This window comes from Cajanus cajan, chromosome 6 (genome assembly GCF_000230855.2).
Source record: "Cajanus cajan strain Asha chromosome 6, NIPB_CcT2T_4, whole genome shotgun sequence".
Lineage (NCBI taxonomy): Eukaryota > Viridiplantae > Streptophyta > Magnoliopsida > Fabales > Fabaceae > Cajanus > Cajanus cajan.
The window spans coordinates 40,734,052-40,806,140 of record NC_138522.1 but is presented as its reverse complement, the minus strand read 5'-3'; the positions used below and the strand labels follow the sequence as shown (position 1 = coordinate 40,806,140).

General features: G+C 36.5%; 2 protein-coding genes across 2 annotated transcripts; one reads left to right on the top strand and one right to left on the bottom strand.

The window, feature by feature from the left end:
- The first annotated feature begins 33,327 nt into the window (after positions 1–33,327).
- Positions 33,328–36,716, top strand: LOC145958695 (glucan endo-1,3-beta-glucosidase-like). Its single transcript, XM_083076203.1, has 2 exons — positions 33,328–34,486; positions 35,767–36,716. Exons 1-2 carry the CDS (start codon positions 34,414–34,416, stop codon positions 36,714–36,716), a joined length of 1,023 nt encoding a protein of 340 aa, XP_082932329.1. The 5' UTR covers positions 33,328–34,413.
- A 14,083-nt stretch (positions 36,717–50,799) lies between these two features.
- Positions 50,800–56,543, bottom strand: LOC109787970 (C-jun-amino-terminal kinase-interacting protein). The gene is made up of 5 exons (XM_020346585.3): positions 55,170–56,543; positions 54,184–54,935; positions 54,001–54,090; positions 51,676–52,425; positions 50,800–51,357 (listed from the first exon to the last, which is right to left on the bottom strand). Exons 1-5 carry the CDS (start codon positions 55,276–55,278, stop codon positions 51,217–51,219), a joined length of 1,842 nt encoding a protein of 613 aa, XP_020202174.1. The 5' UTR covers positions 55,279–56,543; the 3' UTR covers positions 50,800–51,216.
- Positions 56,544–72,089: the final 15,546 nt, after the last annotated feature.

Genomic DNA, 72,089 nt, shown 5'->3' with positions numbered 1-72,089 from the left:
GATCTAAGTATAAACGATGCAATCCTTGCACAGAAAAAGTTGTTGTCTCAACAGATTGAAGCATTGACTAAGCAGATGGCCAAGATTCCACAACAGCTTCATGCTATTGCTTCTTCTTCGAATCAATCAAATTCTTCTCTAAAATGTGACTTTTGTGGGGGAGATCATCCCAATGGCCACTTTTCTGAGAACTCAAATGAAGAAGAGGTCAACTACGTGGGTAACCAACCGAAAGGAGGTAATTTTAATTCCCGTAATTATAATACTTGTTGAGCTAAGGGGAGCCTGAACTTGAAGAGATCAAGATCATCTCTGAAGCTTAAAAGAGTTTTGATGATCACAAATGTGTGTCAAGGACAACAACAACTTAGAAGGCAAAAACAAAGTCAAAGAAAAGTGCTATGTAATAGGAATTAATGTATAAATTGTTTTGAATGATTTTATTTGTTATGTGTGTTGTGTGCATAAGCTAAATCTATATCTAAACTAATTAGAGAGTGTATGATGATGAGTTAAAGGGAGTACAAAGTTATTTTGAGACTTAAAACGAAGTTTTGAAAACTAACTCAAAATAATCGATTATCATTAAATATAATCAATTATTCCAGTAACAGGCAAAATGGGATGCCTTGCTGCAATAATCGATTATTTGTGAAATAATTGATTATCCCAGAAATGACTCTCTGGATTAATCGATTATCCAACAAAATAATCGATTATATTGTTCTTGATTGGTTTCCAGAAAACCTGAAGAACAAAATAATCGATTATTCTTTAAAATAATCGATTATCTGGTTCTGAAACTGTTATAAATAGTTTGAACATTTTGAAACTTCAGAACAGAGTTAGAACTGAGAATCAAATTTGAAAAAGCGTTTTTGTGAAGTCTTTGTGACAATCTTGGAGAGTTTTCTTTGTAAATCCAAGAAGAAAAACGTTTGTGAAAAACTTTAGATCATCATCATCATCACATTCTTGAAAGGGGAAGATTAAGATTTTCTTCTGAATTCCAGGTGAATTCATTCCTTAATTATTTGTGAATAATTCTAAAATCTTGAGAAGGTTTCTCAAGTGGTAAGGATTCTTGTAGTGGGTTTCTACAAGGGGTGCTTTCTTGGGGTCAAGAAAGTGGTTATCTTGAATGTAAGAGTATATGCATGTGTGGTGTGCTTGTAAACCTTCTTCATTAAGATAGTGGAACAAATCTTGATCAGGTTCTGATTGAGGACTGGATGTAGGTCACATGTGGAGTGACTGAACCAGGATAAAAGACTTGTGCAATCTTCTTCTACCCTTATCTTTTACTTTGAGTAATATCTTGATTGTTCATTAAAGAAGATGATTCTTGATTAGTATGTGTGCATGAATGATGTTGGTTTAAACTGAATAAAAGCATTACATATTGGTGTTAACTTTGAATCTCATTATTTTGTAATGAAGAAAGCATATAGAATTCATTCTTCTATAACAAGTCTATAAAGAAGCTTCATTGAAAATTCAGTCTTAGAAAAGTTTAAGTGAAATAAAGATCCTAAATACTCTGAAATTTTTAAAGTGTCATAGAATCCAATTCACCCCCCTCTTGGATTGTGCCATTCTTTTCTAACAATACTAACAATTACATGCAGGGGAATCAAGGTTGGAGAAACAACAACAACCAAGGATATGGATGGAGGAATGAAGCTGGACCATCCAATAGGCCACCACAACAACAACAGCAACATCAACCTGCTTATCCTTCTATGCATGAAAGAACCATTAAATTGGAGGAGACTCTGAACCAGTTCATGCAGGTGCCTATGAACAACTAGAAAAACACTGAAGCTTCCATCAAGAATTTAGAAGTACAGGTGGGTCAGCTAGCTAAGCAATTAGCTGACATGTCTAAAGGCCCATTTTTAGCCAACACCAAGACCAACCCCAAGGAGTATTGCCAAGCCATAACAACAAGAAGTGGGAAGATGGTAGGCAGTGATGTTGGGGTAAGTGAGAAAAATGAAAAGAAAGAAAATGTTGAATTGAGGGAGGTTGAGGAAGAGCGTGAGAAGAATGAGGAAGAAAATGATAAAAATGAGAGTGTAAATAGTGAGAAAATAAAAGAGAAGAGTGGAGTTAAGAAGGAGAAAAAGAAAAAGAAGGGCAAGGAAGTCAGTTCCACTATTCCTGTAAAAAACTTACCTTACCCTCATGCTCCTTCCAAGAAAGAAAAAGAAAGGCAATTCTTGAGATTTCTGGATATCATAAAGAAACTCCAGATTAATATTCCTTTCACTGAAGCCATGGAGCAAATGCCCACTTATGCTCGGTTCATGAAGGAATTGTTAACTAAGAAGAGAAGAATTCTTGAAGAAGAGACTGTGGAGCTTGAAGCAGGATGCAGTGCTATTATACAAAAGTCTCTACCTCAGAAGTCCAGAGATCCAGGCAGTTTCACTCTCCTTATATCCATTGGTAATCTATCAGTGGGTAAGGCACTTTTAGACCTTGGAGCCAGTATTAATTTGATGCCTTTATCTATGTTGAAGAAGATAGGAGAAATGGAAGTGAGACCTACAAGAATGACCTTGCAGTTGGCAGACAGATCCATCAAGCTTCCACATGGTATAGTGGAAGATATGATAGTGAAGGTTGATAAGTTCATGTTTCCGGTTGATTTCATAGTCATGGATATGAAAGAGGATGTAGAAGTTCCTTTGATATTGGGCATATCTTTATGAAGACAGCTCGAGTTATCATTGACATGGATGAAGGAAAGCTAAAGGTGAGGGTCCAAGATGAGGAAGTGAGTTTCAATGTATTTGAAACAACGAAGTTTCCAAAAGGCAACAAATATTGCTTTAGAATTGATGTATTAGATGATGTGTACTTGGAAGCTCAAAATGATTTCAAGAGCTCATCGCCACTGGAGGAGGCTTTGCTTATTTCTAATGAAGAATTGGATAAGGTCATAGATGAAGAGGTTCAAGATGTTATTGATGCACTAAATAAAAGAGAAAACTCTTCTACCAATGTTCAGTCAAAAGAAGAATTGAAGAAGGAGGAAAAAGAGCAAGTAGTGAAGCTGGAATTGGATGCTAACGTAGCTGGAAAACACACAAAGTTACAGCTTCTTGAACTTGAAGAAATGAGGTTTAATGCTTATGAGTCTTCTAAGCACTGCAAGCAGAGAATCAAAGCATATCATGATAACAAGATTTTAAAAAGGAGCTTCAAACCCGACCAATCAGTTTTACTGTTCAACTCTAGATTGAAGTTATTTCCGGGCAAACTCAAAACTAAGTGGTCAGGCCCATTTGGAACTAAATCTGTTAAATCACATGGAGATATTGAGCTGAAAGATCTTGCCTCTGGAAGGACGTGGTTAGTTAATGGTCAGAGGCTCAAGCATTATTTGGGTGGTGAAGTTGAGAGATTCACTGCCAGCACACATTTGAAGGAGCCATGAGCAATCAGGATTGTCAAGCTAAAGACACTAAATTAGCATGTTCTTGTTTTAATTTCTGTTTTAGATTCTAAGTTTTAGTTTGAATAGTGAGTAGTTAAGAGTTTTTGTGCATAGAGTTGTTTGATTTCAGAATGAATGTGCTTGATGATTGGCATGTTTTGGAATGTGTTAACATTGCTGATCTTGTTGAGGTTCTGTTTGTGTTTCGTGTGTGAAGATTTGGGGGATGTTATTTTGTTGCTTTTTAGTGGTGCTGAAATGTTTTGGGTGTTGGGTCTGTGATGATTTTGATCATTTCAGAGTGTGGAGTGAAATACCTTTATTCATAGGGAGGTTTGGTTCCATGTGTTTATGGTGCTATAATGGGTTTCGGTTGAGTTATACTATTGTTGCTAATGTGGAATAGTAGTGATGTTTTGGAATCTTATGAACAAATCAGCTTTACAATGCGAGATGATGGTTTAGTTGAAAAGCTCAAGTGAAAGCTAAGAATGAATTTGATAGAGGTACTAATGTGCACCATTGCTTGGTTTCCATGTTTAAAGATCCAGGTCATATTTTGCTATGCTTTGAATGGTTTGCTCATGTACTTTAAGAAATTTTGCTATTCCCTCAATTCATGAAAAATCATTGGCCATTTGAGTAGCAGTGATTTTCAGTTTAGAGACAAAATTCCAAGTCTTGGCGCTGCAGCGCCAATTCCACAGCTAAGGCGCCAAGTCTCTGTCTAGCTATTTTTATGTGTGAATATTTCCACAGCTGCAGCGCTAGCTTCCACAACTAAGGCGCCAAGTCTCTGCCAAGTTCTTTATGTGTTAAAACTCCAAAGCTTAAGCGCCAGGCCCACGGCCATAGCGCCAACTCTCTGCTATATTTTGTGATTTGTTCAAATTCCCAGCGCTGGAGCGCTAGTCTTCACGACCATAGCGCCAACTTGCTGCCAAGGTCTCTCTTGAGTTCAAAAATTACACAGCTCCAGCGCCAGTCTTCATGGCCTTAGCGCCAAGTCTCTGTTTGCATGTTGAATCCCCAGCGCTCAAGCGCCACATCCACAGCCATAGTGCCAATTTTCTGGTGCCAATTCTAATACAGTGGGACTTAAAACAGGTGAAATAAATGAAGAGTTGAGGCATTTTGGATCAGTTTTAAAAATGAAACCCTTTTCTCCACCTCTTCATTTCTCTTCTTCTCCCACTCACGAAACTCATTAATCTCCCCACGTTTCATCTTCCCCTCACATTTTCTCTACAAAGCTTCTACTTTTAGGCATCAAGTTCCCTTTTTTCTTTAATCCTTCCATACTTCAACACCAAAAGCTTTCACCTTTTGCTAGGCTTATAAGGTAAAGTCTTCATCTTTTCCCTCTTTCTCTTCGTTGCATGGAAAAAAGGTTGTAAGTTCTTCATCTCTTTGAACTTTTCTCATAATCTTGCATCATTTCTACACTTTTTGGTTGAATTGGAAGTACACAAATGTGAAAAGCATGATTTTGGGTGTTTAAGTTTTCAACGTGAACATGCATAAGCATTCACATTTTCTTCCTGTTTTGTGTTCGAAGAAATGCCTGAATGAGAAAGGTTTTTGATTTTTGTACACAATGAAAGTTTTGAAAAAGGTGGTCAATAAAATGTTCCATTTTGTGAAGAATTTTGAGCCTTGCATGACAAGAATTCACATTCACGTTATTTCTCCTTATCATGTGATAGCAAACTTAGGAGAAGTGATGGATGATCTTCTCCACGGATTTGCTTAGGCCGGATCTTCTTCAATGGAGGCTTGATTCTTCAACTTAAGAACACTTAGAAGCTTAAGAACTCACGGATGCACTCAACCTAGAACTAGGAGGGAAGCATCCAAGCTCAAGCATCAATGGAGAGCACACTTCAAAGAGGAGGATTCTAAGGTGAAATCCTAAGGTTTTGAAGATGAACTCTAAGGGACTTTTGAGAGAGGAAACTCGGCCAATGGCTCACAAATTTCAATTATGATCAAAAGTGAATACAAAAGGTGAAAGAATGGCTTAAGTATGCACGGAATTATGACCCATAGGTGCCTAAACTAAAGCCTCACAAAATGGCGCCTAAAGTTTGAATTCAAATTTGAATTTTGAATTCAAACTTTGGTGCACATGTGTAAGTCAGAAAATTTAGGTGCCAAGGTGCATTTAGGTGTGATTTGAGAGTCATTTAGGGTTAATTTGAGTGGCACATGTTCAGCCACCCATGGTGCTAAACATGTGACTCAAATGTAACTTAAATGACTTCCAAATTAAACCTAATTTAACCTAATTAGCATACTTTAGTATTCCTTGTATTTTCCTATTCTAATGACCTAATTACATTGGTCAAACAATTACAATGGAAAGGAAAAATTACAAGAATGAAAATGAGCCCAATATTGGGTACCAAAAGCCCAAAGGCCCATGAAGCCCAAAACTAGGCCCAACTAGCCTAAAACCTAAAATGCTACTCTATGTGGTCCAAAATACAAGACCAAACTATATGATACCTATACTAACATGATGTATACAAAACATATGAAAATAGCTATAACAAAATATGGCCCATGAAAAGTTCAACTTGGGCCTTCCCAGGCCCATCAGGCCCATTGGGCCCTGACTGGCCCAAACCTTCATGTCTAGCCAACTCCTCTTGGTTCTTTGAGTATGTCACCTCTTGCACTCCAAAGCATGATTCCATCATCCCCTCCCTCTTGAAAAGGATTTGTCCTCAAATCTCGAGGATGAATGGAAGAAGAAAAATTAACACCTACATATAAAACATGCAAGGAATAAGAAGTAACATGATAAGATAAAAGATCATGGATCCTAAGAGGAGTCCTAGTATCTAACCTAACAAAGAAAGATAAAATATTAGACTCTCTAGAAATAGGCTCCTCTTCTAAGCATAACCTAGAAGTAAAACCTAAAAATGTAAGAACACTATGACTAAGACAATGAAAAGACTGATTTTTAAACACTACAATATCTTGCCTAAAGTACCCTAAATGGTATCCTAGGCTTTTCCTAAAATATAAAGAAAATACTACTAAAAAACGTCCTAAAAAATTTTGGATTTGATTGTTTATTAGATACTCATAGTCATATAATCTATTTTTGTCTTGTAGGGAAGGAAACATATTAAGTTCAAAAAAATAAGAACTTCCCATAAGATCAAACATAGAATATAGATTATTACAAGTTATATCTACTAAACAATGTAAACCGAAAATTGGGTGCTTTATGAAATCTAAAGAAATACTTCCTTCCTTGTGCACCTTCAAGGAAGTAGTATAAGGAGTAACACTAGGTATAGTCCACTCGTTCTTCACTATATCTCGAAGTTGAGAAGAATTCTTTACTTGAAATTCATTTTGTTCCTCATTCTCAACTTTAAGATAAGTGGCAGCATTAGGATAAGAGTCAAGACTTTTGTGAATAAAGAGAGTTCTTTTTAAGTCTTGTTTGGTCATAAAATAACTCTCTTTTGTCATAAAGGTCTTAGTGGAGTCCCATTTATCCACACTCTTTCCTTCTTTCTTTTCTTTGTTTCTTTTCTTTTTCATTTGCTTTTGATCCTCAAACACTTGGGATGGTGTTAAAGGATTAAAAACAATTTCCTTATTTTTATGAGTGAAGGATATTTTGTTAGTGAGGCCATCATGTATAGTTTGTTTATCAAATTGCCATGGCCTACCAAGCAAAATATGACAAGCTTCCATAGGGATCACATCACATAAAACTTTGTCTTTATAATCCCCTATAGAAAACTTGACCTTCACTTGTTGATTCACCTCCAATTCCTCACCTTCATTGAGCCAATGAAGTTTATAAGGGTGAGGGTGAGGAATGGTGGTAAGGGCTAACTTGTTAACCATCCTTGTACTACAACAATTAGAACATGATCCACTATCAACAATGAGAGAACAAGTTCTTTTAGAAACCAAACATTTTGTATGAAAGATGTTCTCTCTTTGAGATAGTGAAGTGGGACAAGGTTGGCTTCCAAGAAGCCTTTTGATCATAAGAAGATCACCATCCACAGGATATAACTTTTCAATTTTAGGATCTTCCTCACTAGTCTCACTACCACTTGAAGTGGTAGAACTAGATTCATCAAGACTATTATAAATGTCTTGTCCTCTCAAAATCATGACCTTTTTAGTTGGACATTGAGAAGCTATATGGCCTCTCCCAAGACATTTAAAGCATTTGATGTCACTAGTTTTACTACTAGAAGTGACAACATTTTTATCATTTTCTTTTTCTTTTTCTTGACTTTTACTAGAGCTTTTAGAAGAGTCATATTGACCCTCCCTCTTGTAGTCATTCTTGATATAAGAGTTAGCTTGAGTTTTTCCTTTTAAAGAATTTTTCCTTAAATTTTGTTGTTCCACCCTTATACAAAGTTGGACCAAATCATCAAGGTCCCTATAAGGGAGTAACTCAACTCTATCTCTTATGTCAAAATTTAGACCACTCAAAAACCTAGCAATGGTCAATCTTTCCTCTTCCCTTATGCCAGCCCTCATGAGATACAACTCCATCTTTTGTCTATACTCCTCAACACTCATATTCTTTTGTTGGAGTCTTTGGAGCTTATCCATAAGCTCCCTACTATAATAAGAAGGTATGTGCCTTCTTCTCATAGCACTCCTCAACTCATTCCAATAAGTGATTGGAGGGTCATTGTGAAGTCTTCTCTCTCTCTCTAAGGATGTCCACCAATACATAGCTTGTCCTTGGAAAGCTAAGGTGGCCAAGGGAACTTTTCTTTCTTCACCTACTTGGTGACAAGTGAAGATTTGCTCCACTTTCATTTCCCAATCCAAGTAGGCATCCACATCTTCTTTTCCATGAAAGTAAGGGAGATCAACCCTTGATTCCCTCACTTTGTGTTCTTTAATGACTCTCCTAGGATGAGGTTGATAGTATGCATCCATGTTCAAACTACCATCATATTCTTGGCTTTGAGAATCATTGGAGCTCTTGGTTGAGCTCCTAGAAGAACCTTTTGGACTTTTATTTTTATTCAATCTTTTCAAAAGTTTTTCTTCTCGTTGCTTAATCTTTTGAATCTCTTGTTCTAAAGCCATGATTTGTACTTCCTTTTCAAGTTTTTCTTTTTGTTTTTGAAGTATTTCATCATGCTTCCAAAGTTTTAGTGCCTCAACCTCCTTGACAATTCTTTTAAAACTTTTAGGAGATTCAAAGTCACTACTACTTTGAGAATGTTGACTCATGATTAAGCAATAAGATTTTATATGCTATGCAAAAAGTTATAAAATGTTTTTGGTATTTTCTAGGAATGAAAATAGCACTTGGAAGTCTAAGTGTACAAGTTGCACTATCAAGGGAGGTGAGCTACAAAGAGCCACTTAATAACCAAGCCTTTTCAAGTGGAAATCACTAAACTCCTTTGTGGTACTTCCAATTCCCCAAAACTTTTCACAAAAATTTTGAATGCTTTTTCACAATTTGTTTGTTTTTGAGACTAAACTAAACGTGAGCAAGTAAATCTACACAAGTCTAGACGTTTCAAGGCAGCAAAATAAAGCAATTAAAAGACAAAGAACTTAAAGGAATCAAGATAAGTAACTAGTCGGGTTCCCTAAGTGGAAGCTTGAAACATATGAAATTTCCAAGCCACTTCCACTAGCACTACACGTGAGGATGCTAACAAGGATTTAGATATACCTGACCAGCTTCTTAATACTCCCTCCAAGCTTTACAAATTGATTTTAAAATACAAGAGAGATTGCAAAATTTAAACTAGCCTAGAAAGCAATAAATGGCAGTTTTGGTGACCAATTTAGTGATGGATTGTTGTGCAAATTTTCCAACACTTAATCAAGTGTTTAATCCCCCACTAATCCTTCAGTATGATGCAACTGGACCTGCAAAAGAAACACAACAAAGAGGTTAATGGTGGCTGCCTCACAAGGTGAAAGGAATGGTCACTCAAGTGAAGGAAGTTTAGGAGAAGTTTTGGTTACTAAATTAGGTCAAATTTTTAGGTCTTAGTGTCCAAACTTTTCCTACTATTTGTTGAGCAATGCTTGATCCTTGAGCAAGGATTTGAGGCCACTTCCAGCACAGGGAAATTATTGAAAGAAAACTAGACAAGCAATAAAGCACAATTTGGAAAGCTTATACCAAAAGTTAAGAGTAATATGTATATATGACAAGACTCAAAGAGGTTCAACAAGTAAAACTGGAAAATAAGACTCCAAATAAAGCTAGCACTCAGTTAGGAATGTTCCTAGATAGGTACTAGAGTAGATGAACAAAACAAAAAAATTTTGAAAGCAATTGGATAAGTATAGCACAAGTAGTAGTCAAAACAATAACAAGGAATCAAGTGATTTTTCACCAATGTACACCTCTCGGATTTTTCACTTTAAAATGCTTTCTCTAATTTTTTTTTTTAATTCTTTCTTTTTCTATATTCAAGTTAAGAGTCCAGAGAGTATATTTTCCTTTTATTTCAAATTTTTCTAAGATTCCAAGCTATAGAAACCGTGACTACAAGTTAGACAAAAATTCAAATGAAAACAAGGAAACTAGTGCACTAGTTTTTAGGTTTTGTCTTGGATTCTTTTGTACACTTTTCTTCTTTGAATCTTTGTACTTTTCTTTTGATTTAGGCTCTGTTTTTGTCTCTGTTTTCAGCCTATTTACTTTTTAAAATTTGAATCCAAAAAATAGTGCATTAGAAGCAAGATTAAGCACTTGAAATTTTGAGTCACAAAAATTTTTATAAGATTTTTCAATGGAAATGTGATTTGAAAACTTAAGACACAATGGAAACCTAACTCTAAAGAAACTTACTAGAACTAATAGCAAGTTATGAACACAATAAGGTAAAAGAAAAAGCACATATAGGAGGCAAGAACAATAAGCAAACCGAGAGCAACAAATTGATGAACAAGACACAAAGAAATTTAGGTCAACATGCTATTCAAGGAATTTTAAGACATATAAAGACTACACAAACATACTAAGACAAAACATGGATTAAAAACCAAAATCTAAATGCAATGTATGCAGTCCAATCACGGACACATATTAGGAATGGAGAGACTCAAAATTAAAATCAAAAACAAGCACAAGCTAATAGGTCCTAAACAAGTTGATTGAGGAAGAAATTCAAGAACAATCAACCAATGGATCTATGGAACAAAATATGATAAAAAGCATGTAGATCCGAAAAGAAACTCAAACAAGACACTTAGAACACAAAGAACACAAAAACAATCGGACCAAAACAAGATGAAGAACTTATCTCCTTGAAGACCTTGCTCTTGATACCAAAAATGATAGCAAACTTAGGAGAAGTGATGGATGATCTTCTCCACGGATTTGCTTAGGCCGGATCTTCTTCAATGGAGGCTTGATTCTTCAACTTAAGAACACTTAGAAGCTTAAGAACTCACGGATGCACTCAACCTAGAACTAGGAGGGAAGCATCCAAGCTCAAGCATCAATGGAGAGCACACTTCAAAGAGGAGGATTCTAAGGTGAAATCCTAAGGTTTTGAAGATGAACTCTAAGGGACTTTTGAGAGAGGAAACTCGGCCAATGGCTCACAAATTTCAATTATGATCAAAAGTGAATACAAAAGGTGAAAGAATGGCTTAAGTATGCACGGAATTATGACCCATAGGTGCCTAAACTAAAGCCTCACAAAATGGCGCCTAAAGTTTGAATTCAAATTTGAATTTTGAATTCAAACTTTGGTGCACATGTGTAAGTCAGAAAATTTAGGTGCCAAGGTGCATTTAGGTGTGATTTGAGAGTCATTTAGGGTTAATTTGAGTGGCACATGTTCAGCCACCCATGGTGCTAAACATGTGACTCAAATGTAACTTAAATGACTTCCAAATTAAACCTAATTTAACCTAATTAGCATACTTTAGTATTCCTTGTATTTTCCTATTCTAATGACCTAATTACATTGGTCAAACAATTACAATGGAAAGGAAAAATTACAAGAATGAAAATGAGCCCAATATTGGGTACCAAAAGCCCAAAGGCCCATGAAGCCCAAAACTAGGCCCAACTAGCCTAAAACCTAAAATGCTACTCTATGTGGTCCAAAATACAAGACCAAACTATATGATACCTATACTAACATGATGTATACAAAACATATGAAAATAGCTATAACAAAATATGGCCCATGAAAAGTTCAACTTGGGCCTTCCCAGGCCCATCAGGCCCATTGGGCCCTGACTGGCCCAAACCTTCATGTCTAGCCAACTCCTCTTGGTTCTTTGAGTATGTCACCTCTTGCACTCCAAAGCATGATTCCATCAATTGCTTGATCAAATGCCTAAGTGAATGTGTTCTTTATCCAAAGTGTGAAATCATTGATCATTGGAGCTAGTAGGAAATATTTGCTTGTTCATTGGTGGCTTTGAAATAACTTTAGTGCTTCACATGTTAGAATGTTTATCGATCATTCCTTATGCCCCATGAAGAATTTCGTTTTGTTTGTATGATCAACTTGTGGATTAACTTGGTTGCAAGAATTGGTTGTCAAATTTTCAGATAGTTCGTTCAAGAGGTGGCAGTTCAGGCGGAAGCTCTAAAGCCACTCATAAAATCCCAGCTGCACCAACCCCACCACCACCATCTAAAGTGGCCTGGGGACAGTCCTATATTTTTTTGGAGGGGTTGGAGATCAAGGCGAACAACTTCATGGTGGGGTGTAGGAGCATGAGCAGGCAATGATGAAAAGGAAAGGATGGAGGGTTGCTGTCACCCTTGTTCTGAGGAAGAGGAGTTCAATTTTAATTTCATGCCAGTTTAAATTCAAGTCATTTTAATTTCAGTTATTTAGTTTCCGTTTCGTTCGGACTATTTGGTGGTTTACTTGTTTTGGTGTTCTTGTTTGAACTTTTGGTGTTCATGGTGAAATTTTTTGTGTTCATGGCTGAACTTTTGATGTTCTTGGTTGAACTCAACTCATACTTTGTGGTATAATCTTATAATGTTTGGGATATACATATATACCTTTTGAAAAAAAAAATGTATATATATTTAAATATTTTTTGGGAAAAATTGAAAATCATTCTTGAAAGGTAGGAAATGAGATGGCTTTTAGATCAACAAAAAGCGAAAACACAACTTTTGATTCACCTTAAAATGGTTTGTTTTGAAACTTGCTTTGCGGTTGTACTCATCCAATTTGCTTGATCATGAAGTTGTGAGATATCTGATTAGCATGGCATGAAATAGTAATTGAACATTTAGCCAAGCTGGTGAGTGAGAGAGACTAAACAGTGCATCTATCATAAACACTTATACTTTGAGAGCCATCATCATAGCATATGTGTTTGCATTGGTTGAGTCTTGAATGATTGCTCTTGTGAGAAAGTTTTGGACAGGATCAAGGCATCCCATTGTGAATAACTGAAATCTTCTTAAGCCTAGAGACAAACAGCTAGCCATAATTGAATCCATCCTTTAAAACCTGTTTGAGCCTTAACCTTCAAATAACCTTAGACCTCTACCAAATACCAACTCTTCACCCTACCAAATTCTTGAGAGTAAATGAAAATAAATTGGGGATTAAGTTGGGGTAGTTGGTAAAAATTGCCAAGTTGAAAGAAAGTGGAGAAGTTAAGCTAATGCAAAGTTGAAGGGAAGAGTCACCCCTCCATCATTTTCACTGTTCAAATTCAAGTGTTCTTGTTAGTTTCATTTTATCATTATCATATACTAAAAAAAAATCAAAAAAAAAATCAAAATAATCAAAAAAAAGAAAAAAAAATCAAATCAAAAGAAAAATAAGCAAGCACCTGTATAAATAGTCTTAAAGAGAGAGGGGCCTCTTGAAATCTAGGCAAAGAATCTTAAGGAAAGAGGGTGTGTAATTAGAGGAAGAATTTGGGCTGAGAGATCTGGTTGGAGTTGAATATTTAGAGTAAGCAAGATGGAGTGTTTGGTTCATTTTCATTTTACTCTCTTGAGTTTAAACCCTGTTAATCTGAAAAACCACATTCCTTTGTTAACCAAGCCTCAGTCAACCCTCAACCTTCAAAAAGTCCTTGTGATCCCTAATTTTCTCTCAAAGAGTAGTACTGAAGAAATGATATCAATGCTTATGTTCATAGAAATGATGAATGGAATTAAGAGAAACACTCACCCTGAAGAGCCATTGTTGAGAGAGTATGTTCAGATATTGGTTTGTAATGTTCATGCTATGATTTGCCTTGCAATTTTTGTGGTTGGGCATGATTGTTGTTGTGGGCACCTCAGTGAATAGAAATTGGTTTGTGATGGTGAATTGATTGAGTGTTTACCTATTGTTGATACAGAAGAAATTTCATGGTAGGAAGTGATCTTTTTGGTTTTTGATTAGTATCTTGTTGGGGACCAACAAGAGATTAAGTTGGGGTAGTTGTTGAGTGTCTTTTATGCATGATTTGCACTCAACTTTTGGTACTCTTTTTGGTAATTGTAGATATTATATATGTTATTTTACCCCCTTAATTTAAAGAATCAAGTTATACTATAAGAGTAGAGGAGTAGTAGCAAAATTTTAAGAAAATTCCTCATTTTTTGCAGTTTTTTTGGGAAGGCAGAGATCCACAGCCATAGTCGTGGATCTGGAGCTCAAGCTGTGGAAGTCTGGGAAGGAATTAGAAATCCAAAAAGTTGGAGCTATAGCTGTGGATCTGCAACTATAGTTGTGGAAATCTGAAATGTAATTTGAAGCTCTAGAGGGTTGAAGCTAAAGTTGTGGACTCACAGCTAAAGCCATGGAAGCACCTAGGACCCAGCAAAAACTTCAGAGATCCACAGCCATAGTTGTGGCTTCACAGCTGCAGCGCTGGAGGTTCCTTAAGCTTGAAGGAATTGCCATAGCTATAGCTGTGAAACCACAGCTGCAGCGTTGGAGGTTTCTTCACTCTGAAGGACTCTCCACATCCATAGCTGTGGATCTACAGCTGCAGCCATGGGAGGAAAAACCACTTTTTGCCCATTTTTTAAAGCTCATATAAAAGGGGAAAAGGAGAGAAAAATAGGGCATCACGAAATTAAGGAGAAAAACGAGATTGAGACTTCAGAGAAGAGAGAAACAGAGGAAGAACGAAGACTTGGGCAACTAGGTCATTTGGGAACGAAGCCCAACCCCTTGTTCTCATCTCCCACTTTGTAATCTCTTCTTTTACTTCGTATATCTTGTAATGACCATGTGTGGCTAAACTCATTAGGATTGGTTGAATGTAACTACTAACTATTCTTCTTCTTAAATATATGCATTTTGATCTCATTATTTGTGCTTGATTCTTCTCTTAATGCTTATATCGGCTTGATCACCCGTTGTATGAATATTTGGTTTTTGAATCCAGTTGGAAAACGTTTTTGAAAACCCGAACTGAATCTTGCACCTAATCATTTCTCGTTCTAGGAATAGACTTGATTTGGTTAGTCACATTGTTCAAGACATTGTTCCTAATGCGAAGTGTTAAACTCAAAACATAGAGGAATCATGTTTTGAGATTAATGACTTTAGGATTCAACCTTGAGGAATCTTGTTGGATTACTAAATGAACGTGGAAATAATGAAATTAGAATCGCACTTATTTTAAGAGGATCTACGAGTTAGCAAGTACTTCTGAACCAATCCTTGTTTCTTAACCATAGTTTTTACTATTTTCATTTTATTGTGTTGTTCTACTCTGTCTTTACTCATTTGCAATTATAGCAACATTCTCATTTAAATCATTAGAGCAAGAATTACTAAACACTCAAATCCCTGAGGACGATATTTGAATACTACTTCGAAACCTGGTCCGCTTACCAAGTGGAGAGATTGCGAAAAATCCTCATCAAGAGGTCACACTGATTTCTTGTCTTTGATACAAATCCCCTTGTGATCCTAAATAATATATGTATGCATGTTCCTTTTTTTTTGCCTACTCTTTATCATGTTTCTATTATCTAAAGGAAATGATGCATGGTAAAGATGAGATTTCTTTTATTGATTTTTTTTTCAAAAGGAAACTACCTATATGATGTTAATGGAATGCTGACCTAAGAATGTGCAAGGGGGTATAAAATTTTTATTGTTATTATTTTTTTATTATTATTATTATGTATTTGCTTATTTTAAAATTCCAATCCACTCTTAGTAGAAGAAATAATACAAACAAATGCACACACACATGCTCAGTCAACATACACCCACGAATGATTGTATTCAAATCCTTGGTCTGTGGTCCCTGTTAAGAAAAGTGCGTTGTATAGGATAGTTCTAATCTCACCGGTCTTAAGGCCCCCGAGGTGCCCCCATTATAGGGACCCAGTATCTCTATCGCCGTCACCTGGAAAACTCTAAGGTTTGTCGCAGTATTTCGGGCTAGAGTAACCGGTTATCACCTTGAGTGTGATTTCCGACAAGGCTCGCAGGCTCCAAGGCCAAACTTGGGCCGGTCGTACGTCAACCACTCCCTATGTTTAATACCCTCATGCCCCCGGGTGTAGGGGGAACTGTTGTGTGCAAAGGTTTGTGTACAATTTTTTATTCCAAACAAGTGCTGAATTTAAACAGGCAAACAGATATGAAAGCCAAACAAATAAAACAAACAAAGTAAAGGGGAAAAATATATAAATTATTATTTTTTATGTTATTAACTTCATCATTTATATGGGCCTCACCCTCTTAAAATGTCCCCAGCGGAGTCTCCATCTGTCGCAACCCGAGTTTTCCGATCTTGCGATGTATGGTTTAGACATCTTTTTAAAAATTCCATCAATTAAGGAATGCCCGGATACCAGACTAATCCTTAATTAATGGTTTTGAAAATAGGTTCATGGAGTCGTCACCAATATTTTACTCAAAATATTGGAAAAAGAAAAGGTTTTTAAAAAATCCAATAATGGCCTTGATAACCAAAATTGGGTTCGGGAGTCGATTACGTGTAGAGAAGGTGTTAATCACCCCTACAGCGCCCTCAATCGGTACGCTATGATGAAGTTAATGTAATAAAAAATAAAAAATTAAATATTAGATCCCCTTTATAAATTATTATTTACATGCTTGAAATTTAAATTAAACAATTGACTCTGAAATATCTACATGATTGCGTTTATTATAACAATATTTATCAAAAATAAGAAACAAAAGAGAGAGAAGAAGATTTTATTGAAATACCTCATATCAAGCTTTGTTAAATCTTTCGATATGGAGATTCTAGGTGCTTTGTGGCAACCTTTCACACTACAATGCCTCACAAAATCTCAAGAAATACGAGAGAAAAAGAGAGAAATTTCGAGCTCTAAGGAGTCTAGAAGAAATTTTGCATCCTGAGAAATGAGCCCAAGCAGTCTATTTATAGACTTCAGAAAGGGTCCAGAACGGCCCGTTCCAAAATCGGAACGGCCCGTTCTAGATATGGCCGTTACGTGTAAATTTTGTAACTAGAACGGCCCGTTTTGAAACTGGAACGGCCCGTTCTGGAGATAAAATTAACACATCCTTTGGTAGACTGGAACGGGCGTTCCAAATAAGTATCTTTAGGCTCTTTTTATAACTTGGAACGTCCCGTTCCAGTTTGGGAACGACCCGTTCCAGTTAATGTTTTAGCCCTCTTTTGAAGAGTTTGGAACGGGCCCTTTTAGGAACTTGGAACGGCCCGTTCCGGTTTTGGGAACAACCCGTTCCAGTCTTCTAAAATTAGCTTATTTGGGCTTTTAGGCCTTCTAAAGTCTTGTCTTGTTGTTTGCATGCTTCGGGAGCTCCTTCCCTTCAAAACAGAGGTCCATTTCCTTGTTTGTATGCCCCCGGACGAAATTGGGTGTCTACAATACTCAACAATAATTTTGTGAGATAAAACATTATATTTAATATAATCAATCATAATATTATGTTTAATTATTTATGTGATAAAATTAATAATTAATATTTTATCATATAACCTTGTGATAAAATTATCAAATTATGCTCATTTACTTCATCCTTATGAGTAAATTAAGAAATATAACCTAATATTTTATCCCAATTGATTATACACTTGTTTGGGGTGGAATTCGTTTGAGTCCTTTTTATTCGAACTAGCACAGCATTGTTTCAAGTTAGGTATTTTATAGTGTTGGTGTAATTAAGAATGGAAGGAAACGAGACAAAACTGATTAATAAAAGTTGGTTTCCACATCTTCGTGAATAATGATTAGACAATAATTGGCATAGATATAAATACTTAAGCGAACAGAATGAATAATACATACATTGGCAACACAAATCATCGTTCAATTTGCATAATGATCAAATTACAATGTTACAATTAACAACTTACCACTACGGAATTAAAAGAAGATACTACACTAATTAAAAGAAACACCAGTAGTCCTAGAAAAAGAAAGAAAGTGTGGCCAAGAAATGGTCATACCCAGCAGTTCCATGCACGAAAGCCATATGCGCAGGCGGTGAGTGCTTGAGAGAGTTCAAGTATGATTTTTCCGACCCCTTTTGAGAGGTATGATTCCCATATTTATAGATTTTACTTGACAGCGGTTAATTTTGTATCGATCCGTCGTGGGTGTGTAACCGCTGACCATTATGCTGATTTCGTGGAATCCATGTAACCTCTCATAACTGTCTCTCCCACGTTTTTTTTTCTTCGACCGAGTCTTGGTAACTACCTTAGTGTAACTGCTTAACTGCTCAGAGAACCTTCCACCTCTTACGTTTTTTGACAAATCCTCGAGTTTGCATATTTAGGGCTTCTAATACTTTCTTGATAGGTACTATTTATTTATGTTTGATTTCGAGTAGCTTCAAAAGTGTATAGCTCTCAAGTAGCCCCAACAAATGGCCCCCTAGGAATTAAGTTTCGATGAACATACTGGGTGAAAGAGAACTGACTTCCTACCAAAAAATTTGTTTCGATTCTTTGTCGACACATTTTTTTTTTCATTTGAGGAAAATTGGTGACTTGCGTTTCTTCGATGAAAACCTACTTCTGATCCCCCATTTAATGTGATGACCGTTTAATGTGACATTGATTACTCTGATGGCGCGTGCTTACGTTTCTCCACAAGATTGTCTGTGTAAAAACGTTTTGGCGGCTGTTTTTAACATTTGAATTAAAATTTAAATTAACTTATGGGCCCGTTCAATTCAGGCCCATTTACTCGTTAAAAGCTCTTTTTACCCTAAGGTGAAAATCACTTTCACCATTCTCTTCCTTCGTGCCCAAGTCTTCTTGCTTACTCTTTCTTTGTTTGTTGGTTTTCTTCTCTGGCGACCTTGCACTCTTCTTTTCTGTTCTTTCATTCACGTGTTCTTGCCTTTAATCATCATGGCTTCCTCTGCTGCATCAACCTCTGCAACCGCCTCTGCTCTCTCTCCCACCAAAGCTTCTGCATCATCCACCCAGACTGCTCCTATTTGTTGATGGCCAATGCCACAGTTTGCACTGTGAAGGATGGAGATGAGACCTTTGTCCCTATTCCAGGCATGGAAGAGGCAAGTCTCAAAATTTTTCAATCTCAGGTACTTCTCCCCTTCTCTCTTGAGGATGGTAGTATTCATGCTTTTTTAGGTCCGTTTGTTGGTCAAAATAAGAAAAAGTTTGGTAATACTTTGTTGAGGATTCTTCCAGCCTTCCTTTCATTCACTCTACTGAAATAGACTTAGCCCTTTTTAGAGATACGACTAAGATTTTTAGGGCATTTCCCCCTACCAAGGATAGACATTTACCGTGGTTAACATGTGTAGAAAGTTCAATGCATTCCATGTGGGTCGAAACTGGTATTTCCGAATTTATTCAACTTGCCAAGTTTGATTTGCATTTTTTCGATCCCCAAATGCTTCTTTCTGCCATATTTTTCTGGAATAGAGAAACTCGAGCCTTCGAGTTTCCTTCTAATTTCGTGTGTCCTACCCTGCTCGATATTGCTGCTATCATTGGCTTAGCATCTATTGGGGATAGGTTCTATCCCGATGTTTTCGAGGAGGAGATTTCGATTAAGGAGACCTCTATATCTTGGGATAAGAAGACTTACTTGGCCTTTATTAATGCTCACATGGGAAAACCAGATACTCCTGTTTCAACCTCAGAGCATATTGCTTTCTTGATGTATTGGCTATCCGCTTGTGTTTTCTGCACCCCCTCTCTCCAGGTTCCTAAATATTATTACGTATTGGCTCAAGCTCTACATCTGAAAAAGAAAATCTGTTTAAGTAAACTTCTGTTGGCCTCCCTATATACTTGTCTCGATGAAGCCTCGGAGAGCCTTTTTCATGAATCTGGTCCTCGTAATCTCTTCGGACCACTGTGGTTACTTCAATTGTGGCTCAACACGATTTTCGAGAAGAAGCTTTCACTGACTTCATCTTTTACTCCAGTATGTGAACTCGAAGGAGCCCGTTTGACCACTCTCACCCCTTGAAAGCGTTTGATCAACAACTTTGAGAAGTATATTGATGACATTCTTAGTTTTACCGAATTCAGTGAAGACTTGGCTCCTTTTATACGTACTACTTTGTTGGGCCCTCCTTGGCTTCGACAGAATAATCATGTTGGGCAAATATCTCCGGATTCTCTCGAAATGTGGTTTGGTTTCCTTTCTTGGGATGTAATAATATCTGGAATGCGACAAAAAGATGTTAGGATCTACCCTTACCAACCTCAGATTTTTGCTCGACAGTTTGGTCTTTGCCAAATGAAACCTCTTCCCCTTCGACATAAAGAAAGAATTGATGCTGACATTTGTGTCGAGAAAGGGGGTTATCAGGAAGTTTTGGACTTCATTTTACGTCCTAAAAAGGAACTTAAGCTCACACCATACACTTTTTCTCCCTCCTTCTTAGTTTCGAAGTGTTATCTTTGATGGTGGTGTGAATATTATGTAGATAAACTTCTCAACTTTGATGATTTTTTGAAGAAGCTGATTAATTCTCCTCTTTCTTCGCAGGGCCCGAAACAATCAGGTACTTACAAGAACCAAACTATTATTTATCAATTCGAGCAATTTTTTAAAGTTTGTTATCGACCTGACAATATTGGTCGAACCATTTTTGATGCGTTTGTCTCTTTATTGAAAATGGTAAAAGGAAAATCCGCTCAAAAAAAGTGATTAATCCTCAAGTAAAAACTGATTTTGAAATTTTTTTTCCTAAAAGTATTCATTCTCTTCCAAATGCTCGTTTTGGTTTAGTTAAACATTTATCTCTCCCTCCTTGGGTGAAAACACTTGACCCGTTTTACCTTGAGCGCAAAGAGATTCCTGTAAAGGATCGAGTTACCTATGCGAGATGTTCCGTGTACGATTTTCCTCGAAGGAGATGGTGGCCATTGTGTTGGGTCGATAATACCAATCCTCCCCCTTGTAAATGTCTTTAACTAAGAATAAAATTGTCAAATTCCATTGTTTACTTATCTCATCTTTTCCTTGTGTTATGTAGCTGCTATCCCTCAACGTGTTCCTCAGCATGTTGAAGAGACTCCCAACTAGGAAAGTGACGAAGATGATGACAAGGGGTCTTCATTGAAGACTCGAAAATGAAAGACTGCTTATGCAAAGTTTCCTTACGTTCTAAGGTACCTTTTCAAGTTAATCTTTTCATTCGATAACAATAATATTACCCTTTCTAAGTCTTTTTCTATTTATCAGAGTCTCGAGACTTCGAAGAAGCAAAAAGCAGACTCGACAAGCACCAAGACTGTGAGTGATTTATACTTGTCTTTTTATATTTTCTCGTTTCTCACTTTTCTTGCTTCTTCAGATTTCGACCACAAAGAAGCCGGACAAAGGGAAGGGGAAGTTATTGATTCCTCTTCCCAAAAAGACTCAAAAGCCTCCTGTCGAGAAACTCCTGAAGGATGCTATGAATGCTGTTCCCAAGGTATTTAGTTTCTAGCTTGACTTCCCGCTTACATATTTCTTCGGTGTTTCTAAAATTTTTATTTGATTGCAGGATGTCGAGATAATCCAACTCGATTCTTCTCAGGAAATGTCTTAGGATATCCCTCCTCTTACTGGAGAATCTCAACAGGTTTGACTTTCCCCGATATTCACTTTTCTATACTTCTTCCTTGTCTTTACCTTCATTCTTTTTTGCAGTTGATTACTCCTCAATCAAACATTTTCGAGATGGCCTTGACAGACATTCCTCCCCAAGGAAATGATGACAAGGTTCCCCTATCAGAGCCTTTGGTGAACACGGAAACCCTTCACCAATCCTCACAAGATGAAGCTCCTTCTTTCGAGCTTAAGCCTCCCCTTAGCCCAAATCGGGGTATATTTCTTCTTTTCATTTCTATCAATTGTTATAAAGAATTATGTCTTTCTTTCTTACTATTTTTCTTTATACATATTCAACTGATTCTCCTAAGCCTTTTACTCCTTCTCCTTCGACCCAAGGCGGTGTCGAATCTTCAATGCCACCACTTTCTTCGATCCCCTCTACGAATTTGGACTTAATAAGTTTTTTCAATGAAGATGATGAAGAAGTCAACAATATTTTTGACGTTCTTGAAAATTGGACAAGTGGTCCTTTTGTCTACTACTACCTTCCAACCTCTACTCGAATCATTCTGGTCGAAGGCATATGTGGATGACCTCGATCAAGCTTTCCTTATTCCAGAATTCAAAACCGAAGTTGAGCAGATGGTGGATGATTTGCTGGCTTACTTAGACCTTCCTCCTGAGATTCACCTCGAACTCCAAGAATTTATCAAGCCATTCACCCTTGCTCGGGATCTTCGATCTAAATGGTCTAACTCATTTCAGGAGGTGGCCCAAATCGAAGTCGAGAGTGAGGGTGATCGTGCCAAACTCGAGGGTCTTCGACAGGAAGTACTCTCTATAAGGAAATCTACTGAAGAGATGATTCCTGCTCTAAAGAAATTGCAACAGGAGGAAGGGGATGTTGAGAAATCGATCGAGGCTTTACAACATGAGCTGAATAACCTCCGCTCGAAATAAGTTGCTCTAAAAGCTCAAAGTCAAGAGGTAATTCAGCATCAGAAGAGTCTCAAGGATGAAGGCAAGGTGATATCTTCAAGACTCGCGAAGACCCTGGACGAAGCTTATCAGGCTTATAGAAGTTTTAAATTCATGTTTTGTAATATTAATTAAATTTAGGAACCTATCAATTTCTTGTTGTTTTCTATATTTGTTTCAAAACTCTGGTCTTTTATGGAAGCACTTTAAATATTTACCATTAATTACTTTGCTTACTGTATTCGAATTTATCTCTTTAATCACGTATGCATTTTTCGAATACACTTGATCAATTATAAAGGGTCGCTCCCAATTATAAGACCATTTGCCTAAGTGTCGAGATTTTTGATCCATAGGAAGGATTACTTTTAATACTAAGTCTCCAACTCAAAAATTGCGTACTTTGACTCTCTTGTTGTACGTTCTCTAAACTTTTTCCTTTTTGTACTAGTAAGACCATTCGGCCACCATGTGACCGACACCCGATCGGCACCTAGATGGCCGAACCAGGTAGCCGACAGCTGATCGGCCATCGAATGCTCCATAAACACGGATCACCCCTGATCAAGGATTAAGGATTAACTTTAATCAAGGGTTAAGAGTTAATCACACTAATAAGCCGATTAGAGGCGTATTACCTAATATGGTAATCCTGTCACAGGGCCTAAGGAAGTCAGGGCCCATAAAGGTCTGTATAAATAGCTCATGTCACGAGGTAACGTCACTGTTCATTAATTACTATCGATATTTGTGCTTGTCCAGACTTGAGCGTTGAAGTGCCTTTTGCAGGTGCCCTCCCCCTCACCGGAATATTTGATTAGAGCTCTTGTTCGGCCCTCAGAGTACGAGAAGATTACTAGTGTGTCCTTCAGACAGGTACACTTTTGTTGAACAAGATTTTGCAATGCTATCAACCTTTCTTCCTCTAAATATACCAACTCATCATACATTAAATTCCAATAATCTTCACTAGGAAAATCATTCTGTTTCTGTATGTGAATTGATTGCAAATTAATGCCTATAGGAAGAATGGCTTCATGCCCATACACTAATTTGTATGGTGTAGCTTTTGTGGCATCACTTGGTGAATTTCTATAAGCCCATAACACTTGGACAAGTGTTTCGTGCCAACTTCGAGGCTTACTCGAGATGTGTTTCTTAATTAAACCGATAATTATTTTATTAGCAGCTTCTACTTGTCCATTTTCTTGTGCATAATAAGGGGTCGAAGTTACTAACTTAATCCCTCTCGATTGAGCATATTGAGTAACTTTTGGACCTGTAAAAACTGTGCCTTGATTAGTAGTAATTGTTTGAGGAATTCCAAACCTTGTTATGATATGATCTTCAACAAAATCGATTATGTCTTTTTGCTCGACTCCCTTCAAAGGAATTGCCTCAACCACTTTTTGAAATAATCTATGGCAACTAATATATATTTATGATTTTTCGAGGAGGGTGGATGAATTTGCCCTATTATGTCAATTGCCCAACCTCGAAATGGCCAAGGTTTAATAATCGAATGTAATTCGCTTGCTGGTACCCTTTGTATTAGTCCATGTTTTTGACTTTTCTCATAACTTCTTGCAAATTCGATACAATCCTTAATCATGGTTGGCCAATAGTACCCTTTCCTCGACAAAGTCCACTTCATTTTTTCACCTGCTTGATGTGCTCCACATATACCTTCATGTACTTCTGCCATAGCTATATAACTTTCATGATTCCCAAGGCATTTAAATAGAATCCCATCAAAACCCCTTTTGTATAATTCGTTATTCAGCATGACATAATTAAGGGCTTGGAGTTTGATTTTTCTTTCGACTTTCAAATTCGGATTCTGCAGATACTCAACCAATTCTTTCCTCCAATCTTGCTGGCTCGATGTATTAACACTTAGGCTTTCCAAATTGCATATTAGTTCATTCCTCGTATGAATCAAAGATTCGAGACATCCTTTACTCAATTTATACCCTGATGCGAGTTGAGCCAATTCATTCGCAATTGTGTTCGTGTTTCGAGAAATATGTTCTAACTCGACTTCATCGAACATGTTTAGTAACTTAACGGCTCGACTCTTACATTCGACCAGTTTTTCATTTGAGCATTTGTACTCTTGCGTTAATTGTTTAATGACAAGTTGCGAGTCTCCTCGAACTATGATATTCCTAGCACCTAAATCTTTAAGGATCTCGAGTCCAGTAATGAGCTCTTGATATTCAGTTTCATTATTCGAGTACCCATTGTAAGTTTTTAATGACAATTTGGTTGGAATTCCTTCAAGGGAAATGATTAACAAACCTATCCCAGTGCCTAATTCATGTTTCGAGCCATCGAAAAATAATTCCCAAGGTTTGGTTGTTATGTAATTGATTTCTTCAGTTGTTTTCGAATGATCCATGAGAAAATCCGCAATTACTTGTCCCTTTGTGGATCTTAAAGGCTCGAAAGTTAATGAATATTCAGTTAACGCAAGTGCCCATTTGCCAATTCAAGAATGTAAGACAGGTTTTCACAACATGTACTTAATAACATTACTTCGACAAAATACTAAAACATCAAAGGGTCTAAGATAATACTTCAACTTTGTACAAGCAAAATAAAGACTTAAACACAACTTCTCTAAAGGAGTATATCTATTCTCTGCTCCCACTAACATTCTACTTAGATAATAAATGACTATTTCGACGCCATTATCATCGTCCTGGGCCAGCATGCCCGCAATAGAATCGTTAGCTGAAATATACAACTTCAATTGTCTTACTTTAGAGGGTGGTGCAATTATTGGAGGATGAGCCAAATAAGTTTTGATTTCCTTGAATGCTTTCTAGTGCTCTTCTTCCCATCGAAATTCCTCCTCCTTTTTCAAATGCAATAATCGGGAAAACACTTTAGTTTTTCCAGATAAATTTGATATGAATCTTCTAAGAAAATTTACTTTACCTAAAAGAGATTGAAGTTCTTTCTTGTTCGATGGAGGTCTAGTTTCCATGATAGCCTTAGTCTTATTCTTATCCACTTCGATCCCTTTCTGGTGTATGATAAATCCCAAAAATTCTCCTGCTATAACACCAAAAGCACATTTTAGTGGATTCATTTTTAGGCCATGTTTCCTCATTCTCTCGAAAGATAATTTTAGATGGCATAAGTGTTCCTCTTTTCGTTTTGACCCAACAATTATGTCGTCAATATATACTTGTACAAACTTACCAATTAAATCATGGAATATCAAATTCATTGCCCTTTGATATGTGGCACCTGCATTCTTCAATCCAAATGGCATCATCACCCATTCATACACGCCTAAAGCTCATGGACATCGAAAAGCAGTTTTCGATACATTGTTAGTTGCAATATAAATTTGGTTATATCCAGAATAACCATCAAGTAAGCTCATAATTTCATTACCTGTCGCAGAATCTATCATTGTCTCAACAATGGGAATAGGATACTCATCTTTGGGGGTAGCCATGTTAAGATCTCGAAAATCAATGCATACCCTGAGTTTTCCATTTTTCTTGATAACAGGCACAATATTCGAGACCCACTCAGCATATCTCGAGGTCCTAATGAATTTGGCTTTCAACAACCTCTCGATTTATTCTTTTATCTTTTCAATCACCTCAGGAGCAAATCTTCGAGGATTCTGCTTAACTGGCTTCTTTCCAGGAATCATAGGTAGTCTATGCTCCACTAATCCTCGATCCAATCCAAGCATTTCATCATAATCCCACGCAAAGCAATCTTTATATTCATGTAACACTCGAATCACTTCTTCTCTCAGATTTCCTTGCAAGAGTTTGCTGATATAAGTGACCTTTTTGTTCTCGACAGTACCCAAATTTACCTCTTCGAGTGGATCTTGAGATTCCAACTTGTGTTCTTTGTTGATTTCTCTTTCGAATCCCAATGGTGAATCGTCGAAAATACAATCTAACTTTTTTTTCCAACTCCTGCGTTTTATCCACTTTCAGATTCTCGACCTTTTGGTCTGTTCGATCACTCTTTGTTTTTCTTTTTTCTTTTTCCTCGGCCATGGTGGCCGTATTTTCATTTCCTGTCTTTTTAGTGTTTTCACAATTTACGGTCTTCTCGACCGTCTAATCGGCCATGTAGGCCAAAATTCAAGCTAGGTAGCTCGAATACAAGTCTTGGTGTTTCATTTCTGCTCTTGAGCCGATTCTTTCTCGGCTCGAATCACAAATCCTCTCTTTACATCCCAGCAAAACACTTTCTTGATACCTTCTTCTTCATCCATCCTGCTAGCATTATGGGCATCGAAAGGTTTGGTTTTTGCAAACGCAGTCAGTTGTTGATCTGCAAAGTACATACCTACCTCATACTCTTTCTGATCAACATCGAGTACTTCTAATCCTTCATCATCATTCCAGAAGAAAATCTTCTGGTGAATAGTCGAAGGCACAGCTCCCATTCCATGAATCCATTCACATCCCAATAAAACATTGAAATTTTCCTTCGATGGAGTCACAATAGACATGGTAGTTCTTTTTACACTTCCTATGTGCACATCGAGCAAAATCATGCCCTCAAGTTGTGATGACTTTCCGGCATAATCTGAGATTAAGATATTATGAGGCTTTAAATCAGTCGTGGTTTTTCCAAACCTTTTTAGCATGGTCCTCAAAAGTATGTTTATGGTTGCTCCCTCATTAACCAATACCTTGTTCACTTCATGACCTTCAATCATCAAAGTCAACAGCAAAGGCTTAAGATGAGCCTTCATGTCTTCAGTAGGGGAATCAAACACAACTGAATTAAACTTGGGAATAACCCGAGAAATTTGGTTGACCCACACAATTTTTGACTCATAGCTAGGATCATCGAAAAAATCCTCTCGATGGATATCCTCCTATTCATTAACAGATTCCATGGCTCCCGCATACTGATCAGAAGGCAGAATCGACACTATCCCACAAATGTCTTCCAGAGAATCATCAAAGCCACTCTCGAAACAATCAATTATCAAATCCTCATCATCTTCCATGAATTTCTGAGATGACTCACCCTTTTTGTGGCACTGGGATCGAAAAACGGTTTCTCCTGAAACCTTCAAATGTAGCCTTCCTCATCCTCTGCTGCCTCCTCCACTGAGTCTTAGTCAAGCTTTTGTTGAAAGGTTGTCGAAAGCCACGCCCATAGCTTCCAGACATGCTTGAGAATTTTCCAGGAGCTCCAGACACATTTGAGAATTTTCTGGGAATTCCTTGGAATGTAGGTCCAGCATAATTCATGACTTGTTTTCCTCGACCCATTCCAACCATTTGCCTTGGTGGAGTATTCCATTTTCCCACTGGGACATTAACATTTGGCACAAAAGTATTGCCAAACTTCGATGAATTATGCATTTCCATCTTTCCCATTGGGGCGTTATACTGAGGCATATGTACCTGCCTGCCTCATTGTCAACCCACTGTTCAAACCAGTGTTAGGCTTGGCTTTTTCTCGAAGTTTTTGAGCCTTGTAGCCTTTCATAACCTCAGATTCCTCAAAGGCTTTGGCAGCAGCTCTGTCGAATACGACACTACATCGAGGACACAACATGACCTCCCTATCAGCATCCTTCTTCTTTGACAAAAACTCGACCAAACTATCTCCCTCCTTTGGATAGATAGCTTCCTCCTCTTTCGCAAAATCATCCAACAATTCCTTGAGTTTGTCGTCAGAAATGGGCTCAACATTCTCATCCTCTTCGATGCTCACTTCGACCATATTTATTCCCATCGAGACTGGCTCTACATATCCAGTATGAGCTGCAAATGGATCAGTATCCACTTTCATATCCTTTTCCTCGAACGCTAGATGACCCTCAGTGATCGCCTTCTCGATCATATCCCTGAAACGCACACAATTATTAGTCCAATGACCATACATATTATGATACTTACAAAATTTCTTCCCTTTTCTTTGTTCGAATGAGGGAATTTTGTGGTTTTCCGGGAGTGCAATTTGTTTATCTTTTAACAAAATGTCAAATATTTTATCCGCCTAAGTCACATCGAAACTATATCGCCTAGTTGAATTCCCTTCCACATTATCTCCTGGTTTCAACATTTGACATTAATAGGTAGGGCCAAGACGTAATTCCGCAATATTAACTTCAAAATCCTCGCTCGAACCCTAACAATTAACATCATCACCTATCTCTGTGTTTGTATTTTCTAAAAAGGCTACCTTTTCTTTTCGAACAAATCTGTCAAACTTCCTTAATCTTTCCTTTTCTAATTTTATTTGCTTGATCCTTCTTACTTTCTCTGCTAATTGGGCCATATCTCTTAACTGTTCATTTACCAATTTTTTACGTATTGATAAATCTAACTCTGTTGCAGCAATCTTAACTAATTCATGTTCAGGTATATTAGTATAACATCGAGATTTTAACTGCCTGAACCTATTTAAATAGTCTTCTAATGTTTCATGATTTTGTCTCTTAACATTCATTAAATCGACTAAACTGACTTTAGTTTCACCTCGAAAAAAATGTTCATGAAAGTTACCTTCCAATTGAGCCCAAGTGTTTATCGAATTAGGAGGCAATGTTGTGAACCATGTAAAAGCATGCTTTGTCAGCGAACTCGGAAAATACTTCATTTTTAAATATTCATTGTTCGCTAAATCCCCACATTCGACTAAGTATCTAGCTACATGTTTGACAGTAGACTCATTCAGTTCTCCCGCAAATTTTGACAATTTCGGGACTTTTTCCCCCTAGGCAGTTCTGCCTTAGTTATATATTCTGGAAAAGCAGACACGAAATAGGGACGTTCATTTCAACCTACCTCAAAACCATGCCTGTTTAGTACCCTTTCTACAATTTGATCTAGGTTATCATCAGGGATCCTATGAGGTCGACCTAAGTTTTGGGGAAAAACTCCATTCCCACCTAGATTTTCCATATCGTTCAGATTTGCACTCATAGCTCTCGAAGGTGGACTATCACCCAATTTGTCTCCTATTTTATTTATCAATTCATACAAAGGGGTCATTATATTGTGCATCTGAGTTGACAACAAATTAACCATGTCATGATTACTATGGTCCATTTGTTGTCGAAGGGCCATCATGGCTTGATTACTAATACCTGTGGGGACATAACTACTCTGTCGAACCAAAGACCCTTCGTGACTTGTCCCTACGTGTTGATACGAGTCTTGCATAACAAAACCCAAACCATTTGGTCCGGGATTATATCCCTGTGGGGATACGTGCATTTGTGAATTTGGTCCTAAATAGGGCACTGGCATTTCGACATGTACAGGTTGGGTATTTCGCCAATTCTGTGGCATGCCCCATGGATATTCTCTAGTGGCATTCGCGAATTCTTGGGAAACGTTGGTTTGCCTAGCCACATTTTTTAGTACAACAGGGGGTGATGTTGCCCCCCTTGTCACAGTAGTCACATTTTCTGGGTTTGGATTTACGTGTTCTACATCTACTTGAGTGTCATTGTTCATTTCTCTCCTATTATTAGACGTAGACATGGTTCTTCCACTCCTAAGTCTCATACAACATGTATACCTAACACTAGTTCAATTATGCTTTTCAATTAAACGAGTCTCACCGGGCGTGCCAATTTGTTTGTGGTGGAATTCGTTTGAGTCCTTTTTATTCGAACTAGCACAACATTGTTTCAAGTTAGGTATTTTACAGTGTTGGTGTAATTAGGAATGGAAGGAAACGAGACAAAACTGATTAATAAAAGTTGATTTCCAGATCTTTATGAATGATGATTAGACAATAATTGGCATGCATATAAATACTTAAGCAAACAGAATGAATAATACATACATTGGCAACACAAATCATCGCTCAATTTGCATAATGATCAAATTACAATGTTACAATTAACAACTTACCACTACAGAATTAAAAGAAGATACTACACTAATTAAAAGAAACACCACTAATCCTAGAAAAAGAAAGAAAGGGTGGCCAAGAAATGGTCATACCCAGCAGTTCCATGCACGAAAGCCATATGCGCAGGCGATGAGTGCTTGAGAGAGTTCAAGTATGATTTTTCTGACCCCTTTTGAGAGGTATGATTCCCATATTTATAGATTTTACTTGACAACAGTTAATTTTGTATCGATGCGTCGTGGGTGTGTAACCGCTGACCACTATGCTGATTTCGTGGAATCCATGTAACCTCTCATAACTTTCTCTCCCATGTTTTTTGTTTCTTTGACCAAGTCTTGGTAACTACCTTAGTGTAACTACTTAACTGCTTAGAGAACCTTCCACCTCTTACGTTTTTCGACAAATCCTCGAGTTTGCATATTTAGGGCTTCTAATACTTTCTTGATAGCTATTGTTTATTTATGTTTGATTTCGAGTAGCTTCAAAAGTGTAACTTTCGAGTAATATAGCTCTCGAGTAGCCCCGACAACACTCAACAATAATTCATGTAAGATAAAACTTATTATATTTAATATAATCAATCACAATATTACGTCTAATTCTTTATGTAATTTAAAGTAATTAAATATATAGTTTTAATTACTTAAAGATGTTATGACTAAATTAATTAAAATTATATGCACCACAAGACAAATATATATATATATATATATATATATATATATATATATATATATATATTTAAGTTCTCAAAAATAGAAAGCTACTATAATTTTAGAAATTTTATGTTTTTTTACAATCATCAAGATTTGAGACATACACCATTTGGCAACAAACATGCATTCATTTGAGTTGCAAATTACGTGGTGATAATTACTAGTAATATAATGCAATTAACAATTTAACCCAAAGGGAATAAATTCCTACTACTAATAATAATTAACTATAGCAATTAAGTCTATTGCAAAATCTTTCGTATATATATGATTTTCTATTAATCATCACTAATGTTTTTCAATTGCAAAACCTAATACTACCATCATTAAATAAGAGAATTTGATCACTTGCTAAAATCTTCAAAACCATTCCGATCATGTTGTCATATTACGATCAAAATAATATTATATTTAACAATTACAACACAATTATAAATTGATCAATCGCACAACATCAACAACCAATCAATATTGTGATAATAACCATCTTTGAATTATATCACTTACTCCTTAGCTATAATCTAACAATTGTGATTTTAGTACTTTATCTATATTAAGATATTAAAAAAATTATAAAATGTAGATAATAATATAAAAATCACATTAATAGCAATTAACGAGTAATAAAAATTCAATAGAAAAAAAATATATTATACTCATTATTTGAAATTGAAATTAATAACTAAACAAAAATAAGTTAAATAGCAAAGTAGGCTTTGATACCAAATGTAAGAAAAATTAAAACTTTAGTGTATAACTTACAACAACGAAAATGTATCTCTTGTAATCGTTGCTATCAAACTTTGTAACAATATTTAGATATTTAGATAAATAGAGAAAAGTCTTCTAGTCTTTGTTTTTCTTTAAACTTATTAAATAATGAAAGTATGAAACATTACAAAACATTTTTATAGGTAAGACTAAGGATCATATGCCTTATTATCATAATATGATAATAGTCCTGTATTTGTTTCTCATTAAGGACCAATAAAATAAGCAAATTATGACTCTTATAATATCTTATTATTCTAGAACAACTCCTTATAATCAAGTAATTAGTTAGATTAAAAGGTAATTAAATTAAACACAAATTATATGAGTCACATAATATTTTTTTTCCAACAAATGAGACTTGAACATTTCTTAACAGATCACCTACTTTGGACCTTTTCATCATGATGGAGATAAATTTTGGTTTTCGTACTATAAACAAAATTTGTGGATCTATTGTCAAATTTTTCAACATTGCAAAGAATTTCTTAAATGATTAATTATAACGAAATATATGACATTGTGAACCTATGATGTTGAACATAAAAACTTCAAAATTTTCTATCTTTTTTCTAAACTATTTATGTAGACAACAGTGTACATATATCTCATTAGTTATTTTGTCTCTTCTAATTATGTTTTCATTCATATTATTTTATTTTTTTATTTTATCTCTTTTTACTTTTTTATTTTAAATTTTAGCATTTTTTTAGACAAAATTAGATTACTACATCATAAAATTGACCAAAAACATCATAAATTTTACCATGTAGAATCAAACCCTCTTGAAAGAAAAAAGAATCAAATACTCCCAAATAGATAAAATTGCACAATGGACAAAATAGTGCTAGTCATACATGTCTTTTTAAGACAACATTAAATCTATTTTAATTAATTAATAAAACTATAGTTTTATTATGTTGTTATAATTTCAATTTCCTATGATTAATTTTTTTATATAAATTTCTATTATAATTTCTTACACGTTAAATATTTTTTTTACGTGGATTTTGTGAAAAAAAATATTTAGCATAATTTCATAATGTGATTATTGAATCAGATTGCAAATTGATAGTGAATCAGATTTGTAGTAATGAGGAAGATATTTTTGAGTGTGATATGATTCTTAATCAAATTAGAGAGATTTTGAGATATTCTCCTTTTATTATTGTTATTCAATAGAGTAGAAAAGGAAGTAATTTGATAGCATATTCTTTAACTAGAAATTTTATTTTGTTTGATTTTGAGAATATTCATAATGAAATTTCTTATTATATATAGAATATTATTTTAATTGAAAGAATCTGATTTTGTTGGTGTAAAAAAAATAGCATATCTTTTCTTATTTATATTACATAAAAAAAAAAGTTTACATGGATTTTCGTTACCATTTCCTATACATGATTCTTTACGAGAATTTTGTAAAATAAATTAGCATAATTATATTATTATTTTTATTTTAAAATTGCTCATAATTAATATTTTATTATGTTATTATAGTTTAAATTTTTTTTATAATTAATATTCTTTTAGAAAATCTCTTAGGGAAACAATATTAAGATTTATCAAAAGGAATTATATAAAACAAGAAAAATTAATACATGAAGAATTTATGGTGAAGTTGTTTGCAAGTAAGATAAGATAAGATGAATAAATCATGAAAATGTGAAAAAAAATAAGTCAAAATTAAATTCAATTATTTAAATATGGTAAATAACGTTATCTTGTTATTTGGTTCGAACTTGTATTTTTTGTAACATGAATTTGACACTTTCTGTAACCATAAAATGTTATTTTGGTGGACATATATCCCTTGACATCAAAGGCGAACTTATTTTAGTGAATTTTTGTTGATCCTTAGTTTCCAAGTAAATTCCTAAGTCAAATTGACCACCAGTTTTGACTAACTATTAAGTAGACAATATTGTTTATTATGTGAATTTTTAACGTACCATTAACTCTCTACTTGATAATTATAGGAGTGTCATTTTCTATTTACCATTTTGTGAAACAATTTTTTTTTTAATTTCTACAAATTAGGACCTATGATCAAATCCGACATTCCTTATATTTTATATTTTTCTATACATACTTATGTTAAAATTGAAATGAATTTTTTATAATAATTTTTTTAAAAGGGTTAATGATTGACTTTATTTTTGCATGAAGCTGTATACTAATATAAATTTATTAGTTTTTAAAAAGAATCTGCAAAGGAATCGCATGAAAAAAATAAAATCTGAAGAAATATTTTTCTACCTATGGTTTTTGTCGATTTATAGTTAAAGTGAAAATTTCTCCCATTTTCAAACATCCTAAACGAATGAATATGCGAACAAAAGGAGAAAAAAATAAAAAGTAAATCAATTTTTTGAAGGAAGATTTAATTTTTAAAAAATTATTTTATTTTCCGAAAACCACATTTAATCTCACAAACTAGATGCCCACTTTCTTTATAGGTATAGAGAAATGTTATATCCTCAACTCAAGCAATGTATATAAGAGTGAATCACCAACATATTATCATACTTAAATTTATAAGAGCGATACTTGTTGGACACATAAACTGTCCAAACATCTAATTATCATTCTTTATTTTTAATTTTATCTCTTTCTTTCGATCATAAAATTAAAAGTTGGTAAACATGGACTCCAAGTGCGGAAGAACGTTGTTTGCTATGACAACGATTTTACTAATCCAAATATTCCCCCTTACAAGTAAGTTGCACACAATTTTATGTCTATGATGATTTCGTTTACTACGATGCCTTTTTATTTATTTATTTATTTTATTTTATAAAACTAATTGTTTTATTAATCCAAGAAATCAAGTTTAGATCATAAGATGTGACTAAATTAGACACAACTTTATTCCCTCCGGTTTGTTTTGAGGTTAAAAAATCATTCCTAGCACTTTTTTTATATAATAAAAATACACGTGTTGTAATGTAAATTTACGGTTAGATTACTTTTTACATATATTCAAATTACGTTTCATGGGACAAAATGAGTTATCACTTAACAACTCCTAATGTAAAGTTTACAATTTTTATAAATTAAGTTCGAAATTCATTTCACACTTCTTTAAATAAATTTAAATTAACGTGTAATGTATTTTGTTAAAAAAAAAAAAGAGGAAAAATTGAGATTCTTTGTTTATAAATGTCTAATTTTTCTAAAATTTGATATTAAAAATTATTAAGATGATAACAAAATATTCAACTTGAAATTTAATATTTACAAAATATTATCGAGTGGAATAACTTTGACAATAAGTACTTTTGAAATGCCTTGATCTCTATACCATACAATGTATAATTAATAAGTCATTAGTTTGAGTAAAATTACATTTTATTTTCTTACATTACACTAAAATTTACTATAAGTAATAATTATTTAATAACTATAAACTAATTACCTCTATTTTATTATAATAAAAATATTAATGATTAATTAATAATACATTAAAAATATATTTACACTACACCAAAATTTACTATTAACATAATGTTAATAAAATAAATGTTTCTATAAATTTATTATTTAATAAAAATATTAATAACTAATAAATATATTTATAAAAATAATTATTGAAAATGATTGATAAAAAGATAAGAGTAACTTTTAATTCATTTTATTGAGAAAAATTTAAATCGCACATTGATTAAAGATAAAATAAATAAAAAGTATATAAGTAGATGACAACTCTCACTTTATAAATTGATTTTATAAGATTGAATTAGACTCATAACTTATTATTTTAAGATCGTATCAAATCATCTATCATTTATTTATGAGAAAACTTAAATCTCATGTCGACTAAAAATTAAAGAATATATATAAGTAAAAAATAACTAAACTCTAAACTCTTATCTTATAATTCTATTTCTATAGAGATTATTCATCAATTAACATATAATACTTTATTCTAATAAGATGCTAAAAAAATTTCAATATTTTGCTGAGGCTTTGTTTGTGGTATTCGTGAATTATTGCAGGTGCTCAATCAATCGGTGTGAATCTTGGGTTGAAAGGGAACAACCTTCCTTCGGCAAAAGAAATCGTGGCACTGTACGAGAAATACAAGATACGATCCCTCCGAATCTTCGAGCCAAACCACGAACTTCTGGAAGCCCTTCGAGGTTCAACTTTGGTGGTAGCTATTGGAACACGAGACGAAGACGTACCAAACATAGCACAAGACATAGACGCAGCCAACGCATGGGTCCAAACCAACGTCGTTCCATACTTGTACAACGTCAATATCGGGTACATAAACTTGGGTAACGAGGTCACACCAGGTCCTATATCACCATACGTTCCAAATGCTATAAAAAATATGATAAACGCACTCACTAAGGCTGGCATACACAAAGACATAAAGGTGTCCGCAATTCTAAAGGATAATGTCTTAGCATCTTCTTTTCCACCTTCAGCAGGAGCATTCAGCGCTGACACAGCAAGCGTTATCAAAGAGATTGTAGCCATTTTGTTGCAACATGGTTCACCCATTAATATCAACACGTACCCTTACTATGCTTATGCCTCTGACCCGCAACACATTTCTCTAGACTATGCATTGTTTAAGTCAAAAAGTCCTGTGGTTACTGATGGAAGCTTCCAGTACTATAATTTGTTTGATGCACAGCTTGATGCTTATCATGCTGCGTTTGAGAAGATTGGTGTGTCCAATATAACTCTCACTGTCACCGAAACTGGTTGGCCCACTGCGGGTAATGAGCCCTACACAACCATACAAAACGCTGCGGATTACAACAAAAACTTGATCGCTCATGTGAAATCAGGGAAAGGGACACCAAGGAGACTTGGCCAAGGTTTGAATGTTTTTATTTTTGAAACGTTCAATGAAAATCTCAAGGCACCTGGAATTGAGAACAACTTTGGAGTCTTCTATCCAAATAAGGATCCCGTGTATCCCTTGTTTTAATTTCTTTTTCCTATTGTATACTACTACAATAAAGATTGATTGAGTCCAACTCCTAGCAATTATCTCAACTTGGCTCATTGTTTTAGTTTGATTCAACGGAATATAACAACTATTTAATAAATTATACTATTGGTGTAAGAGTTATTCTGCTGTTAATCAATTACACATTTTTTTTAGTATAACTTATTATCAAAATTAACAAATTTTCGTATTTTGTGAAAGATAGGTTTTACGGTGCATATCCTTTTTTTAATGATATATATAATCAGTGTTATATAATTTATTAGTTGTGTTGCACTTTGTGTCCTTTTACATAACTAAACATATATCACGAGATTAAAATCATATTTAATTTCTATGATCTTTTAAATATATAGTTTTCTTTCTTAAATTTTTATTATAAATTTGATCTTTATAGGTTTCTAAAAAGTAATATTAGTCGACTATTAACATATAGTACAAAATTAAACAGAGAATATGTAGAATATGAGTGATACTATCTGATAATTAGTTAATTATGATAAAAGAAATATTATTATAAAATAAGACTAAAATTGTTTTACTAGATTAAGAGTTTTCATTGATATATAAAAACAAGATAGCACATATGTAATTAAAAATAATAATGTTATTCCTTATATGCATAGAAGTTAATGTGGTTAAGCAATTGTCAAGTAGTGTCATTTCCATTCTATGTCATCATTTTTTATTTAATCTTAGAAGTATATGTTCATGGTGAATCAATATTGCTTAATTTTAAATATTAAATATATCAAATTTGTAATATAAAAAAATTTAGGAATCAAAACTATATATTTGCAAAAATTTAGGGATAAAAATAAATTTAAGCCTACAAGTTATTGAGGCATATTTGTATTGTAACATTTCATTTTCAACTAAAAATTAAAATAATATTATAAAAGATAGTTCTTTATTTCCTTTTATGACGGCGACTGGACTAATATTCAATTAGGAGAAGTAAATTACAAATTCTTTGAAAAAACTTTGGAAGAATGTATATATGGTGCAACCTTGATCATGCATACTTGTTAGTGCATTGGTCATAATATTGTAAAACGTTTTAATCACTAGAGTTGTATAAACCTTTGTTATTCATATTTGTCAGTGCATGTGTAAATAATATAAATAACTTATTTTCTCTTTAATGATCAAGAATATTTATTTCATTACCCACTTTAGAGGATTCAAATATTGTATTGTATTATAATATTAAGATCAGTAAAACGTGTTTATAATCTCTAAAATTATTTAAATTCATTTTAAGTGTTTTTTTTTTTCATTCTATTTTAGTCCCTCAAATTTGAAATGTATAATTTTTAGTTTTTCAACTACTTTAGATGGTAGTTTAAAATATTATAAAATACTATTTAAATTACTTTAAAGATAAAAAAAAAAGTAGTGTATTTTTAAATAGAGTGACTAAAATAGGGTAAAAAAATTAGAGAGCCTAAAAACGGATCTAAAAAATTTTAGAAGGATAAAAATATATTTTACTCTAATTTTAATGATGATAAAAAAAATATTATATGCATAAATAATAAATTTTAATACCAAAAGTTATTATTTTAAGTGGTTTATTTTATTCATTAGGAGTTGTTTGAATTCCTATTATGTTGCAAGGACAAGCGAATTGTGTCTGGGTGAAAGAAAAAAAAGGAAAAGATTATAAGAGTATAATTAAATATAAAAAAAAACAACTCACCAATTCCATCACATATTCCTCTATTTAGAAGAATAGAAAAATTAACAAGCACTAAAAATTGGATTGATTAAATTTTATTAACTTTCATTCATTTTAGAAATTACTTTTTTCACCGCTCGTTTTTTGCGGAAACAACACCCATTTCTTTTTTCGATTTTTTTTTTCAAAAATACTCTTTACGTTGTAAATCACTACTTATCTCATCCCTATCATGATGTCACTTATTCCTCTCAGCACATTATCGTATTTTTCTTAGAAAAACCATGTTCTATAGTTTGAACAATACTTATGGTATTTTTTGGATGAAAGAAAAGCTAAATAGAGAGGAAAAAAAAAGGATAATGATGTATTTTAGTCAGGGAGAAAGCTAGAGACAACAGACAGAAAGGTTGACTTCTAAAAACAAAATAAAAAATCAAAATTTTATTTCCATCCCTTTTTTCTTCAATTCAAACTTTAAACTTTTTTTTCCACTACTAATTTGCATCTATCATTACAAATAAACCATTGGCATAATAGATTAGGATTTCAAAAGGGGCTGATTACGTGACATCGGAGTTTCTTTGTGTTGTAGCAATGTTTGAGTTAAGTACAATAGTGGTTAGAAGAAAGCCGTAAAATCTCAAAATTATATTAACAAGGGTTAATTAGATAAATAAATAAAATACACATTTTGTGCTTGTTTTATGAGTGTTTTATATAGTATAATAATTTGTTCTGTGTCAAGTAAAAGTAGTGGACTAAAGATAAATTATAGATGAGAAAAGACTCACTTAAGGGCTTAGAACTCTCTAAGACTTACATACACCCTTATTTACTCCCACACCTCACATTTTCATTTTAGAAAGAAGAGAAAAAGGAAAGAAAAAGAATAGGAGGAACACGCTCACTTGTACACAAAGAATAGGAGGAACACGCTCCCTTCTCCCATGTCGTGTTTTAATTGTTTTTCCTTCATCTCTCAAAATTCATTTTTGGATTATTATTCAAGTTTTTAGAAGTTATAGAAAGAGGAAGATCTAGAGAGAACGACTTTAGTCCGTAAGTTTCCTTCAACTCTAAATCCCCCCTCTTTGCTTCCTTCATTCTAAGTAGTGTTGTTTGTTGATTCAGGTCAATAGGAACCTTGAATCAAGTTTGTTCGTCCGCTCGGAGTTGTTTTCTTCTTTCTTCTCTTCTTCTTGGCCAGGAGATTTCTAAGGTAAGGGAAGTTGAATTTATTGTGTTTTGGATAAGTTACTAGCTAGTGAATGATTCTTGAGTTGTACATTGTGTGAAATTTCAAAGATTTGTGGCTATGTCGGGAAATTCGAAGTGGAAAGCATGTTAGAAATTGGGGTTTCGAGTTGTGAATGAAATATGTTGATTTGATGCAAATTGATTATTGCATGTTGATTTTTAAGCTGGATTTTTGTTGCTTGTGTTGAGTAGGATCATTATTTTGTGTTGCATGTGTGGTATTGGCTGAGTTCAAATGGCATAGCCAATTTTTGTGATTTGCATAAGTGCAGAACTCACATTGCGTCAGGTGCACCTTCAAGGGTTCAAGTGTCGTTTCAACATGAGGTTCTTTGTCTCAATCACGACGAGCATAGGATCAATGATGTCGGACATGAGGAGAGAGATTTATCTCAGGTTGGATTGACATAGGATGCAATTTGAATCTCATCAAGCGTGATAAAATTAAGAGGTCTCTAACTTGGTGATGTCAAACCCAAGGTTAAGTAGCGTCCAGCATGGCCAAACCAAAGCTCTCTATATGGATGACGTCGGGTGTGAATCAGGAAGAAACTCTTTACCTAAGATGAGATCAGGTGTGGGATTTTTCCACACCAGATGCAAGGTCTTAAGGGCCTTTGCCTTATCCACGCTAGACGTGGGTTGTGTAAAATTGAGCATGAACGAGGTAGAGAGTTCCTTGCCTAGATGGAACCGGGCACTGCATGTGTTGCATCAGGAGCTGGATGTGTGGTGTTGGGTGTTGATTGCTAAAGAAAAACATGTTATTTGATTTGATAAATTTTTGAATACTTGTCGATTGAGTTATTTGATGACTAAATGGGGATGAATAAGTTGCAAGGATGGTGTTGTATGTGATGATTGTGTTGTGAAATGTTAGCTGAAAGTTGAGATGAGTTATAGGTTGTGTGGTTGTGTAGCTATGTTGAAATTGCTATATGTTGACGTTGTGTTGTTGAGATGATGAATATTGATAATGCTTTATGCATTTAGGCCTGTGTTGTTGCATTGTGATGACCAACCTAAGATTAGAGAAGAAGTTTTTAAAGTTGCATATCTCATTAAGTGGATATTGTGTTGTAGTACTCTAAGAGTCCAATTTATTGAAAAAACCTTTTTGAGAAGTTAACACTTAAAGTGCATAACCATATTAAATTTTCTCTAGGACTTAGTTAGTACCATGTGTGGTCAAGGTCAAGTCACACGTGTATAAAGCGACCATAGTATAGGGGTTAAGTCAAGCTATATTAATTATAAGTGACCAAACAAGTAAAGTACAAGTCAGGAACTAAGTTCCTAATCGAGTATCGAAAGGATATAGTATTTGGAGGCTAGTCGATGAGCTAATCTTATAGGAGGTTTAGTTAAGTTAACTAATGTTGTGATAGACTCGTACAATTTGTTTTACCCAGACAATAGTACTAGACTTCTCTGATTAAATGGCGACATCTGAGAAATCAAGTTGTTGTGTTGCGAATTAATATCCATTTTGCTATTGATCTAGTTGTAGACACCTAATTTTGTCTGGGACATACAAACAAGGAAATGGGTCTTTAATACGAGACAAAGGAGTTCCCAAAAGCTCGAATATGACGTTAGAACGGACCAATGTGTCATTAGAATGGACCAGGATGACATCAAAAGGCTCGAAAACCCAAAAAGGATTGTAGACACCCAATTTCGTCCGGGAGGCACACAAACAAGAAAATGGACCTACATCATGAAGGAAAGGAGCTCCCGAAGCAGGCAAACAACAAGACAGGATATCAGAAGGCCTAAAGGTCAAATAAGGTTGTTTTAGTAGCCCGGAACGGGGTATTCCAGAATCGGAACGGGTCGTTCCGAACCTCGGAACGAGACGTTCCAATATCAGAACGGGTCGTTCCAACGTGACTAAAACAACTAAAAATCCAATACCGGAACGGGCCGTTCCAAACAAGTTAAATTTGGAACGGGCCGTTCTGGAAAGGACAAATATGTGTTAATTTCTACTATGGAACGGGCCGTTCCATTTTCAGAACGGGCCGTTCTAGGGTGCGTAATCTGAACATAACGTTCGGATCCAGAACGGGCCGTTCCGAATCCAGAACGGGCCGTTCCGGCCCACATCTGATCCCTATAAATTGAAGCCTCGGGCACAGTTCTCCAGGCGGCCAAAGAAATTTCGTATAAGACTCCTTTGAGCACGAAAATTCTCTATCTCTCTCCCTTCTATTATATTTCTTGAGATTTGTGTCGCATCTCTATATTCTTTCTCCCTCCTATTGTATTTCTTGAGATCTATGAGGCATACTGTAGTGTGAAAGGTCGCCACAAAGCACCTTCTCCATATTTGAAGATTCAATAAAGCTTGTTCAAGAGGTATTTCAGTCAATCTTCTTCTCTTCTTTTTATTTCTCATCTTTATCTTTTTTTGTTTTAATAAACGTCATAATGTAGATATTTTATGGTTAATTGCTTAATTTATATTTTAAATATGTAAATAAATATTAATAAAGGGGATTCAATATTTAATTTATTAATTCTTATCATGTTAACTTCATCATAGGGTACCGATTGAGGGCGTTGTAGGGGTGTTTAATACCTTCCTTACACGTAACCGACCCCCGAACCCAATTCTGGTTATCAAGGCCATTGTTGGATCTTTAAAAACCTTTTCTTTTTCCAATGTGTTGAGTAAAATATTGGTGGCGACTCCATAAACCTATTTTCAAAACCATTAATTAAGGATTAGTCTGGTGTCATTCCTTAATTGATGAGATTTTCAAAAGGATGTCTAAACCATTAGTCGCGAGATCAAAAAATTTCGGGTTGCGACAGATGGCGACTCCACTGGGGAAGTTTAAAGAGGGTCAGGCTCATTTAATTGATGATGTTAATAAAATAAAAATAATAATTTAAATATTTTTCCCCTTTACTTTATTTGTTTTATTTGTGTGGCTTTAATATCTATTTGCCTGTTTAAATTCTGCATTTGTTTGAATAAAAAATTGTACACAAACCTTTGCACACAACAGTTCCTCCTATACCCGGGGGCATGAGGGTAATAAACATAGGGAGTGGTTGACGTACGACCGGCCCAAGTTTGGCCTTGGAACCTGCGAGCCTTGTCGGAAATCACACTCAAGGTGATAACTGGTTACTCTAGCCCGAAATACTGCGACAGACCTTAGAGTTTGCTAGGTGATGGCGACAAAGATACTGGGTCCCTATAATGGGGGCACCTTGGGGGCCTTAAGACCAGTGAGATTAGAACTTTCCTATACAATGCACTTTTCTTGCAGAGACCACAGACCAAGAATTTAAACGTGACTGTTCGCGGGTGTACATTTGTTTGAGCATATGTGTGTTGCATTTGTTTGTGTTTATTTATTTTAAATGGATAAGAATTACAAACAAATAGATATTAATAAAAAAAATATGATGAAAATTTAACTCCCTTCTATATACCCTAACTCTAAAGCATCATATAGGGTAGTTTATTTCAAAAAAAAAACAAAAAATATAGCAAAAAAATCTAGCAAAAAATCATGCATCATAACCCTTAGCCAAAAAAAACATGATAAAATTTTGGCAGAAAATAAATGTCATGCATCTCCTAGGATAGTACATTAGCATACATTCATTAGAAATGGAAGGCACATATAATAGTATGCAAAAAATGTTCTCTAAACAAAAATCAATGAGAATGATATCCGTTGAATTTCTCATATGTTTTTGCATCCTATTTTACGTTTCATATAGATAACACGTCTTCCTTGTAAATAATAAATAAGAATAAAAAGGAAAATCTAACTTGTACGTGTTAAGCCGGATAATGGAAATTACTGTAATCAAATGCGAACCTGACACATCAAATCGGGAAACACTTATCAGTAATTGGGGGCATCACACGCCCAAATCATAATTCAAATAGCGAGAGTTTCCTATAACGAAAAGACAATTGCCAGGATAGGAGGAATGATCAAGAATGGACGAATCCTTGCTTCTAGGGAATTACAAGACAAAATCCAATTGAGGAATAAAGATATTGCGCGACAAAAACCCGCTAGGATGAAAACCCGTAAAGGGCGTCCTAGGCAAAAATTAGGGTAAAGAAAAAAAGAATCAAAATCCCGATAGGATACGTCCTATGCAAAAGTTAGGGATATATAAAAATGTCTATCTGAGTTGAAATTGAAAGGTGGTTCGAGTATTCCCTTCGAAAGAAAGAATTCATAAAGATTTCACTCCTAGTTCGAAACATCGACGTCCAAGCAAGTGGAACGGTTTTTTGAAATTATCAAATCATCCATGACTTTCTAGGGGGCAACCTTCGTCTATCTCTCTATGTATGAATCACGAACTCGGGGCATGCCCGGTCTTCGAGCTTTGTTAAAGGGGCACGTGTAAATTGAAAGTATTGTTTTAAATGCCATAACACTCTTTCGTTTCTCTTCTCCCTCTAAATATCCACTCTAGGCCTCATCCATCAACCCTTAACAAACAAAATGTATTTGCAACAAAGATGTTACTCAATAATAGCATGGAAAGGATAACAAAGGAACAATTAGGAATTTAAACATGACTAGGGTTTGATAAAATAAAGACATCCCATACCTCATGAGTGCTGCAAAAAAAAATGAAGGCCCGGCAGGAAACCCACTAAGGGGGCTGCGCAAAAGTTAGGGCAAGATCTGCTAGGTAATCCACAAGTAAAAATGGGTAACCTAGGCAAAAGAAAATATCAAAAGAAAAATGTCCGCTAGGGAACACATCTCAAGTGACCTAGGAAAAATTAGGACGTTAAAGCAGCAACCTGAGTTGAAAATCGAAAGGAGGCTTAGAGGAATCATCCAATTAGAGTACGACCCCGAGTCATCACTTCACTTTCCAAAAAGGCTAAACACAATGATAGCTTCTTTGTAGCAAATATGCTTTGTTTAATAGCCATAAACACTAAAGCCCACCTTGGCCAGCCATTCTTCTAAAAACCCCTTTTGAAAAAAAAAATCTCTTCTAACAACATTTTGAAAAAATGCAAACATCCCTTTTCTTTTTTTCTCTTGACCCTTATGGCATTAAAATGGTACCGAAAAGATACACGGAAAATGCACAGTGAATACTCATAGAGGGAAGACTAAGATGCCCCTTAACGGAGTTTAGACACATTTGACTACACATTGATAATTTAGGAGTCATTGAAACCTTGGGTTCAAAAGAACATATCCCGACAACAATCACAAACGGCACGAATAAAAAGGAATCGTCAACATTAGCCTTAATACGTACAGGTTAATTTCCTGACATAAAAAAAAATGAATTGCATCTTTAGGAACAAACACATGAGCATAAACTGCATCGCATGCATATGAGGTAGGGGCATATGGAAGGGCGTTACAAAAAAAAAAAGAACAAATAATAAAAATCATTCCAATCTTGCATTTTTATGTGCATCCATGCATCCATTCATTATACTTTCCATGGTCAAAGGAAGTCATCAGGACAAAGCATTCGTAAAAGCTCAACGACCAAACAAGCAAGCCTATGAGCATGAAGAGGCCATCGCACCCTACTCTTCACCAAATGTAGGATAATCCAAGAGAATGCCAAGATCAGACATGGTTTCCTCACCAAAGCCAGGAGTGGCTTCCAAAATAATACTCCTCAATAAAGATCCAGCAAATAACATCATGGGAATAGATCCCTCCACCAATGATGATAATAAAAAAGCAAAAATAACATGAGAAAAAGGCAAGTTTCACAAATGTTGAAAAAGCCGAAGCATTTAGAAAAATAGCAAAAAAGGCAAGCTTCAAACATGAGAGAGCCGAAGCTAAACAAAAAATGAAATTTAGAAGGAAAAAAAAAACTACCACAAGCAGACGCCTAGAGAGACATCACAATACTCACATGGCAGGGGAAACACCAGAATCCCTGTCAACCATCTACTCCTTTGCCCGCCAGCACAAGGGCACCACCTACTAGCAATCCTCGTCAAGGGGCAATCACATCATCATCACCAGCAGACGGCCTAGAGAGGCTATGAAAATACTACGGCCTGGAGAAGCTATGAAAATACTACGGCCTGGAGAGGCTACGAAAATACTAGGGCCTGGAGAGGCTACGAAAATACTAGGGTCTGGAGAGACTGTACTCACATCCCAATCCGGTATACGACAAAGCCGTGAGAGAAAGGTCTGGAGAGACTGTACTCACCTCCCAATCTGGTATACGACAAAGCCGTGAGGCAAAGGTCTGGAGAGACTGTACTCGCATCCCAATCCGGTATACGACAAAGCCGTGAGGGAAAGGTCTGGAGAGACTGTACTCGCATCCCAATTCGGCATACGACAAAGTCGTGAGGGAAAGTCTGGAGAGACTGTACTCGCCTCCCAATCTGGTTTACGACAAAGCCGTGAGGGAAAGGTCTAGAGAGACTATACTCGCATCCCAATCTGGTATACGACAAAGCTGTGAGGGAAAGGTCTGGAGAGACTGTAGTCATCTCTCAATCCGGTATACGACAAAGTCGTGAGGGAAGCTGAGCTACGAAAATACTCCCTCTTCAACAAGCTACAAATAAATGAACGCACTATCACAAGATAAACAATGGAGCATCTACTTGAAGATCGAAGATCAGGCGTACAGTTCGTCAGCCTTGTTACCTAATAGAGTATGCAACCAACACTCAACTGCTCTAAAGGGCGAGGGCACGAGCAAATACACCTATCCAAAAGAAGGAACGTAGAAGCGCCAACACCAAGGAGACGAGGAGAAGACCCGGACAAAATGTCTACGTCTTTACTTGCCTTTGGAAAAGCAACACATAGCTACTCCAAAGGACAAGTAAAGAGGGGCAGCTGTAGACACCCAATTTCGTCTGGGAGGCACACAAACAAGAAAATGGACCTACATCATGAAGGAAAGGAGCTCCCGAAGCAGGCAAACAACAAGACAGGATATCAGAAGGCCTAAAGGTCAAATAAGGTTGTTTTATTAGCCCGGAACGGGCTGTTCCAGAATCGGAACGGGTCGTTCCGAACCTCGGAACGGGACATTCCAATATCAGAACGGGTCGTTCCAACGTGACTAAAATAACTAAAAATCCAATACCGGAACGGGCCGTTCCAAACAAGTTAAATTTGGAACGGATCTGGAAAAGACAAATATGTGTTAATTTCTACTATGGAACAGGCCGTTCCGTTTTCAGAACGAGTCGTTCCAGGGTGCGTAATCTGAACATAACGTTCGGATCCAGAACGGGTCGTTCCGAATCCAGAACGGATCGTTCCAGCCCACATCTAATCCCTATAAATTGAAGCCTCGGGCACAGTTCTCCAGGCGGCCAGAGAAATTTCGTATAAGACTCCTTTGAGCACGAAAATTCTCTATCTCTCTCCCTTCTATTATATTTCTTGAGATTTGTGTCGCATCTCTATATTCTCTCTCCCACCTATTGTATTTCTTGAGATCTGTGAGGCATACTGTAGTGTGAAAGGTCGCCACAAAGCACCTTCTCCATATTTGAAGATTTAATAAAGCTTGTTCAAGAGGTATTTCAGTCAATCTTCTTCTCTTCTTTTTATTTCTCATCTTTATCTTTTTTTGTTTTAATAAACGTCATAATGTAGATATTTTATGGTTAATTGCTTAATTTATATTTTAAATATGTAAATAAATATTAATAAAGGGAATTCAATATTTAATTTATTAATTCTTATCATGTTAACTTCATCATAGAGTACCGATTGAGGGCGCTGTAGGGGTGTTTAATACCTTCCCTACACGTAACCGACCCCCGAACCCAATTCTGGTTATCAAGGTCATTGTTGGATCTTTAAAAACCTTTTCTTTTTCCAATGTTTTGAGTAAAATATTGGTGGCGACTCCATGAACCTATTTTCAAAACCATTAATTAAGGATTAGTCTGGTGTCCAGGAATTCCTTAATTGATGAGATTTTCAAAAGGATGGCTAAACCATTAGTCGCGAGATCGGGAATTTTCGTGTTGCGACAAGGATGAATTAGGAGCTCGAAATGAGCCTTTCCCAATCTGGAATAAGTCATTCCAAGCTTCTAAAATGGCCTTGAAACCTTAGGTCAAAACTGGACGGGCCGTTTTAACTCAAGTTATTATGAGTTAACTTCAAATCTGGAACGGTTCATTCCGATTTTGGAACGGACCATTCCAAATTCAAAAATTGCTCATAACAAACTAATCCAGAATGACCTGTTTCGGTGATCAGAATGGTTGTTCCAGTTAAGTCTAACGTCTATAAATACGAGACTCGTGTACAGTGCTCAGAGGAAAAATTTGCCTACTAGAGTCCTATATAGCTCAAAAATCTTCTCTTTCTCCCCCTCTTTGTATTTCTTGAGATTTTTGAGATAAATTATAATTTGTAATACAACCAAAAAGCGTCTCAAGTCCACCATATTGAAAGCATATTTTATATAAGCTCGTTCAAGAGGTATTCTTATCAAAATTCTTCTTTATCATCTACTATTTATGTCATAAATATTACCATAAATAAACGCGACCATGTAGATGTTTAAGTTCAATCGTGTAATTTTAAAATTAAACATGTAAATAACTATTAATAAGGGGACTGAATATTTGAACTTTATTCTCTATCGCACTAATTTTGTCATAAGGTATCGAGCTAGGATGTTGTAAGGTGCCTAATACCTTTCGTACGCATAATCGACCCTGAACCCAAGGCTGGCTATGAAGGCCATTTTGGTCATTTTTATAAAAAATCTTTCCTTTTTTCGATGTTTTGAGTAAAACATCGATGACGACTCCTTCGAACACTTTTCAAAACCATTGATTAAGGATTAGTCTAGTTTCCAGACATTCCTTAACCGATAAGATTTTCAAAAATGGAAGTTCAAACCATATATGGGTTAGATTGGAATTTTTCGGGTTCCGACACTAGTAAGCCAAAAAGATCACCCTATGTTATTGGTTCTGTATGGTCAAGTCACTTAAACTGCTCATCTTGTGTTATAAGGAGATCTCCCTAGTTGAAGTATGTGACAACGTACCTAATTATTGTGTTGAATATGTTGTTTTGTATAGTCTACGTTGTATTTGTATTATTGTGATGAAAAAACTAAGTTGTTGATATAGTAACGTTCAAGTTGATAATGTGTTGTAATATACTAAGTTGTTAATGTTGATATATGTTGGTTGTGTTGTGATGTTTTATGTTGAAGGTGCATGAAAGATATGTTGGTATATTAATGTTTCAGCTGATGTTTTGTGTTGTTTACATGTTATCATTTTAAACTATAGCTTACTCTTGCGTATTTTCATATAATTTGGACTGCGATGATCATATGTGATATAAAAATAGAGTAAGAATAGATATGAGATATTACAACTAAGGTGGTTATTAGGAGGATGACAAGATTGTTTATATTTTTTTATGCTAGCATAATGTAGTACTTTGTATAGGAATTACTTAAGTGACAACTTAAGTTATATAGTTTACTTTTACTGAATCATTGTATTTATATCACATATGGTTGTTTCACTTTCACATGAATGATATATAGTAGTACATGTCAATTATCAGTAAATTTATAATTCCAAGTTATTAGTAATCTTTCAATTGCTAGTTGGTTGTTGTTAAGTGTAAAAACTATCTCGGATCACTATTCACGATTTAAAAAATTACAATTATGCTAAGCATTCACATGTGCTCACGCCAAATGTGGGGTTGTCACTCTAGGAGTGAATATTTAGGCTTAAAGCTCTTCCTTATGCACTAGTGAGAAACACTCCAGAAATGGTGTCTTGTTGAGTGAATCTGTGAAGCACTAAACATTAAGGACTCTAGATAGCAGATCTGGAGCTCTCAACAATCACACTTAGAGCAGGTTACCATGCATCATTAAATGTGGCAAATTTCAAAGAACATATTTGAAGTCTTTGGATGATGGTGCTAAATATCATATAGGTGCACTAAGCATCAAGGTCCCACACATCAAGTGCGAGACCCTTATAATTTCGTTTCATTCATACAATGTTTCAAAGGTATTTAATATTTTTTTTTTTGGAATATATTATGCTTATGCATGAATGTTAAGGGATCACCTTTGGAGGAAAGAGAATAATAATCTTTGAAATACCAAAGGATGTCACCAAAATAGTATAAGGTGAGTTAAGTGATTTCATCCTTCATTTTACATAACATCAACCTATCATAATTGAGTACCTCTAACTACATGCACCCTAGTCAGGAGCAATGTAGTGCCTCCGACCACAGTGCACCTTAGTCGGAGGTGATTTTCAATAAAAAAAAACCTTTTTTCCCTTTATATCTTTCTTTTCCCCTATTCTTCTTCCATGGGTATAAATGTGTAGGGATATCCAATTACAAATCTGTCGCAATAAGGCATGCAAGTTCAGATTTGCCACAACACAAAGGTAAACCAAGACAAAATAATGCGATACTTTCAACAAGATGTGAAGTCCTAGGCAAAGTACAGCGTGGCAACTATAGCGTAAAACTTCCAACAAAATGAAGCAACTGGAGTAAAAAATGATGTAACAACAATAGATGTGATTACATGTTTAACTATAAAACTTAGATAAATCTAATGATAAATAAAAACGGTACACCATAGACCACATCTTAAACTATGGCTCCTTAGCCGGTCTATTTTATTATTTCACTATTTATTTAAGGTTATTTAACCTATTATTTAATCAATGATAGACCACACCCTAAGCTAGTATTCCAAAACCTTTGTACTATGATAATATATTTATTTAGTGAATCAACTTGCAAATAATCTATTTTTTATTTAAAAAATATTTTAAATCCTAATTTAATGTCAAACCAAACTACAATCCACCACTCAGTTGAGTTAACCCATTTGGCATCCTACCTACAAATAGGTGAGAAAGAAAAATTGGAACAATTCACATGCCTTACAAATTAGTTTAGGTTACGTGTAATTGGGTTGGGCAGGTGCAAAGCACAGAAATGCTTTGTGACAGAAATGAGATCATTTTGAGTTTAAGCATCAAATTTACAATAAATTGTTTTTATTTAATTAAATTTTTATAATTGATTGTGACGGTTCTAAGGCAAGGTAAGCAGACTTCCAAGAAAAATAATATCAAGGTACTCTAAAATTAGAAGCTTTAAATTTCCTTTTTTTCGTAAAATTGACCAAAAACATCATAAACTTTATCATGTAGAATCAAACCCTCTTGAAAGAAAAAAGGATCAAAATACCCCAAAAGATGCAATTGCCCAGCACCTTCCACTGCAGAGACAAAATAGCCCTACTCTAGCCCTACCCGACCAACCTATAACTTTTAACCAAAAGGAAAAGAAAAAAAATCCCCTGTTAAGCAGGCGGGATTGAGGCACCTGTAACTTATTGCAATATTTGCAAAATGCAGGGTTCCGATCAAAACCCACCCACTACTTTCACTCCCAAGTGATCAGCCTTCTTTAAAAACAAAAGGGAAGAATGTTACTAGCCATCTGCCATAAAAAATGAAACTTGGATCTATCCATGTGATAGAACCGAACGTCAAGCTTCAGATCTGGAGTCAGAAGAACTCAATTCAGCAGAAGCTCCATGCAAGTTAGTGGCATAAGATTCAAAAAACTTGGACAACTTTGGCTGCATGCCCTGGCATAGCTTTAATGTGGTGGTGCCCAATTTCATGCACTACAAAACCCACGTCGACAAAGAATAAGCAAATCTCTTGGCCAAAATGAATTGATAATCCAATAAAATTTACCAGTTGAGTCACAACAAGTTGCTTCAAAATGCCTAACTCAAGTATGCAATTTGTTATAAACATATTACAAAGAAATTAAGACTGATTGACAGAGTAGATAATTTTTAACCCAATTCATTCAATGAAGCAAGCCTTTTGACTTGAATATGTCTAAACCACAATATCAATCATAAGAAAAACCAGGAAAATACCGATTAATAACATCTTTTTAGCAGAAAAAAGAAATCAGGGTGATAGCTGCTTACCTCCTGATAGAAGGCATTGATTTCCTCTTCCGTAAGGCCCTCATCCTCACCAGAATTCTCCTCCCAGCCAAGAGAACGAAGGAATGCAGCCTCTTCCTCATCAGGAATTGTATCTTTCTCTTCATTCTCAGGCCTGTTAATCTCTACATGAGCATTACCATTACTAGTCACTTCAGCACCATTTCCAAGACCACGAGAACTTGCAGGAGAGCCAACGGCTTCTGTACTAACTTCACCAGATTTATCCATTGTGGGAGATGAAACCACTGGGCTTGAATCCGGAACTGATGAGGAATTCATCAGAGTTTTCTTCTTAATGAGATTGAAGAAATCATTCCGGCTCTGAACTTGAGAAATAGTGTGTTTCTTATCCATAGTGGAACCTAACTTCAAATCCAATGAAGCAGGCTTCCGCTCTGTGGGAGATTTCAGGTTGTTGGGATTCCTCAAAGGTGTAGAAGTAGCTGCTGAAGCAACAGCAAGATGATTTCCAGGCCTATTGTTAGAGTAATTTGTTTGACATGAAGGATCCTTGGGTGTAGGAGAAACACCATTTTCCCACACCACAGATTTAAGGTCAGTAAATTTCCCAGATGTCTTTGGAGCATCACCCTTGGCATTTCCAAGGCGAACAGAATGATTAACAATGTGCAACGCAGAGGCTTGTTGTGGCATGCTCTTGCCAGCCATATTAATCTCGGTATTTCTGACTGCTGTCTTGGGTTTTGATTTCTCAGAAGAATTATTAACCTGACAAGTAAGCTATCAGAATATTGCATAGAATTTAATGAAAAAAATATCATTCATCAAATAGGAAACAAAAACATACATGATGCTAGAATAGAGCAATTTCCAGAAATTCTATGTATGAATAAAAAATTAAAAATATATTAGAAGAAATTCTTTACATGATATAAATCAAGCATTTTCCACTGATTTTTATACATGATTGATGCAAACACAGACCAGTATAACATGAAGTCAATAAAAAAGTGTTGAATGATTACAATGAAACCTATTCATTTCACAAACAAATAAACTGTCATTCACAGATAATTTAATAGAAAAGACAGACCAACAAACCATCAGTGCCACCAGTGCTGCAGGAACCACAGTTAGCATGCCAGATAAAAACAAGGTTAAGTAATCACATAATGTTAATGTAGTAATTTAGTAAAACAGATGAAACAATATAGTATTTGTAAAATTAACTGCCAGTTCATAAACATATTGAGGCACAATATGACTGCAAGTATTTGTACAAGAAACCATCAGATGATACAACTGATCAGCTTCATGATTCAAATTCAGGTTACCAAACCAATATTAAAAAGAAAAGGTGTAAAAACAAAATAATAAATAATAAAAAATCTAAAAATCCTTCACTTGATAAATAAATATTTTTTAAAGCTACCAATTAATAAACTTAATCCATGCTTAAGAATTGAAATTACTGTCAGACTGCTTCAAATTCTAGTTCTAGGATTGAAACATAAGTCCCATGCGGCATTTTGAAGAGGAACAATAAGCAAAAAAAAAAAAAAAAGAGGGGTGTCAGAAAATACAGGTGGTCCTTATAGAGAGGGAGGTCAGCTAAGTGAAGGTAATAACTAATTAACAACTTGTAGCTTCCATATACATCACTCTAGTCATAAATTGGTGCATTGGGTATGATGTAATCAAAGTAAAAAAGACAAACTTCTAAATCATACCATATCAGCAGGTTATTTGCATTTCCCACAGCACATATTCAGGTAAAAAATAAACACAAATAACATTCATTAAGATTGATATTTGTAAGTGATTTATTTGTTCTATACGTGCACCTAATCAATTCCTCAACACAAAATCATAGAGTTAAACACATTAGTAAGACAACACATTTCTTATTCTTTATATTTATCTAAAACAACATAAAAAGAAGATATCTGAACACAGAATAAACCATAATTGTCATTAAAAAAAACTAAACCATTACAGAAAATCAATTTGCAAAAAATACAGATCAACAACAATAGATCAATTAATTTGTAATGATGCACCAATTCATGGCCAATACAACAAAATTAAGTAAGAACTATTTTGGTGATATTTCTCTCTTTCTAATTCCAATGCCTTCTCTAGAATCCCACTCTCGCTAAAAAATTCCAGGTTGCAAACAGATTCAAAACTTGTGGTACCTATTCAAAATTCTCAACTTCAACGAAGTTCACAACTAAATAATACCAATTCAACATAAGAAATCAAATTCCTAATGATATCCAGAACAGATCAAATTTTGCGATATGACTAATAAAACAATAGTATACAAGGCAATTTACATACCAAAGCCTTAGGCATTGAAGGTGTTACTGGAATCAACTGCCTTGACTGCTTAATAGCCAGCTCCTCAAGCCTTTGGGTTTTGACAGACACCTGGCAAATTATTAGGACCATTTTAACTGGTTATGAAAATAAATAAAATCATTATTATTATAATTACAGCAATAGAAAACCAAATTCAACTACCTGGGGAGTAGAACGAGCTCGAGATGGATTCTGTGCCAAAGCTTCAGCCATGTTAAGACCAGATGATGGTGTAGTTGTAAGAACAGACCCAGATGTTGGAGCAACAGTTTGTTGCAATGTTAGAGATCCAGTACTACTGCTTCCAATTATAGTTGGTACCTCAGCTAGTGCAGATGTCCATCCTTCCCCACCAATCAAAGCTGAACTCCCAACAGGTAACGTTTGACTAGCAGTAGCACCCAAGCCCGGAGATGAAACTCTACCTATTTCAGTCATTCCCTGCCTCTCTTCAGTTCCAAGTGACGGAAAATCCTTATTAAAAACAGCTTTCTGAATGCTACTACCAATATTAGTGCCAGAAAGTAAGTCATTGCTACTGTTCTGGTTGCCATTGCCACCAGATTTTGTATCTACTGCAACTCTGTGGTTCAAAAGCTCATTATGTTTCCTGGAAACCATTGAATGAGAACGCCGTAGAGTATCTCTCTCTATCCTTCCAGGGAACAGGTCAGATAATGGTTCAGAACAATCACGATCCCAGTGGTCCACAAAATTTGATCTATCTTTCTCTCTGTCACGGTCCTTATCACGATGACTTCTGTTGAAACTACTATAGGCATGCTTGGCAGAACCATTGATACTCCTCCGAGAATTGGAAGAAAAAGTCCGTTCAAGAAACACAGAACGAGGGCTATCAAAATCACTAGTAGTCTTGGAAGATCTATTCCTTGTGTGATGAGAAACACAAGCGTCTACACAACAATGATAGGAATTGTTAGCTTCTGATTATATTCCCAATTTTAAGGAGACAATCCTATCATAAACTTATATATAAATCAAAAGAAAAATATACATGTTTCTTAGATATATTAATGCACCCAAAAAAACAGGAACAACATTTCCTGGCAAAAAAAAATGCATCATATTTTGAATTGATTAAGCTAAGGCATTAAAAAGATGTATACAGTTCAAGATATTGAAAATACCCGTGTGATTAGAAGGAGCTGCAAAATGGTGGGCTGAACTGCCGCCCCCAGCAACACTGCCAGCACTTCTCAACCATTCTGGAACTAATGCAGGTTCACTTTTGTCCATAACGAACACTGAACATCATCAGATTTAACTAAAAAAAGCACATGCAACTTCTTCACCAGCCCTTCCCCTATAACAATACCGTTGCACTTGAATTCAAAACTACTGACTCTAACTCACATTTGTCATCCTTCTCTCCATCTTCAAGATACCAAAACTAATCAATAATATCCTGACTAAATAGAAAACTGTTCCAAATGAATATTGGAGCAATTCCACCAAGATATTAGAATAATCCAAAAACCAGTATCTTCCAGCAGTCAAGTAACAGCAGTTATCCTCACAGAAACAACAACCCCCGATCTTATTTTTTTGCCCTTTATCTATTGAAAAAAGTTAATAACTCCGACGCTCGAAAGCGGTTACTCTGCAAAATTAATCACAGATTTCAAGTGCGTAATAGCTCCAACAATGCTTAACTGAAATGGGACCCTTCAATAGCCACAAACAGACACTGTACCCTCTATTCCCCAATCAAGCAACGCGCCAAAAAACGGGAGACCGAAACGAGAAGCCCGTGACTTGAAACACAAGACAATGCCGCGAGGGAAAAGCTTCTCTACGCCACCATCTTAAACAGAAAAAAAAAATGGATTCACCTAAGACCTTGAAAATTCAAAGAGACACCATCTCTACGGGGCGAAAATCTTGAAAAGAAATCGATCCCCGCACCCAAACCACGACTACGGAGACAATGGTAGAACTCTAGAATTCAATCATCAATCAGTCCAGCACCAGGAATCGGAAGAAAGCCGAAAATTAAAAATAAAATAAAATAAAATAAAAAAAGAGCCCTATAGGGCAGTGTGGAGCCCCGAAAAAATGCGTCGGGGAAAGGAAACCCTAGATGAGACGCACGTGCGGGAAAAGCCGTGCAAAAGCTAGGGTTACAGAGGGGAAAATTCGGGGAATTAGAGAACGAGAGAGGGAAAGGGGAGAAACTAACCCTAGGACAGTGATTGACGATGATGCGGAAACCGCAAACGGTTGAATAAGCGCTGGTATTGAGAATTGAAGAATGCGGTGGGGAAGAAGAAGAGTTTGGGCGCAAATAGCGAAGTGTGATTTTGGAGAGGGCGAATGGCGCTGATTGAGATGGAAGAAGAGACAGAGAGTGTGTGGAAATAGAAAATAGGGTTTTGTTTGGGTGAAGAGAGTGCGATGTGGTGTGAGAGAAGGCGAGAGAAGGTATAATTTCAGTTAGTTTGGGATACTCAGGATGAAACGTATGAACAACAGCCTCTTCTCCTAAATGCAATTGCAAATCAAATTAGGATATTAACATTAATGCCAAAATAAATGAGCATTATTTTTTATTTATTATTTCTCTCTCAGTTTCTTTTTTTGACGGTTCCTTCTCCCAAATAAATTTCCATCCCTGTCCCTCAACTCTGATCTTCTTTGAACCTTCTCTTTTTTCTTTTTATTATTATTTTTTTTTATTATTATTATTTGTGCTGTTCTTTTTCTGAATCCCTAAAATGTGATGAATGGTTATGATTTTTGTTGACCAGAGACAAAGGTGTGGGTGAGGCATCCACAGCAACAACATCTCTCATTATTCTCTCCCATTAGATTTGAATGTTTGTAAAATGGGCTTTTCAGTTTTCACCTAACAGAGACACTGCTCTATCCTTATTTCCTCATATATATCATTTTCTAAATGATACTGAATGATACAGTATCACGAGAATATTATGTGTGCAACATAAAACGATTTTTAAAAAAAAATCTTTTTATCCATAACTATTTTGAACAAATATTTTTAATTTAATAATTAATTTTTATATATTTAAATAGGAACTAGTAAAATTTCTAAAAAAGAAACTTTCTTTAATAAAAGAATATTTAGAGATTTTTAGATTTAATTTTTATTTTAGAATTATTTATTTTTATCATAAATTTAAAATATAATTCATAAATTTAAACCTTAAACCCTATTGATGAAATAATACTACTGTAATTAATAAAAGAAATTGACTCATTTGGTATACATATTTTTGGACAATTTTATTCTTATAATTACTTTTTATAAATTAAAAAAAATTTATTTTTTATTTTTATAAATTTCACTTTATAGTCACTAATATTTTTAATAATTACACACAATTATATAAATTTTTTTATTTTTTTTTAAATAATTCAATAAATACAAAGTATCTTTATTATTATTAAATATATATTTCTAATATATATGCATGTATACTAAATTAAAATAATTTGAAAAGTAAAATTATTAATTTTTTCGATCTCTCAATTAAATATTTTAAATGTGTAGAAGATTTTCACCTTTTTTTTTTGAATAATTTCATTCTTATAACTATCATTTATAAATTACAAAATTTGTATTTTTTTTAAATTTCACTTTATAAATGTCAATATTTTTAATAATTACTCACTGTTATATAATTTTATTATTATTTTTTAAATAATTCACAAAAATATGAAATATCTTTTGTATGCTAGTATTATTAATAAATATGTTTCTAATATATATTCATGTGTACTATATTAAAATAATTTGGAACGTAAAACTATTAATTTTTTCATCTCTCAATTAAATAATTTTAAATGTGTAGAAGATTTTAGATTAAATGTTATTGTTGTTATTGTAATTTTTTATTAATAAAAAATATATTTAAAATATTTTCTTCACTATTATTTGAAGATTGTTTTCATGTACTGTATCGGTATTACTCTCGTCAACACAAAAATTCCTTCTAATCATTTCAATCTATCTTATCTTTATTTATATATATTTTATATTTTTAACTATCTATTTATTTCAAACTATTTATTTTTATTTCTGTCTCTAAATTAAATCCTAATCTATAATTTAAAAAAATTTATACTATCTATTTAATATATTGTTTCAAATTTCTTTGTATCTTCTTCGATTTCTTCACCTTTCCCTGATTTAAATCGATTTATCCTTCCTATCTCTAATTTCATGGAAATATTCTTTGATTTTTGGAGGATAAATTAATTTTGTCTCTTTTAACTTGCATACTTATTTAATCTTTTTATCTCTTAAGTCTTACCTACTTTAAATTCAATTATCTCTTACCTAGTTTAGTCTTAATATATATTCCATAATGTTGATCATATTGATCATGGCTTTAGACATATTAAACATTTAAATATATTTAATTTAATTTAATTTTGTGGTAAACCAAAAAAAAAAGGTCATTTGATGTATTCACTTTAGTTATATGATATGACTAATATTTTAATTTTTATGATAAATAATTATAATAATAGAATTTACATATAGGTTTGATTTAAATAATATACAAATGAAAATACTAGCTATCAAAAATCGAAAATAAATTTATATCACAATTTAAATTAATCATTAAAAATTTTAATTATATATATATATATATATATATTATAATATAATAAATAAAATATTATTATAATTTTTTATACAAAGAATATTCTCATTGAAAATTATTTCGGCCAAAGGGTGGACTAGGGTTTCTGCCTAGGTCAAACCTCAAAGTCAGAGCATTCAAAAGTGTAATTTGTCTTCCTAGCCTTAGGGTTTTAGGTTTTATATCTCCTTGTTCGTGGACTTCATGGGCCCCATGAATGGGGGGATTTTCTTAACCGTCGTCCTTTTGAAGATATTTGACGAACGTGAGAATTGTAGATAAGATCACCAAACAAGATTCTCCATGCCGAGGGGGTAGTCGGGTTATGGCCGAGGGGGGTAGTCAGGTTATGGCCGAGGGGTCCTATGGGCTTGAGGTGTCGGGATGGGACCGAGCTGAGTCACGTCGAACCAACACTCGGGCGTTAACCGAGTGACCCATCAAGAGGGGGCCCACCGAGATCCAAGTCGGCTTATCACCAGGGAGAGTGTAGGATCATGACCCGACCGGGGTTGCACTCCGTTAATGGAACTCAGTCAGAGATTAGCCGAGACGGTACACTTGCCATCCAGACTTGAGCCTATGAGGCGAAAAGGCTAAAGCAACACCCCTTCTTTGAAACGCCCAAGCAGTAAGCCGAGAGAGGGCGTCGGAGATTAGCTGAGACGGTACACTTGCCTTCCAGCCTTGAGCCTATGAGGCGAAAAGGCTAAAGCAACACCCCTTCTTTGAATCGCCCAGGCAGTAAGCCGAGAGAGGGCGTCAGAGATTGGCTGAGTCGGTTCGTAAGCATCATGACTTCCTGGAAGTTGATGGGACGTGCCTCTTCCCCTTACTCAGGAAGGGACGTGTATTTATTACAAAGACGGCGCTACAGGGATGCGTGTAATGATGATGCCACGTGGCGGCTTCTGTTGCTAGGGTTATTAATATGGGGCCCTCTTTGGCTGGGGTTCACAACGTCCCACGCGTGCTGTGACTTTTGGGCGCACCCCCTCACGCGCGGCCTTGCACCTCCATAAATAGAGGGGGCTACCCATTTTTTCAACTCATTTGCATCTTCTTCTGCGCGCGTTTTTCCTCTCCGGTGGTGGCTCTGCTTCTCCGTTCTGAGTTACGGTGGTCCACGGTGGTTTTTACCTATTTTTAGTGGGTGAAGTTGTGTGAGAACCCCTTAGGTACGCGTATTTATCCCATTCTTCTTAGTGATTTTTCTTGCAAACCTTTGAGCTTTTAGGTTAATCTAAGATTATATTCGCAATGGCTGTCGTGGGTTATGGGGAGTTGTACAAATGGGTTAAGGATGATGCATTAAAATGTGAATCTTTGATAAATTCCTGGGAAGCCATAGATAGCTTTTGTAGAGATTATGTAGTTTGCCGTAACGGGGATGAAGTGGTTGTGTGTGAACCTTGCGTTGATAGGGAGCCAGTGTGTCTTAGTTCATCCTCGATTGAAAAGTTCACTTTTTGTTATACCACTCTTATTTCTAAGATTAGGGTGAGATGGCCCCTTACCGAGTGTGAAAAGGGGGTACTTCGATCCTTAGGTGTTGCCCCGACCCAACTGCACCCAAATAGTTGGGCTTTTGTGCGAGGTTTTGAGATTTTGTGTACTGGGCTCGGCATAACCCCGACAGTGGATAAGTTCTTCTATTTCTTTGAGAGTAGGGCTAGCAAGCGTAGTAGCTGGGTGTCTGTTAGTGGGGTTTCAGGTCGGGGTTTATTGTCATTGTTCCAATCGTCCTATAAGGACTTCAAAAGATCATTTTCCCGAATTCGTAGTCTACCTGGTCACGAAAATGTGTTAGAGGGGTTTCCTTTGTACTGGAACCAGAATACAATAGCATTTGGTGGGCTAGATTCCGAGAGGCTCTCCGAGAGTGATCGGGTTGACGTTAAGAAAATCGAAGATTTGAAAACCCTATTCAATACTGGGAAACTCCTAGACCTAGAGAATAGGCTGCAAGAACTGAGAATATACATAGGTATATTACCGTTTGAACACCAAGGACTTCCTTTTCTTGTTGATGTCTTCTTCCTATGCTAACTTGTTGATGTATTTTTTTTTTTACAGAGAGAATGGCTAGTATGAGCAACCGAGAAATGATGAGGCTATGGAAACAACAAAAGATTTCCGAAGCAGCCGTAGTGGGTGAGTCGGCTACCGAGAAGGTCGCGAAAACCGGGAGTCCAGTGGTGAGGTCGAAATCCATTGGCGAGACCCCGCAGAAGCGTCCTCGCGAGACCGATAAGTCCATATCGGTGGTTACCTTGGAGACGGTCGTGGCCACTGAGATGGACAAAGGCGACACAGAGGTTCAATTTACCGAGAGGACCCTGAGTGTGTGTCTCGGCGAGAATTGGGAGCCGGTGGACCACGGAGCCGACCGTAGTAATGTGGCTTCTTTCTGGGATGAGAAGTTTAACCATAGTGCTCACATTCGTGGAACCGACTTGCTAGAGGGGGACCGAGGCGATTTGGAGAAGATGAGTGCTTTCACCATCGCCAAGGGCGTCGAATCACTTACCAATCGCCTCTCGGCTCTTTCGTTGATCAATGAAGACAAGATTCGCAGCTTAGTGAGGGAGACTAAGTTGCAGGGGAAAAAGATTGCTTCCTTGGAAGATAGTTTGAACAAGAGTAAAGCTGAGTGCAAGTGGGTCTCCACTGAGCGAGATAAATTACTAGAAGGTCGTCGTGTCTTTGAGGACGAGAAACAAGCCTGGGCTGCAGAGAAGGTTGCAATGGAGAAAGAGCTGGAGGATGCTCGCCTAGCGCGTGACAAACACGCTGATGCTGCTCAAGTTTTCGAGAATGACATGGTAACCTTGAAGGCAGAGGTTGAGAAATTGCAAACTGACATTCATACCATCAAAATGGACTCATTGAAGAAGTTCACCCAAGGCTTCGATGCTGCCGCTGCCCAAGTGAAGTTTTTCCATGCCAATGTTGACCTTGAAGGCATTGGTTATTTCAAGGAGATCATTGATGGACAGCTCGTAGATCCCCCCGAGGACGACTAAGTCTTATTTTGCAACATCTTTGCTTTCGGCACTTGCTTAATTTTCTAGTTTCGATTTTCTCTGTTTTTACTAAGACGTGTGATTAATTGACGTTGGTGTTTCAAAAATTTACTTCTTTCCCTACTAAGTGTTGTTTATGTGCCTTGTCGCGTTATTTATTTTTTGTACTTCAAACTAATCAGGCGCATGTGGCTAATGAACATTTTGTAATTTAGAAAGGGACATTTTTTAAGTTAAAATGAATCTCAAGACACCTAGTCGCCCAAATACCGACTAGAAAAATGCCAAAATTTTTCCAAGTTAAAAATGAATCTCCAGACAACTAGTCGTCCAAATACTGATTAGAAAAATGCCAAAATTTTTCCAAGTTAAAGTTGAATCTTAAGGTAACTAGTCGTCCAAATACCGACTAGAAGAATGTCAACATTTTTTTTTCCAAGTTAAAAATGAGTCTCAAGACTACTAGTCGTCCAAATACCGACTAGAAAAATGCCAACATTTTTCCAAGTTGAAAATGAATCTCAAGACACCTAGTCGTCCCAATACCGACCAGAAAAATGCCAAAATTTTTCCAAGTTAAAAATGAATCTCCAGACAACTAGTCGTCCAAATACTGATTAGAAAAATGCCAAAATTTTTCCAAGTTAAAGTTGAATCTTAAGGCAACTAGTCGTCCAAATACCGACTAGAAGAATGCCAACATTTTTTTTTTCAAGTTAAAAATGAGTCTCAAGACTACTAGTCGTCCACATACCGACTAGAAAAATGCCAAAATTTTTCCAAGTTAAAATTGGAATTCAACGCAACTAGTCGCCCATTTACCGACTTAAAAAGAATGACATTGGAATTCAATGTAACAAGTCGCCCAAATTCCAATTTCAAATAAAGTGAAGTCAAGTTCTGACCCGTATAGTCAAGTAGAAAGTCTTTCAAGTTAACAATGAAACTTCATGAACCAGTCGCTAAACTTCTGACATGTTATAATTAAGAAAATCTTAATTCCTTTTCCTGAGACGATCGGTCGGAGTCCGACTAATCATGATCAAATGTAGGCCTTTCACAATAATAAGACCGACCAAACACTGCCTCGAAACAATGAGTGAACTTTCTCCAAGTTTAAATGAAGTTTGACCATACGATCGGTCAAACGCCGACTCCAATTAATGAACGAAGATTTCTCCAAGCTTAAATGGAATTTTAACCATACGATCGGCCAAACGCCGACTCCAAATAGTGAATGTCGATTTCTCCAAGTTCAAATGGGATTTAACCATACGATCGGCCAAACGCCGACTCCGAATAATGAACGAAGATTTCTCCAAGCTTAAATGAAATTGAACCATACGATCGGCCAAACGCCGACTCCAAACAGTGAATGTCGATTTCTCCAAGTTCAAATGGGATTTAACCATACGATCGGCCAAACGCCGACTCCGACTAATGAACGAAGATTTCTCCAAGCTTAAATGGAATTGAACCATACGATCGGCCAAACGCCGACTCCAAATAATGAATGACGATTTCTCCAAGCTTAAATGGAATTGAACCATACGATTGGCCAAACGCCGACTCCAAATAATGAATGACGATTTCTCCAAGCTTAAATGGAATTGAACCATACGATCGGCCAAACGCCGACTCCAAATAGTGGTCAGAAATTCTTACTCGATCACAGAGTTGAAGAATGGATCTTCGAGTTTCAGTCTTCGAGTTATTTATACTCGCCCAGTCGGACTTTTGCCGACAATCATGAGTTTCAGTCTTCGAGTTATTTATACTCGCCCAGTCGGACTTTTGCCGACAATCACGAGTTTCAGTCTTCGAGTTATTTATACTCGCCCAGTCGGACTTTTGCCGACAATCACGAGTTTCAGTCTTCGAGTTATTTATACTCGCCCAGTCAGACTTTTGCCGACAATCACGAGTTTCAATCTTCGAGTTATTTATACTCGCCCAGTCGAACTTTTGCCGACAATCACGAGTTTCAGTCTTCGAGTTATTTATACTCGCCCAGTCGAACTTTTGCCGACAATCACGAGTTTCAGTCTTTGAGTTATTTATACTCGCCCAGTCGGAATTTTGCCGACAATCACGAGTTTCAGTCACTTTTGTATAAAAATGTGAAAAATCATATGAGGAAACAAGAAATAGTGATATTCATTGAATAGAGAAATTATTGGGTTGTGGTGCCTCGTTAAAAACCTTCTCAGCAAAAACCCCTCTTATTTTTACGGGGAAAAAATACTGAGTTAGGAAAAGAGTGCACCTAATACAAATGGAAAGAAAGATTAGCTATAATAGAAACGTAGGTTTGTGGCGTTCCAAGTTCTCGGTATCATCCCTCCATCCAAAGTCCTTAGTCGATACGCTCCTTTGCCGACCACATCATCAATCTTATACGGGCCGACCCATTTAGGTGACAGCTTGTTCCTTATCTGTGTTAGCTGAGCACGCTTCAAAACGAGGTCTCCTACAACAAAGTCTCTTGGGACGACCTTTGTGTTGTACTTGAAAACTGCTCTTCTCTGGGCCGCTACTTGATTTATCCTGGCTCTCTCTCTTGTCTCTGCGATCAAGACCAAATCAACTCGTCTTCCCTGGTCGGATTCCTCTTCAGAAAAAGTTGTGGCGCGTACTGAAGGCTCTGTAATTTCGATCGTGATCATGGCATCTGTTCCGTACACTAGATTGAAAGGAGTATCTTGGGTCGACGAATGAACCGTTGTGTGATACGACCATAGCACTCGGGGAAGCTCCTCCACCCATGAAGCACCTGAGTCTTGGACGCGCTTTTTGAGTCCCGAGAGTATAACCTTGTTAGCCGACTCCGCCTGGCCGTTGGATTGAGGGTGTTCGACGGAAGTGAATGTCATTCGAATGCCGATCTGTTGACAGAAATCACGGACTCTCGCACTTGCAAATTGTGTCCCATTGTCAGAAACTAGTACTTGGGGAACGCCATACCTGCACACCACATTCTTCCATAGAAATGCTCTAACCTTTTTTGTCGAGATGGTTGTTACAGGCTCTGCCTCAATTCATTTGCTGAAGTAGTCCACGACCACTATCGAGAATTTCAACTGTCTCATAGCAATCAGAAATGGACCGAGAATGTCAATACCCCACTTGTTGAATGGCTAAGGAGACAGGATCGAGTGGAGTCGTTCGGCTAGGGAGTGGTGCAGAGTTGCATGCCTTTGACATCCATCACATTTCTGAACCCAATTGACACAGTCGTTCCTCAGACTTGGCCAAAAGTAACCTGCCCTCGCAACTTTGTACACCAGAGCTCGTCCACCGATATGGCTTCCACACATTCCGCTATGCACTTCGTCCATCACTCTTTATGCTTGCGACGTGGTCAAACACCTTAAAAGGGGAGAGCTGAACCCTCTTCGATATAATCTTTCATTGATGACCACGAACCTGGCTGACTCTCTCTGTATCAGTGACGCCTCCTTTTTATCCTCTGGCAACTCCCCCCGAGTCAAGTAGGCAATGTATGGTCCCATCCATGAATCGATCTCTTCTTGGATGAAAAGGACACTCTCCTGTTGCTCATTTATACTTGGTTGAGCTAAGGTTTCTTGGATGACCGACCTAGTGGCTCCTGGCTTCTTTGTGCTTGCTAACTTGGAGAGGAGATCTGCTCTCGAATTTTGCTCCCGCGGTACATGGTTAAGTGTGAACTCTCGGAAGTTTTCCGATAAGAGTTTAACTTTTTCCAAGTACTTGGCCAACTGGGGATCCTTCGCTTGGAAAGCTCCTGCGACTTGTCCCGTGATCAATTGAGAGTCACTTCGGGCCGACAAACTCGTCGCCCCCATTTCCTTTGCCAACGCCATGCCAGCTAACAACGCTTCGTACTCGGCCTGGTTGTTGCTTGCTCGGAATTCAAAACGTAGTGATTGTTCCAACAAAATTCCTCCCGGTCCTTCCAAGACGATCCCTGCTCCACTTCCTCCGAGGTTCGAGGCTCCATCCACTGATAGGATCCACTGCGTCTCTCCAACCTCGCCCTCTTCAGCGGGAGAGGTCAACTCCATCACGAAATCGGCTAGTGCTTGAGCTTTGAATGCTCCTCTTGGCTCATACTTGATGGAATACTCTAATAGCTCTATAGACCACTTCATCATCCTTCCTGCTAGATCGGGCTTCTGTAATATTTGCCTAATCGGATGATCAGTTCGGACTGTTACCTCATAACTCTGGAAATAGTGTCTTAACTTCCGCGCTGTAACTAGTATTGCAAGAGCCAATTTCTCAATCTTCTGATACCTTGCTTCTGCCCCCTGTAGGACCCGACTCATGAAATACACAGGAACTTGACTACCTTCCTGCTCTTGGACTAAAACCGCGCTGAATACTCGGTCGGATGCCGATATGTAAATCAATAGAGGAAGATTCAGTCGTGGCCTTGTCAGAATCGGCAGCGATGCTAGTGATCTCTTGAGTTCTGAGAAGGCTTCCTCGCACTCGTTCGTCCAAGCGAACCGATCATTCTTCCTTAGATATTGGAAAAGCAGTAACGCCTTATCGGCTGATTTGGATAGAAAACGAGACAAAGAAGCCATTCATCCTATAAGCTACTGCACTTCCTTCACCGTAGAAGGACTCCTCATGTTGATGATGGTCGAGCATTTGTCAGGGTTTTCTTCAATGCCTCGGTGAGTCAATAAGAAACCAAGGAACTTTCCTGCCCGGACCCCGAAAGAGCACTTATCGGGATTCAATTTAAGCTGGTACTTGCCGATCGTGTCAAACAACTCTTGCAAGTCGTCAAAATGCCGATTGACGCTTTCTGACTTCACCACCATGTCGTCCACATAAGCTTCCACGTTCCGACCTAGCTGATTCACAAGGACTTTGTCCATCAGTCGTTGGTAGGTCGCCCCCCGCGTTCTTTAGACCGAACGGCATGACCCTATAACAGAAATTGGCTTGATCGGCTATGAAGGCGGTCTTGTCCTCGTCTACGGGATGCATTCGGATTTGGTTGTACCCCGAATAGGCATCCATAAAGCTCAGCAACTCGTATCCCGACGCCCCATCCACCAGGCAGTCTATGTTTGGCAGCGGGTACGAGTCCTTCGGGCAAGCCTTATTAAGGTCGGTGAAGTCCGTACACATTCTCCACTTCCCGCTACTCTTGCGCATCATGACTACGTTCGCCAACCAGGTCGGGTATTGGATTTCTCGGACATGTCCTGCCATCACCAACTTTTGTGTCTCTTCCGCGATCGCCCTTTGTTTTTCCTCGCCGAACTTCCTTCTCTTCTGGATCACTGCCTTCGCACTAGGGTCTAAAGCCAGTTTGTGGCACAAGAAGTCTGGATCAATGTCAGGCATGTCGCTAGAATGCCATGCGAATGCCGACACGTTGTTTTTTAGAACCCTGACTAACTTCTCTTCGTCCTCAAGGGTTAATGATGTGCCTATCTTTACGTTTCTCCCTTCCATCACTTCCACTTCCTTGACATCTTCTGCGGGGGCGGGTCGGTGATCAAACTGTCCCATCCTAGGGTCCAGCTCGATGGAATGAATGTGTCTTTTAGCCGGTGCGGTGTATAAACGTCTCCTCGCCTTCAAACTGTCCGAGTAGCACTTCCGGGCGACCTCTTGGTCCACCTTGAGGATTCCGACCTCTCCATTTGGAAACGGATACTTTACTTTCAGATGCGCAGTTGACACAATGGCCCCCAGTTTGTTCAACGTAGGTCTGCCGATGAGTATGTTGTAGGACGACTGAGCATTCATCACTAAGTACCGAATAGTCACCGTCTTCATCTGTGAACCTTGACCGAAGGTTGTTTCTAGATCGGCGTATCCCTTAGCTATGACCTGATCCCCTGCGAATCTTACCAGGGTTCCCGCGTAAGGCACCAATCGGTCGTTCGGGATCTTCATTCCCACGAAAGCTTCCCAAAAGAGGATGTCGACCGAACTTCCTTGGTCGACCAGAACACGCTTCACATTATAGCCCATTACTATGGTTGAGATGACGATAGGATCGTCCTCATGAGGAGCTACCCCTTCATAGTCGACGTCCGAGAATGAAATTGTGGGATGAGGTGGTCGGCGGATTTCCGACACGGATAAGACAGAGCGCGTGTACCTCTTCCGAGCGGCCGAGGTGACTCCTCCTCCTGCAAATCCTCCCGCCACTGTATTGAAATCCCCATGGACTGCTTGTTGATGGATCTCGGACGAACTTGCTGGAGTGTCCTTGGGGGGAGTCCTCTCTCTATGCATATCCCTCCTTGTGTCTTCTTGTGTACGCCTGTGTCGCCTATCTGACGAGCCTTCTTCCTGTTTTCTTGCCACGAAATTTTTCAGGCATCCCTCCTTGATCAAGCGTTCAATTTGTCTTCCAAGGACGAAGCAATTTTCCGTAGAGTGCCCGTGAGTCCTGTGAAACTCACACCAATCGATCTTGAAGGGACCCAATTGGCGCTCCGTCGCTGCTGGGAATTCGAACAATGTTACGTTGTTGACATCATGGAGTATCTGCCTCCTAGGGACGTTGAGTGGGGTGAACTTCTCCTCGTCGTTGGTGCGTGTCCATTCGCCCCTAGGACGACCTCCACGATCAGCCTGTTGGTAATTGCCCTCCTTCACGTTATACCGGTCAGGTCGCTTATTCCAGTCTGAACGCGGTCGAAGATGTTTGCTACTCTCCTTGTTGCTTCCCCCTGCCTCCTCTCGGCTCTCAGCAGCCCTTTTGTTAATTTGTCCTTCCTCCGTCTTGATGTGACTCAGGGTGAAAGCCCTCACCTCCGACATCGTTTGACAATTCGCTCTCTCCAGCGCGATGTTGAAGGCCCCAGACCTTAAGCCCTTCTGGAACGCGATGACAGCCATCCTCTCATCCAAAGATGCTATCCTCAGGGCGACTTCATTGAACCTTTGCAAAAAATCTTTCAGCGACTCCTCCCGCTACTGCTTGAGATCGAACAAGTCCGACGTGATCGACGGCTTCTTCTTATTAGCGGCAAATTGGGCCATGAAGAGCCGAATGAAAACCTCGAAGTCGGTGATGGATCAGTCGGGGAGACCACTGAACCAATCGAGCGCCGCCTTTTTGAGTGTCCCCATAAACAGTTTGCAGCGGACTTTCATGCTCCCTCCACAGATCAACATTTGAGCTCGGAAGTCCGTCAGATGCTGACTGGGATCCTGGGTTCCGTCGAAAGGTTCCACTTGGGGTATCCGATGGTCCCTGGGGATGATCTCGGCTTCTATGGCTTCCGAGAAGGGTCGAAAATCCCTAGGGACTTCCATCATGACGTCTTCCTCCACCGTCCTAGTACTGGCCGCTATTCTGGCCTGCATCTCATCTGCTCGCCTCCTGATCTCCTCGTTTTCGCGTTGAATGGCCTCCTCTCTCTCCCTGGAACGCGCATTCTCCTCTCGCAGGCCATTGATCATGGCCATCATCTCCTCCATGGTAGGGGGTTGTGAGTTGTTGTTGTTGCCGCCTCTCGCCATGGTAGAGCGTTGGTTCTTCTGTGTTACTTGGGGCGTAGGAAAAGTTTCACCGTAACCCCACGGTGGGCGCCAAAATGTTCCGGCCAAAGGGTGGACTAGGGTTTCTGCCTAGGTCAAACCTCAAAGTCAGAGCATTCAAAAGTGTAATCTGCCTTCCTAGCCTTAGGGTTTTAGGTTTTATATCTCCTTGTTCGTGGACTTCATGGGCCCCGTGAATGGGGGGATTTTCTTAACCGTCGTCCTTTTGAAGATATTTGACGAACGTGAGAATTGTAGATAAGATCGCCAAATGGGATTCTCCATGCCGAGGGGGTAGTCGGGTTATGGCCGAGGGGTCCTATGGGCTTGAGGTGTCGGGATGGGACCGAGCTGAGTCACGCTGACCAACACTCGGGCGTTAACCGAGTGACCCATCAAGAGGGGGCCCACCGAGATCCAAGTCGGCTTATCACCAGGGAGAGTGTAGGATCATGACCCGACCGGGGTTGCACTCCATTAATGGAACTCAGTCAGAAATTAGCCGAGACGGTACACTTGTCATCCAGCCTTGAGCCTATGAGGCGAAAAGGCTAAAGCAACACCCCTTCTTTGAATCGCCCAGGCAATAAGCCGAGAGAGGGCGTCGGAGATTAGCCGAGACGGTACAAAAATAATCATGCTCAAATAACATAACGGTATACTTAAAACTTAAAATGGCTAGTTAAGCTAAAATTATTCATTTCAATTGATTTACGTGTTCGTTGATAAATATCATTATACTTTAAATTACTTTAAAATATATATATGTATATATATATATATATATATAATATTATTTATATTTTAATATAACCAATAAATTTTCAATATTTATTTTCATTGATTGTACCTCGTATCTCTATAATTAATAAAAGAATATTTGTTCTCTAAATTTTGGATTTTTGTGACTTTAAATTTTTGGACATGTGGAATAGTTTGTGCATGCTTGTCTGTATCCTAACTATTTTTTTAGGGGGTCTGTGATGATTTTTTTTTACACCATGGTGTGTAATGAAACTTAACATTTAAGTTTTAAATACGAAAAAACTGACGATAATTTAAGAAAAAATAATGCTTATTAAAGTATGGGAATTATGGTTTGTCATAACTATTTCATTTACTAACTTCTTTTTTATTGACATGTTAATCGAGTAAATTAGATTTATAAGAAAAATACAATTTTTTTAACATTGATGTAAAGTGTCACTTATTTTATTAATGGTTAAACTTGGACAAAGATGAGTCTTTCTTTACGTTTTCAACACATATTTGTCATAGTTTTAACTTGACATGATTCTTTCTCTTCATGTCCAGCATTATCGATCTTGTATCCGTGTGAGTAAGACAAAAACCTTTCTTTAGAATTACGTCCGACGCCTTAAAGACATGCCTAATGCAATATTAGTGTTTGTACTCATGCAGAAACTAATTTCGTAGAACACACTTGAACTCTAGGTCAAAACTCACATGCAAAATATTATACAACATACAAGTATCATGGACATCTCAAAAACAACTTTATTTGCAACATGCAACCACTTTAGAGCAAGAATCATCATATCCTTTTCATATAAAAACTTCAAGGACACCACAACTTCATAAATCACCAACACATGGATTCAAACCATAACAATAAGGAATCTAAAGATCATAAACAACAATCATCATCATGCACCAAAGAAATTCAATCACAAAGTTTTTCTTATCTCTTGGAGCACCAAAACAACGATAGGATAAGAGAAGTAGAATGTTCTCGTACGACTCTAAAACCCAAACCCCAACTTCACTAGACTTGATCCTTCAACTTGACAACTCCTATCAGCTACAAAAAGGAATGGAAAGGTTTATTGCTAAGCCAGAGAAGAAAAGGGAGGAGGTTTGCTCAATTTTAAAGAACTTCTCATTAGCCTATCTCTCTAAAATTTTGAAAACTTGAGTTATGAAGCTTAAAACTTACAAAAAAAAATTACCCCTTCTTGAACTGATTCCACTTATCCTTGATTTAACTATCTAGAGAACAATCACAAAATCAATAATGTTACAAAATCTAACATGGTATCAAAGCATAGAGTCTATCTTTTTTGGTTGGCATCATTGGGCTCAATTCTTCGTGTATGTATATATATATATATATATATATATATATATATATATATATATATAGAGAGAGAGAGAGAGAGAGAGAGAGATGAAGGTTATAATAATACTGATGAAACTTTTATTAAGTATTACACCGCTCAATAACTTTATATTAAATGTGAATTTTGTAAATCAAACAGTTAGATTGAAAGTTCATATCACTTTATATGTTTATATCAAATTTTGTTAAAATTGAACAACAACTTAAAGATAATCAAAGTGTTCATATTTTAGTATATTTTGAAATGTATATATTATGTCAATTTTATTTTATAAGAATGAAGTATCAAATCATATTGAATTAACATAAAATTTTGTATATATGATCTAAGAGTAAAGAACTTTCAATCTAACAATTAAATTTACAAAATTCACATTTAATATTGTTGGGAAAGATAACCAGAATAATAACAATTAAGCGGAAGTAAAACTAGATCTCTTTTTTTTCTGTATAAAAAATAATAGTCTCGGGAAGCAACAAGATAATTTTAGTAGATGCACAAAATAGGAAAAATAAAAATCTACAGGCACCAAATTTTAACGTGGGAGAACTCTCAATGTGGGATAAAAACTCACGAGATCTAGTCCAATAAAAACTTCACTAATAATAATCAATGGGTATACCACAAGTTCTCCTGGAATCACCAGGGATCACTAGAAATAGCTCTTCACCAATATGGTAGATAATAATATAAGAAAACTCTCAAATAGGTATCTAACCAAACAATAGAGAGAACCAAAATATACAGAAATTGATACCACATAC

Excerpts from the sequence above, each read along its gene's own strand:
- LOC145958695 (XM_083076203.1), top strand. The coding sequence starts at position 34,414 with ATGGACTCCAAGTGCGGAAGAACGTTGTTTGCTATGACAACGATTTTA. Across the intron at positions 34,487-35,766 it reads CCAAATATTCCCCCTTACAA|GTGCTCAATCAATCGGTGTG; the intron begins GTAAGTTGCACA and ends GAATTATTGCAG.
- LOC109787970 (XM_020346585.3), bottom strand. The coding sequence starts at position 55,278 with ATGGACAAAAGTGAACCTGCATTAGTTCCAGAATGGTTGAGAAGTGCT. Across the intron at positions 54,936-55,169 it reads AGCTCCTTCTAATCACACGG|ACGCTTGTGTTTCTCATCAC; the intron begins GTATTTTCAATA and ends ATTGTTGTGTAG. Across the intron at positions 54,091-54,183 it reads GAGCTCGTTCTACTCCCCAG|GTGTCTGTCAAAACCCAAAG; the intron begins GTAGTTGAATTT and ends ATAATTTGCCAG.